The sequence below is a fragment of the Phalacrocorax aristotelis genome, chromosome 3 (assembly GCF_949628215.1).
Source record: "Phalacrocorax aristotelis chromosome 3, bGulAri2.1, whole genome shotgun sequence".
Lineage (NCBI taxonomy): Eukaryota > Metazoa > Chordata > Aves > Suliformes > Phalacrocoracidae > Phalacrocorax > Phalacrocorax aristotelis.
Genome location: NC_134278.1, coordinates 81425626 through 81484197, shown reverse-complemented (window position 1 = coordinate 81484197; position 58572 = coordinate 81425626). Strand labels below are relative to the sequence as shown.

At 39.6% G+C, this 58572-nt stretch overlaps 3 protein-coding genes across 4 annotated transcripts; all 3 read right to left on the bottom strand.

The window, feature by feature from the left end:
* Positions 1–2983: 2983 nt before the first annotated feature.
* On the bottom strand, positions 2984–14357 carry LOC142054942 (activator of 90 kDa heat shock protein ATPase homolog 2-like). The gene is made up of 9 exons (XM_075088192.1): positions 13888–14357; positions 13578–13768; positions 9074–9159; positions 8320–8434; positions 7652–7740; positions 7059–7181; positions 5711–5812; positions 4378–4429; positions 2984–4133 (listed from the first exon to the last, which is right to left on the bottom strand). Exons 1-9 carry the CDS (start codon positions 13965–13967, stop codon positions 3952–3954), a joined length of 1020 nt encoding a protein of 339 aa, XP_074944293.1. The 5' UTR covers positions 13968–14357; the 3' UTR covers positions 2984–3951.
* A 186-nt stretch (positions 14358–14543) lies between these two features.
* On the bottom strand, positions 14544–40452 carry LOC142054940 (cadherin-23-like). 2 transcript variants are annotated; one of them, XM_075088185.1, is made up of 25 exons: positions 39596–40452; positions 38427–38575; positions 37190–37497; positions 36297–36566; positions 34458–34595; positions 33623–33839; positions 32475–32633; positions 31857–32008; positions 30569–30737; positions 29466–29674; positions 27883–28062; positions 27053–27272; positions 25276–25412; positions 24425–24568; positions 22406–22650; positions 21860–21969; positions 21021–21155; positions 20330–20466; positions 19514–19711; positions 19088–19182; positions 17614–17769; positions 16603–16800; positions 15851–15994; positions 15224–15434; positions 14544–14987 (listed from the first exon to the last, which is right to left on the bottom strand). In XM_075088185.1, the coding sequence occupies exons 1-25, from the start codon at positions 39904–39906 to the stop codon at positions 14817–14819; spliced, it is 4563 nt and encodes a 1520-aa protein (XP_074944286.1). In that variant the 5' UTR covers positions 39907–40452; the 3' UTR covers positions 14544–14816. The 2 variants fall into 2 exon arrangements, with proteins under 2 accessions (XP_074944286.1, XP_074944287.1); XM_075088186.1 differs by having other exon boundaries at positions 15851–15976.
* Positions 40453–40510: 58 nt separating this feature from the next.
* Positions 40511–57356, bottom strand: LOC142055615 (cadherin EGF LAG seven-pass G-type receptor 2-like). The gene is made up of 16 exons (XM_075089737.1): positions 57287–57356; positions 55305–55376; positions 52383–52543; positions 50733–50828; positions 50302–50391; positions 49491–49601; positions 48659–48775; positions 47506–47596; positions 46811–46923; positions 46372–46545; positions 45799–45927; positions 45394–45549; positions 44220–44400; positions 43106–43239; positions 41182–42126; positions 40511–40809 (listed from the first exon to the last, which is right to left on the bottom strand). The coding sequence occupies exons 1-16, from the start codon at positions 57354–57356 to the stop codon at positions 40528–40530; spliced, it is 2922 nt and encodes a 973-aa protein (XP_074945838.1). The 3' UTR covers positions 40511–40527.
* Positions 57357–58572: the final 1216 nt, after the last annotated feature.

The window sequence follows — 58572 nt, the reverse complement described above, 5'->3', positions numbered from 1 at the left end:
AGGAAGATACTTGCCTAAAAAATCTTCAAGGGACGAAGCAGCCATTGTAACACTTGGGTGAGTAATCTCAGTTAATTACTCGTATTAAAAATGTGCATCTGCTTTTTGGGATGATGTCTGACTTCACCTTTCAGCTACAGCACGTTGTTGGCTTTAGCTGCTCATATAGAGCGAGATCACACCACAATCCCGTTACTGAAGAGCGGGATTCTCTCTCTTTTAATCTTTTTTTTCCCCTCGTTATTTTGAAGCCCCTTTTCAAAGTGCATACCCAGTACAAACAGTATTTAATAATGATTTTGTAATTACCATAATAACAAAAATTGTAGTACACCCTTCTGTCTCCCCAGATGGACATCAGCCCTTCTGTGTTCAGCTGGTCCCTGACCATTGACTACGTCCTTTATTTTTAGGATGTTTTCCCCTACAGCGTTGTAGATGGGATTTGCAAGCGCTATTAGTGGCAATTTGGTGGTTTATTGTCAATTATTTTCTCACAAATATATAACTGGCCATTTGGAATCCCACCAGAAGTCCATTTATTTGATAACCACTTTCCAGTAACAGAGAAGTTACAATTTCATGTTACGTTTCAGCAATGGATTACGTTGAGGTTTGGTGGCTCTCTGAGCAAAGTATCTTTACACATTAAGACACGCATTGTACGCGTAGGCTATGTTAGGCTAGCAGTTCCCTTTGCAACCTCTTTGAAAAGCTAGATCTAATCTGACAAGATACTAGAAAACCCACATTTATTAGCTTTAATTAAATGATTGTAGTTTGTATAACTGTAGTTGTAAACTGACCGAATTTAGTACTGGCTTTTCTATATTTTTGCTCAAAAGTTTTGTCAACATTACCAGAAGTATCGTTATTCATAGGGCTCTCCCCTTACATTACTTTCTGATTTCCCTCTTACATTGAGTATTCCTGCGATTTTTACTGGGAATTTTTACCTCCCATTTAACCCTTTCAAAATTAAGCTTTTAAAATACTTTCTCCCTCCACCACCCTCACCGTGCACAGTCCCCCAACAGCTAGCCTCCAGCCCCAGGACTCGAACTGTTACGACCAGCCTCTGTACGGATTTTTGGCCGTCATCTTACAAATCATGTCTGGCATGTTTAGTTTTTCCTTTTGGCTTGCTCCAGGACCAGGGTGTTTTACAAAATCTTACTACGTTATGAAAGCACTACAGCACAAGCAGAACTGTCTTTTCTGGTTTCTGCTTTGTCTCTTCTTTTTGTCTCTGATTTCTCTCACTCTCCCAGGAATGCCTTCTGTGCTCATTAGTCCCCATAAAATACATTCATTCCAATAAATTTGAGCATATTTCCCACAAACTCTCTACATCTGTCTCCACTCCTGCTGTTTTCTCTCGTTATATTGGGAAAATTTTAGGATAGGGAACTCTTCACAGGAACTTATTTATAAAACAAAACCTACATTTGTGATACTACCATTTCATTATGTTTCATACTGTGTGATTTATCTATGATAATGGTACTTTATCATTATGCTGTTACTAAGTGATCTGTAATTCCTAACTCTGGTCCATCCAGCTGAAGGATAACAAGTAGTTTAACGTTCTTGCATTTTATTAAACTCTTGGAGAGTCTATGAGGAATATAAGAAATTTTAGCACCCAGTAACACATTGTTTTGCCTCTCTGAGATGCTGGTTGCCCCCTTTATGCTACGGCTGGCCGACGGTGCAGAAATTCTGCTAGGTAAAATGAACATCTCTTTGATTTTTCTCAACTTTCAGGTCGGCAATACAGTACTAACAGCAGCTAAGTGCCAGAACCTACAGTGAAGATGGGAAGAGTGCCGGAGTGCTGGTGAAGCCAAATAACAGATGCCCTTTTTTTGACTGTAAGAGCAGTCCATCAGGGGCCAACTGCCCGTTTCTTACACTAGACTGGCCTACAAGCAGGGTGAAAAGGCAGGTACTTCACGTTTTAACTTAGGAAAGCTTGTACGTATGATCAAACTTAAAGCTGTGCGGGCACGAGGGAACAAGAAGCACGCTACAGAAAGACTGTCAGCTTCAGTTCACTGCCCTTTCCTTGAAGAGGAAATGAGGGCTGGCTGGAGCTGTTTCTCCTCACACCATCTTGGACCTCCCAGCAGCAGCCACAGTGTTTTCTGGGGGCTCTGGCTGTCCCACACCTGGAAGTGAGCGGTGCAACACAGGAAGCACAAGTAAGTCACTTTTTTTCTTTTTTAAGACTGATGATTGGCAGTTGGTCCAGTTGATTGCTCCTGCTAGTGGAGGGAGGCAAGAAAATTCAGAGCAGCAAAGCACAGGAGTCATGGGCACTTGTGACCCTAAGATGGAAGGGGTTTTTCAGCTGGGAGGGATAACTGGTGAGGCATACTTCTCTGAGACATACATGGGCTGTACATCTTTGAAGAAACTTGTCCTTAGATGTAATAGCCTACTCTCAGGTACCTACTTGTCACAGAATCTCTTAGATTGTCTACACACAGAACTACTTAGCCCCATCTCAGTCTTAAACCTGGATTTGCTATTTCTATTTAAAGGCTGCCCCTTTGTCAACCAATACTCAAAATAGTTTTTGTATTCAAAATGTTAAGCTCTTTATCTTTGAATATTTGTCAAAAAAGGTAACTAAATATTGAGCATTCTTATGGGGGCATTTTCCGCCCTCTGGCTGGCTACATGAAACACAAGCAGCGCAGCACTCACTAACCAGTCGGTACGTCTGTCCTGTCGCTGTGAGGTGTCTGCTCTTGGTACGGCAACAAACCTCACTTAAGTTCAAAGGGGATAACCAACTGCCAGCCCTGCAGGGAAAACCTTGCCTGTAGCAAAGAGCAGCACATCTTTATCTTCTGCATGATATAAGCTTATGTGTGGTAAGGTTGCAATATGTTGGTGTCCTGTAAAAAGAAAATACATAGGGCTTAACTTCCATACAAACTCATTTAGTTTGGCAGTATCAGTGGAGAAAATAAACTGCATGTAAAAATAACACACTTTATTGAGCCAACAATATTTTCCAAAGGCAGCTTGCCTTTTTTTTGGTCAATTTGTTTCAAATTGCACACTTGATACACTTTTTGTAAAGCATTTGAGAATTAAGCTACCCTTGCTAACCTCAATGTGCTTTAATGAAGAGTAACAATTCTTTACTGTCACTATTCCTACTGCTCTCCTGTCCAGTTTCTCTAGCAGTTGCTCTTTTTAATTTGAGCTACAGCATTGCAGAGGGCTGCGAGTCATTTAAGTGGAAGATTTACAGAATTGCAGAAGGAAAGCATTAGTACTGTTTGTTTCTTCCAAAATAAATTTTATGCTGCGGTCATTAAGGGAGTACAGTGTATGCAGACCTAACAGTGGTTAGGTAACCAACCCAAGTTACGTGACATTGTGAATTACCTTTCCCTAAAACAGTCTATAGCGTTAAAAACAAAGTCAGTCTGTGGTTCACGCAATCTTAAGAAGTATTTGAAGAGGCTGTAAACTATATCCCCACACACACTTCTTGAAAGATCTCACCTATCAGCAGTTTTATAATCCCTTTCAGTTCAGCTCTGATGGGCACCCCATCTCCTAGAGGAATTTATTTTTGCCACTTGATACACTGAATATTAAAGAACTGCAAGTGGTTCTTCCTGTCGATCCATGCAACTTAACGTACCTATGATGGTGGTACTTCACTGCAGCCGAAAAATTACTCTCTGAAGCTGCAGGCAAGCAGAATGGAGCTCAGTTTCCCCCAAGCAAGTCCCCAAGCTGCTCATATACATAGTCTGACTTAACTTGCCACCTCATTCACTAAAAATCCATAAATAATGCTTAAATTATACACAGTGTCATAGAAGTGGGTCTTTATTCTTCCCACAAATAAATAATTTTTTTAAAAAAACCCAAATGTTAACCAAGTATAAAAAGTAATGCCCAAACAAAACTACAGTGCTGTTATCATTCCATGTTGGCTGGGGATGGGGATCGCTGCAGGAGAATACGTATTTCTTCAAAGTGCTGCTTCTTCCAACATTGCCTTGTACTGGCTTCATGAGAGATGGGAACTCCTTTGCACTCTAACTGCAGTTCTGTCTGAGCAGCCATATCCTTGAAATTCAAGGCCACCGTTGCATAATGTTCTGAAGGAAGAAAATACTATATTTCAATAAAGCTTTTTTTTAAAGGATTACATTTGCTGTTGCTAATTTTTTATCTGCTTTTCCCATGTCTGAGCGAAGCCTGTTTTCACAGATGACAACTGCTACAGACATCAGGCTGTACTCCAAGGAGCACAGCCTAAGCGAGCTCCAATTAGCAGGGGTGTCACGTTTGTTCCTTCTCCCTGCAAAGCGCAGCCTCTCTGAGGTCCTCAGAAAGACTCACCGTCAGGCCAGTTTCTACACCTCCACTTCAGGACGATTTTTTGGCTTGGGACCTGTAAGAAGATCAGAAGGTTCTGCCTGTTAGTGTTTGAGATAATGCACATTATCACGGCTACTCGATGCTAATTCCCCCCCCCCCCCCCCCCCCCCGCCCCGAAAAACATGGAGACGAGCATTATCTTATGTGATAGCAGACATATGCATGTAAACAAAAAGATTGGGTTTTGTTGGTTTTGGTTTTTTTTAAATAAACTCTCTTCATCCAGCTCTCTGCTCGCTACATTCCTCTGTTTTGTGTTCTCTATGGAAGGAGGTCAGGCTGATTAGTTACTAGAACATAAAACACTGGTTTTCTTGCAGATCTTGAAATGGGCACAAGTAAGAAAGAGTCATGTTTTCACCTCTGCAATTTCTAAGCTTGACACAGAGCATGCCTGTGATGGTCTGTTTAAGCAATCCAGCCTGTGTTGATGTACAAGTTGGGCAGTATTGCACAAAACCGATTTTCAGCCTGGCACCAGCTCCTGTGAGAAGGGGAGGTACTGCTTCAGCACATGCATTAAGTCAGCTGAAGTTTGGTCTAAAGCAGACTTATTGCTTTCACTAAGCTGTTAAATTTATATTTTGACTGTTTCATCTAAATAGTTCCTCATCTACTTGCACTGACTTCCCTCAACTTCCAGGGTGGGAACGTTACCACTGGAGCCAGTCCCAGGTGCAACACTTCTGCAGCATGTACACTTCCAGCCAGAGCCCTTTCTGGCATGAACAAACATTTCATTAGCTTGAACTGAGAACCCAATTTTCCAAGGCTCTGCTTTTTTAGAAGTTGTCCAGTTGTCAGTGATACTTACTGCCCCTCAGCTGGATGGACGTTGGTGGGCCAAGTCTAAGCTGAGCAACTGTGAAAATGATTTCTCAGAGGTTTCAAAAATGAAGCTGATTATCAAATGTTCCCCTCTGTTTACAAAAACATTCAGTTGGGGAGAGTGTAACATTTGCCCTGAATAGAACAGAGAGTGTTTCTCCAGTTACAAGAAGTGATATGGCTTTGGGAAATAAACCTTAAACCTGCTTTCTCACTCCTCGTAAAAAAGGAGGGTGCTCAGAGTTTTCTCCCGCAATGCAGGTCATCAGGTGTAGCCTGCGCCTGCCCCTTTGATGGGGAAGAAAAAAATCACAAACCACAATAACAATTATTTTGGCTTTGTAGTAGAGAAACTGAATATGCATTAGAGATGCTGAAATGTTAGAAACGTGCTGCTTTTTAGCTCAGAGAAGCAGCTGACACCCAACATCCCTATTTTTGAAGTGCAAATTAGAAGCATTTTTACCAATTCTGCATATTCACCACTGACGCAACCATCAAACATCTGAAGTTTGCCTCCTTTCTCAGCTTCGATCACGGCAGGACATTTAGAAAACTTCTGTACCAACTAGAAAAGAAAGAATACAGCACAAGTCAGTGAACTACACATCTATACTGCCACCCAATGTGCCATATTTATTATAAGAGAAGGGAGGTTTGCTGACGAAAGGAGATGGAAGCAGGTAACTAAACTGTAGTCTAGGTAAGAGTGTCTAAGCAGTTTTGTTTTATGCCACACTCCACCACTATCTGTGGTATTAGCAGGGGCCAGTGAGGCGACAGAGTGAGCCTGTAAATGCTGAGAAGGCTGCGGTGGTAAATACGAAGACCAGTACAGACTCTAGCCACATGCAAGGGGCATGGGCAAAGCACATACGTGCATGCACATGTGTCTGGCATATTTGGCAATGAGGGCGACAAGAGCAGCAGCTCTAGGAAGGTGCCAAAGAACTGCCGAGAGCCATTAGTGCTTCCCACTGGTAGTGCTGGGGTTCTAATTTTACTCTGGTACCCGCCCAGGCTCTTCTGAAGGACACAAACCCCAAATTTTGTTCACATCCAACAATGTTAATGTTGTATTTCATACCCTGTAAGCAACAGTACCATCACATCCAACAGGTGATCTTGTTAACCTGTAAGCCCTAGCTACCAACAGTGCCATGACCATTTCAGACACCTGAGTGACAAGTACTTACATAAAAAAAAAAGGCTAAGCTTTTTCTGGCTAGCAAAGAAGAGCATGATTGAGCTGCACACAGACTACATAAACATGCAACTTCACGTTGTTTAGTTGGCTTTTCTTCCTAGTAAGGTAACAACCAGCAAAACAACAACAAAAACAAAGGTCTAAGCCACCCTAATAAGCTGTCATTAAAAAGGCAGAAGTGGAACGCTCCTGCTGCCACCCTCCAGTGCTGACTACTATCGCAGGACCCTGACAACTTGTCAATGAGGTCAGCTACCTCGCCCTCGTCCCTTGGTAGGAGACCAAGCTGGCACACAGCCTCAGCAACTGCTAACACCTTTTGCCTTTTCACCACTGGAATTCCTCAGTGGCTTAAGAGGTGAACCTGGTCAGCAATACTTGAAGAGCAAACACTGAAAATCAGAATTACAGCTACTCAGTGAAGTTGCAATAACAGGGTAGCTCATGAAGTCTTCTGTTTCTGGACAAGCACATCCCTCCAGTTAACATACATAAGGAGTATCGCCTGTACTTGACACTACACACATGACATGCTTGTTACTACACAACTACTCAGCTGTAACAGCGCCTGCATTAAGTTGTACTGCCTACTGAACGTATCACTTACATCCTTAGTTGTGAAGATGCTATAGAGTTCATCTGCTGGGGAGTTGAATATTTCTCTCATAAGTATCTTCACTGTTGGGATCTTTACACCAACTGTATCCAAAGACTGTGGTGAAACAGATTCCTGTAAAGCAAACAAGATTCATGTGAAAGATTGAACACTTAAAAGTTCTGGAATGGCAGGGTTGTTGTTACCTACGTGTTCTTCAACATACATTATATTGTGTAATGAATGTATAGTCACACTTCCACATCTATTTGACAGTATTCGCTAAGTAAGTGACAAAATTCTGAGCATGCTATTTGCTCCAAAGACACCTGAAGACTGGGGGAAGCAATCCATGCCGGTGGATTCCAGCTGCACCTTGCTGAAGCTACAGCCATTACAGAGCACAGCATTAAAGCGTACATACACACTGACGTCCTCTTCCCTGCCTGGCAGACCTGTACCCAGGAGCTGTGAGGGGTCATTTTGCTGTTACAGGCCCTGAGCCCAGCGCTGAGGAGGCCATTCTTCCCCAACGGCTTTCGCTTTCGTGAAGGGACTACATTTATGGTAACACTGAAATTGTACAACACTCAAAGCCAACATACTTGCATGGTGCTCCCACTTAATTTTTGCTCAGTGGCCAGCTCCTGCCCAACAGTAGCTTTTGTTGGCAGAATCATTCCCAAGGTAAACTCTGTAATAAAGAAGAGCGCTTGTTAGTATGAAATTGAGCTGCGCAACCACCCTGCTGTCTACACACATAATGAAGGCTGCTGGCCAAAACTGTGGCGTATGGGAGCATGGAATGGGACATACAACTCCAATCCAGAGTTTCCCCACCTTACCCTAATGTTTTTATTAGCAACATAGCCTAACAGCAATTTCCCTTAAATCACAGGCTTTTCACAGTTACCTGACCCAAAATTAATGTCATCTGCCCACTACAGAACGCACTGTCTCCCCAGAACTTCTGAACAGTACAGCGAATGACAAGCCAAGGGTAGGGCATTGCTCTGCTAGCCAGCCTGCAGGTCTGGCAGTGATCTCTGTGGCCAGTATGTCTAACACAATACAGCCTGGGTCGCTACAGAAACTTCTGCAGGCTGCCACGTTCGATAGCAATAAAGATTGTGACTGGTAGGGCTAACTTATTTCATCTCAGCTGGTGACTATTTAAAAAAAAATACAAACCCAAGGACTTGTCAATGTATTACCAATCCATTCAAGACAGACAACTGTGTAAGAAGATACCCAACATGCTGCTTTAACTTACCTGTTTTAAGTGCTTTCAGGTAATCTCTCAGGGCCTCTCTGACTTTTGTAGTTCCCTCAGTTCTCATAAGGTCCTTGAGAGCATCGCCTTCCCCTTTCTTTTTGCTAACATTTATCTAGAAGCAGAAAAATTGTAAGATCTAAGAGGCATCTAAACATGAGCCTTTTGGGTTCTGCCAACAAAGGAAAGTATTTTGGCTTTGTTTATTCAGAGGACAGCTGCAATTTCAAGTTCATTATCTTCTCAGTTTATCCTACCTTTGCTAAAAATAAGTCCTCTTGGGTTTTGACTTAAATAAAGGTAGCATCTCATCTCCACAGTAGCTTAGCCAAGTTCATCAAGTATAAACAAGAGTTGCCTGCTACAGAGCAGAGGCTGAGGAATCTGTGGAAGCCACAGTACCAACTGCTGTACAGCCGAGGAAGAGATTCCTTATGTTCTCAGGGCTGGCAGGGGGAGTGGGTGTGGGGTTTTTTTAAGACTACAAAAAGCAGAGTTCTTCTCAAATTTTTAGTTAGTATATCGTCACAAACAATAATTAGCAAAGAAAACTGCACATTCCTAGTAGGTAAGTTTGAGAACAGAGACAAGTCATTATTCCCAGTTTAAAAAATGAAAATATGAAATAAACTATCCATATGTAATTATCCCACTTAATCACAGGATAAATCAAAATACGATGCCTATAGGTTGATAAGTGCTTTTTATTTAAGAATTCTGAACCTATATAGCCGTATCAGTATTTCACACCTACCTCTGTATCATCTACCTCATTTTCTTCTGACAGGTTAGGAATTTCAACAGATCCCTTATGTTTCTCACCAGACTCTTTCACTGTACCTGTATTAACATAATGAATTCTTAAATGCGTTATTAAAAACTATTTCCCCCATAGCAAGAGTTTTATCTTGGAAATTAAGTTGTACAAAAGTGTTACTTGAAGAAAGTTGCCTAGAACCTAGTTTAAAGGAACTAAATAGCAACCAAAGGTCTCCAGCGTGTCACAGTACTTTCACAGTACGCTATTCTCAGAACAGCATTTTCCTGTATGGATGCGTTAAGATACATACGTGCACAGAGGTACATCTCACCAAGCACAGTTTGCACTGCATTGTGCCACTGCTCCCACCTTCAGTTGTCAGCTGACCTAATGCTCTCCACTCACAACTGCTTATGTCTGCCAACGTGGAAGGTGGGTCTAAAAGGGGGTAGTGGGATAAAACGACCTCCTCTTCCCTTAACTTTGTCTGCCTTTATTTGGAAGCTCCCCAGAATGCTAGCTATTCCTTCCTGAATACCTGAAAAGCTCCCAACATACAGGCATATCACCATATAATGTATGTATGTATAATGGACAGGTATACAGCTGACTTTTTTTAAAAATACAAAACTTCACTTGCAAATTTTTTAGAACCATTTTTCCTACTCTTAGTAGCCTTACCACAAACTGCCAGTAATCACTGCACATGCCAGAAAGACTCTGCAAGAACAGAAATTACACTCCCTTTCTGGGCCAAGGCCTGCCATCACTTACCTACACAGCTCTATAAACATGTTCTGGGATAGGAACCCTGTACTGTACTTCGTCACCTCAGACCTTACTGCCAAAAGATGGAATTTAAGGTCTGATGCCTTTTTTTCTTTCCCCTGAAGACTCTTTCCCCTTGCCTTGCAAAAGCATTGTTATTTAAATGTATTGGCTACTTAGATGATGTTAAAATCTCTTTAGCAAGCAAGAGCAAAAACAGCAGTTCTGCCCCAAACCCAGTTATCTTCATACTCTTTTATCAGCTTAGCTGTCAAAACACATGCCACACCACAGGCTTTATCAGTCTATCAGCAATACTCTCAAATACAAAGAGCCCAGTGTTAAACGTGATTGCAGAAGGGGAAATATCATGAAGGTAGACATAATATTTCTTTAGACTCTCCCACCTTCAATGGAGCCAGCTAGATCCAGCTACTGCTTAACATCACTCTCATCATTTTTAATTACTACCCTGAAACACCCACCATGCTATAGGGGGGGCACTACGCACAGACACAACCTAACGTGCTACCAGCCAGGATCACAGTTAAGCACACAAACAAACACTCCAATGTATCTTAGCAAGAAAAAATGATGGTTAGTGACGTCGAGTGGAGTACAGTGCAAAGATCCCATCCTAGTCAGGAGCTGATGCAATGAAGCACAGCACAACAGGCAAAGCCTGTTAGTCCGGAGGCAGACAACCACTTCCACACAGCAAAAGGCTCAACTGGAAGACCTCTCTCAGGCTTCCCAAAGTCTCCCAGGAGGACCTGTTACCTCCAGTACAAAGCCAGGTGAACTAGTTCATGATACCGCTAAAACACTTCTGGGGCCAACAAAAATCACATGCAACATCTCAATTTTCTCTTTACTGCTTTCTCGCAGCTCCAGGACTAGTACAGGCAAAACCACGCAACACTGTCTTCGCAGATGCTAAAGCAAATCTTATCTTCAGCTACTCTCCCCAAAAAGGAAATGCAAGCAAGCAGGAAGAAGTCTTTAGGAGCAAAATGCAAAACTGACTTCAGCTGATTTTATTACCAGTTTTCACAACTCTTTAAACAAAGATTCTCAAATAAAACAGGCTAGAATAACAAATTTCAATTCATAAAAACAGTAGACAGGCATTTTTTTCCCCTTTGAAAAAAAATGCTTGTCCAAGGGGAAAACACAGATGGTATCTGTGCTGGACAGCAAGCCCAATCAGCCAACAAACAGTGCTGGTCGTTCAACACCACACAGGCAGAATGCTGGTACAACTTTGCATTTTTAGTATCACTGTAATATAAGCAAAACAAACAATGAAATTATTTGCTTGATTCCCGGGGACTCCAATAACAGACCTCAGAATAAACAATTTTTTTGTTTCATGCCAATCCACTATTTCAAAAGATCATTAGTGGAAGCATGGATCTCAGAAAGACCTATGTATAAAACCACTGCTGAAATACCTAAGTTTTAAAAGGAGATATATGTTTATATAAAGCTTCTATCACAAGGCAAAATAATCCATTAAAATCCTCATTACATCTTCAAACAAATGAAAGAACAGCCCTTTTGCTCAATTTTAGTGCCATTAAGTACCCTTAGCTCCTCACTTCTCGTTGCTCTATAATGTAATTGCTAGGGGCAATGCTCTTCCAACATTGGACTCTCCAAACTGGCTGCAACTTTCAGGGTTTGTATAATCCTGTCCTTATGTATCCAAATTTTAATCACAGCTTGAACTCCTACTTATCCTAGGCAACTTGTTAGGAACTAATTACAGCAATTAATGTTTTTAGCAGTTCAGTCTGAACTCTAATTCAGAGCTCTTAGAAAACACACATCACGATGGCTACCAAATTAAGAAAAAAAAATATTAGCCCCTGCTCTTTTAGAAATTCACTGCGTAGTAGCAAACTCCTTTAAAACTAGGTTCCCAAAGACATTATCCACTCAGTGCAACACTGAACTGAGCAAAATACCTAATGCAAATTAGCGCTGTCTAAACACTGAGAAGCATGAAGACCTAGCAGAGAAAAAGAATTTAGAAGGAATTTGTGTAGAAATACAAACAAAATACTGCCTCTGCCTGCTTCTAAGCTTTATATGCTGAAATAAACAAAAACCCCAACAAAAGCAAACTAACAAGTGTTTAACTTAGATGTTTTGTGCTTATCTAAAAAAAGACCCAAAACATCAAAAAGCTGATTACAATTATTTAAACTGTACTGATATAAACTGCACGACAGAGTATGACATTTACCTTCCTCTCTGTTAACGTTTAGATCACAACTGTAAGTATGTTCTTAGGTTGTAACACGCTTGTAACATTTAAAACATAGCTAGCGATCAATGCAAACAAAAATAACTAACAGTCCTTCTTTCAGCAAGTCCTCTATTATTGTGGGAGCACACCTCCATTCCAAATCTGTTCAAATATAAGCACTGCTCTCAGCATCGAACTAAATGTTAACGTCCCACTCAGCTGAACCAGGAGAAACACAGCCCTGAAGAACCGCCTAGGAGAGGGCACCATGAAAAGAAGAAGTGCCGAAGGCAGACAGCCCACTGAAAGAGCCAACAGCGCTACCCAAAACACTGACCCAGAGGCTACCCTCCTGTTGTGGGGCACAGGAACCGCGAGGGGAAAACGAAGTATGGCCCTTGGTATTCCCCCCTCCTACAGCAACAACTGAGGCCTGAAAAATAAATACCGCATCTTGAGGAGGAACAACCTGTCGTTCAGCTTTACAATATCCGCGGAGGACTGCCCATGCAGCCGCTTTTTATCAGCTCTTCCTGCTTCCTACTCCAACGGAAGACAGGGTCTACACTTTGCCATCAAGTTTTGGACATCTAATAAATGGAAAGAACTCCCTGATGTTATCAAAAGACAGCTTATCAGGTCGGTCTGCAAATAGACCTGCCTTGGGACCAGCACAGTGGAGGAAGAACCTCCAGGAACTGGGGCTTCGAGCAGATGCAGCCCAGCAAAAACGTGCGGGCTCAGCCCGTTACCCTAAATAATCCAGAATTATTTCTAGTTTCCTCATTCCCACTGAACAGTTTTTTCCCTACGTAATTCGTTAGCCTCATTGTAAACCACACTGAATTTCTGGAAACCTCTCTGCCTTTACACTTCTCAGTCTTCCGTGTTTCCTGCTATCAACACACATGAAGCACACAACCGTAGTTTGTGCGCACTAGGTAACCAAAAACAATGCGAGCGCGCTGCTGTAAGCAATACGTATCTCACCACAGCAGAAATGTTTACTTCTTGCAAAGCGAAATGAACAATACTGTGCTGGTATGCCGTTAAAACAACGCTAAGAAACGCGTGTGGTACGAAAAAAATTGGGTGAAGTGGAAAAGCCACAAGCTAGGGTCTCACGATTATTTAAAAATAAGCATTTATTACAGCTCAGGCCCACACGTCTCCTGCAATCTCCCTACAATTGTGATTCGCTGTAGTTCACTAAAACATTGCTGGTTTTCCTACCCGAAAGACAGTTTCCTTCCCACAGCGATCACACCTGATCCCGCAGAGCAAACCAGCGGAGCAAGCGTTGCAAAGGCCACAATAAAATCGAAGACAACCCCTATCAATGCTGGGGCCACGGGCGGAAGCACACCGGGACCCTCCGTTCGCCCGGGAAAGGCTGGGCAAGCCCGGAGGGCGTCTCTGCCGCCGCAGGCTGGCTGTGCCTCCTCTGGCGGTCGCCTCCCCCCCGCCGCCCCGTACCTTTCCAGCTGAGGCGCAGGTTCCATTCGTAGAAGAAGATGAGTTTTCCTTTGCGGCTGCTGCAGGACGCTTCGCCTTCCACGTGTTTCAGGTCGCTGATCTCGCATCGCCCGGCCTCGCCCTCCACCGCCAGCCCCACCAGCACCTCCTTCAGTTTGCTTTTCGACCAGCTGGTCGCGTCCCGCTCCGTCCTGAGCCGGGGAAGCGGGGACATTTAGCGGCGCGCGGGCGGCCCCCCTCGCAGGGAGAGAGAGGCAGCCCCTTCCCACCCGCGCGCCGCCTGAAAGCAGCACCGCGCGCCGCCCCTCACCAGTGCCAGTTGTTGACGTTGGTGGCGTCCGCGCGCTCCTCCACGATCCAGCGCGGGTCCCCCTGCCCCCACTTGGCCATGGCGATGATGATGGCGATGGCGCTGCCCCAGGCCCAGGCCCGGCCCCGGCCCCGCCACCGCCGCCACCACGGCCGCCCGCCGCAGCCTATGCCGGCAGCGCGGCCGCTTCCGCCCGCCGCCGACCCAGCCAGAAGGTGCCAGAAACTTCCCCTCCCCCGTTGCTCGCTCCCCACCGGAGGAGGAGGAGGAGGAGGAGGAAGGCGAGGCTGCGCCGCCTTTCCTCCCCCCCCCGCCGTGAGGGGAGGGAGCAGCCGGCCGCGCCCAGAAGGCTGCAGCCCCTGCCACGCCTTGCGGGCCCTTCGCCTGCTCCTTCCCCCGGCGGCGGGTCGCTGCTGCGGGCGTAAAGACCGCCGCCGCGGCCGCTTTTCTACCTCCGAACGCTGAGGGAGGCCGGGGCGGGAGGAGGCCGCGCAGCGGCTCCGCCCCAGCCCGGGGGCAGGAAAGGAACCCCACAACAGGAGAAATAGCACCCCTTCCTTGTCAGAAACTAATCCACGAGGGCGTGTTTTGGGCGAAAAAAAAAAACAGAAAATTCACGTCCGATAAGTATTCTATTGAAAATAATGACAAGGCAGCACCTGTGGAATGGTTTTTATTGTCTTGCCCATTTCCACATGCACAGCAAGATTGCACTGCATTGAGGAAAGGAACGGTGTGCGACAACCACGCTGCAGCCCTTCTAGCCTATTGCTTATTTTCCTCCTTGTCCATCTCTTATGGCACAAACAACAGGAAGAGCAGGAATTAAAATCTGGATAGCATTCCCATATTCTCATCCCTCATTTCATTATGTACTGTTCCAATAAGCGTCATTGTGGTTTTCCTTAAGTTTTCTTTATCAAGCATTCTTACTGAAAAAACACATCGTTAGCTTCAGGCTCATCAGCTTCAGGCTCTGGATCCAAAATAATTGCCACTTCTGAAAATTTTACTTTAATTTCTTTTTCAGAGGCAGACGGTGTGGGATCAGGTGTTAAAGAAGGATCTGACTCTTGGTTTGTATCTGTCAGAAAGCAATCCTGCAAGAAAACATAATGCAGATGAGGCAGAAAGCTACAAATGGTAGAGTGTGACAAATTCTAAGCAGTAGAAGTCATATAACATAATTTTCTGTCTCTGTAGCTTGCAAATAAAGTGTTTTTAAGGCTGCAAGTTATAGGAGCAGCACAGGTTCACTTCATGATTCTTTCCGTTATTCAATGAATAATGAGAAAATGTATTTCCCTTCGCTCTCTGCAATTGAAAAGCTAATTACCAGTTTTGTTGGGAACTCTGCAGCAGGCTGGGCATCTACATTTCTAGGTTCAGCAGCTTTTTCAGATGCTGCATTTTCTTCATGTTCACTGTTGTAATCTAACAGTAGCGTCTCAAGGTAATGGCATTTTTCGTAGGCCTGAGTTACATCTTTGTCAGCATCACCTGCTTTGGTGTCTTCCATGTTGCTAAATGCTATCATTTCTGTTTTCCTGAAAGAGAGTTAAGGAAATCCATAACACCTTAAGCCTGAAAATAGTTAAGTGACAAAAATCTTAGCCTCTCTGAAACCAAGTGCAGCATGTGCAACTGATCTCAAAATTACTGGGATTTTGCCCAGTGGAATGTTAAGCAGCTTCTCATATCCTGAAGGGTTTTTTCTGCGTAAGGCTTAACAATTTGCTACAGAGTAAGTAGGAATTTACCCATCTAATTTTCAATACAAGATTAAAAGATATTAGCTTCCTTCAAGTGTAGAATTTTTAACTTCTAATTGAAAGGATTCTCAAAAATTGACCTATACACTAGTGAAAAGTACAAGGAGATTCCCATGTTACCGGAATAAACTAGAACTGCATCCTCTGATATGCTACGTTATATAAATTTGTGATATCAGCATTCTACTTACACATCGTTCGGGCGCTCTGGTTTCTCTAAGCTTTTCAGAGTTCCATTTTTGTCAGTTGCACATGGATTAGCAATACCCTCCATCATTTCAGCTCGCTTCTGAACCAAATACTGTTGCTTATACTTTCTGAAAATAAGTAGTACACTAAAATAAAATTGTTAGTTCTTTTTGAAGATGGGCTTTACAGTTGTTTTAAAAACAGAACTTTGTGTCAGAAGTTTACTACACAACATTTGTTTTCAGTATTATTCTGGGGATTATTTTGGACTATTTCCTATTTTTCTGCACAACTGTTAGATTACATATTTAATGGCAACAGGGTAAATACCCACTGCCCTCTTGGAAATGTATTTGTTTTCCTCAACTCTATGGTCCTGCTTCCACTGAAGTTAGCAGCGAAACGTCCCTTGATTTCAGCATTCGTGGGGTTAGAGGAGACTTACATGGATATATTACAGTTCCTTGTGCCCCCCTTCACAGTTAACATTTCTGCTATCCACCTTTCTGTTTTTAAAAGTATTTGTTTCTGCTGTTGCTGTGTGACAAACGCAAGAAGGAACCAACTGTCACCTACATGTACTGTGTCTAATACCTACAGTACCACGCCAGTCGTTTTGATTTAAAGCAAATCTTAGGCCATACCCCATGCAAGTATCAGTAATTTGTCAGATAAGTATTTTTCAAGTTGACATTTCAAGTCAACTTGTTAGTTCTAAGTCTAAATTAAGTCATTAAAGTAAAACTATTTGTACCTTTTCCTTTTTGTAGTAAGAAGTACATATACCAGGAAGATTATGAGGGTACAGGCTAGCAGAACACTGAGCACGATTGTTGCGATGAGTTCAGGAGTTGCCGACTCTTCAGGAGCCTCTTCTATGGCAGCAGTAACAGATGTTGAAAATATTTTCTCCAGTTCTATCTCAATGTTACCCTTCTGCTCCCTAAGTTTTCTGAAGATAGAAGAGTTAAAGACTGTTGATTTATCAGGCCTTCATTTTGGCTTGAGGAGTAATAAAGAAAACAACAGAATACCACTGTCCCACCAAGACCTTTTCTGAAGATTCCAACTTGCCATGCCTTTCATTCAAGACAAACTGTTTTCTAGCAACCTGCCCTGTTGCTTATGAACTGAAATGATGCAAAGTTTGGAAAATTGAACTTGATAGGTCAGCATCCTCTAAATCCACATCAAGGCAAACACATATAGTCTTACAGATACCAATAGCACTTCCCTCAGGGAAAAAGGTTCATCCATGGAGTCTGCTTCCTGTGACCAGACTCCATCAGTGACACTAGCCACAAACAATTACTAGTTTAAGAGAGCTGTTGATTCTAGAAATGGGGTGTTTAAATAGCAGCTGCCCTTACAAGAATGTGCATTCATACCACTGTCATGTTATGAAACAAATGTAAAATACACCTAGAATGTAAGTTTTTGATCAACATTCTGCAATTCTGAAGTGAAGTCGATATCTATTTCAATTATTCTCTTTCTGCTTCAGTTGTCTTTAAAACTGACTTTTAAATATATTTTGCACAATGAAACATCCTTATTCAGGTTTCTGACAAACTCAAAAAACTACCTTTCAATAAACAATGAAAGCTTTCTGAATTCTAAAAATTCCATCTAAGCCTTGACGTAAGTCTCAGATAAACTGATATTTGAGTTAAACCTTCCCAGTCCAAGACATAAATAATTTTAAGGGACACAAAACCTAGCTGCACAGCTCTGATGCCCAGAAGACAGACTGTGCCATACAGACCTTTTTACATCTTCCGCAGGTATTTCCTGGTTTGCCTCACCGAAAGCAACAATTTTTACATGGGTTACATCAATGCTGCTTCTTGCTTTTCTTTCAAACTCATTGGAATAAACATCAACAATGTATACGTTCCATGCAAGTTTATCTTCCAGGACCCTGCCATCATATTAAGAAAACGTTTTAAATTAACTGGGAAACAATAAATTCTTTCTACTCTGGAAGTGAAATGATGGACGAGTAGTATTTAATACAACACTTTGCAGATATTTCGTATTTTAATCTAAGCATGTAAAAATGCATGATTATCATCAGCAAAGGAATTAAGCTATTTGCCCAATATCGCTGAGTGATTGAGTAGCAAGTTAAAAAAAAAAATCCAGTCCTGTCTCCCAGTGGTAAGCAAAGATACTTTTCATTAGCAGGTGTTATATAACTTTTGTACAGAGCCTGGAAATTCTTAGATATGTGCCATTAGCATAACTGAACAATTAATTAGATAAAGGAAGGATTAACAAATCCTTTCATAACCAGGATGACAAACCCTTTCTTGACCTAGATTTCATAACCAGTATTGCATAGTCTGTCATACATTTAGTCCTGCTTTACAAAGCAACATATGGCTCATTTCATGCTTGACATTATTTTTCATAAATATAGGAAGCGATACCTATTGGGTATGATCAACAGTAGAGGTGAGATTTTTTCATGTTGGATCAGACCACCAGCCCAGTTAATCCATCATTCTGATGGCAGTCAGTACCAGCTGCTTCAAAGAAAGTGACAGAGCAACTCTAGGGTTTCCATTTGACATTTACCAACAAGGAACTGGTGCCGTCATAGTGTCAACATCACAAACTCATTTTTCCATCCTTCAAAGTGATCTCCCCTCAAAAGCACACGAGTCAATATTTCCAATGTAAATATATGTTTATATGTAATCAAACAAAAGATCTTGTGTCTTCATTAATGTGCCAAAAAGGCCAAACTATCTTTCCAATTGTAGTGTGGCCACCCGCATATTGCTAGCTAATCCCCTAGTGCCATGGGGCTGACAGGTCCTTGAGGAGCTCTGCTGCTGTGCTACAAGGGGCATTTTTCATCTCTAGCAAAGGTGGGTTTGGTCTGCGGCTTCTCCTGTCTGCCTCCACATTATTATCTTGAGCCTGCTATCCATGAAAAACTTTATCCTAGGACGTTAAAAATCACAGAAACATTGAGGTGGGAAGAGACCTCTCGAAACCGTCTAATCCAATGACCTCTTCAGCATTTGTCAGCTCAGGCCAAAGCCTTACCAGGTAAAAACTGGTGTATTCCTGTGAATTCCCTTAAATTAGTCTGAACTACATCCAAGTTGAAGGCCTAGTTTTCCACGGGCACTGCCTGTATCACCTCCCCTGTAGGCCATCATCTCAAAGGGACTCTAAATTTGTCATTAGATATTATATCAGAATAAGCTACACAGTTTCAAAAATACCTTTTTACTTCAGCAAGGTTTCTTTCAACAACATTGATCTTCTGATTTAGTACCACCACCACAATGTTGTTACTGGAACTAGAATCAACGGTTACCTAGTAAATAAATAAATCACATGTAATGTTTTCTAAAGCATTCTAAAAAAAAAAAAAAACAAACAAAGAAAACCAAAACACACACACACACACCCCAAACCTCTGATATAAATAATTGCCCTCTAAAAGTCTGTCTTCACGCCAACATATTTTTCTATGTCAATGGAAATGGCAGCTTCGTAATTCTGGCCTGAAAGTATGTAGTAAATCTGACAGCCTTACTGTATGGTATTAAGTAAATTTCTTTTTATCATTACCAAACCTAGCCCTTCTTGTATACAGAGTGTTGACACGGAAGCAAATCAGGACTATAAACAGCAATCTTCCTTACATTGACTGTTGTCCGGGCCATGAGGCTTCCTGTGCCTTGGTCTGCAGCTTGGACTTCCAGATAAAACGTTCCAGCCTTTCCTGCTACAGAAACTGTAAAAATCTGCCCTGTATTTTCATCGATGTCAAATTCATTCATTTCATTATTCACTAAGCTGTACAGCAGAAGTCCATTGTCTCCTGAATCCGGATCTGTGGCCTAGGTTTTAAAAAAGGTGATTTGTGAAATTCAGCTTGTAGCTTTTGGGCTGCACGTTGCTCTTCAGTCACAAAACTCTGCAGTTTCAATTTGTACAACAGCGCTGTTGTATTTTTCTCTTTGCGCTAAACAAAGTGGGGCACAAACTATCAGAATCGGACACAAGGGTATAAAACAGGAAATACATTTACCATAAAATCTGGAGGATTCTACAGCTGCAAGCATAAAAGGAGCAGGCTTGAACTAAGGGATAACACCAGACTTAGAACTGCTCCATTTTGTGATTCATTTCTCATTTGAGTCTGATAGTTAAACAAAGCAGTTAACAGTGCCAAAGAGAGAAGGGTAGACTGTGCAGTGTGTAATCACTAACAGCAGCAGGAGTCAGAACAGGCTGGGTAGCTCTTCTGATAGACCCGCTGGTAGGACACGTATGGCCCAGTTCCCTGAACACCCCATCCTTCACCAGCTTGATGTTAAACCTGGATGGTGGGCAGAATCCGTCTCAAGCTTTCGAGAGCAGATTTAACAGCTCCTTTAACCCGGTTTTACTGAGTAAGAAATCCAAATCTTTCAAAAGATTTCTGTCCTCATGAGGAACGCAGAAGGATACTCCACCTGAACTGTAATAACCGGGTACTTGTACAGCACAGAGTTGGGTATCCGAGCAGAGTAGGCATTATTCAAAAACGCTGGCTCTTCATTGACATCCTGCACCAAGACCATCAGCATTACCACATTTTGAGCAAACAGACCTATTGAACAAACACAAGTTAACTGCAACAACAAACACCAGCAAAGCACAACTTTCAAAGGCCAGGTGAAGCCATGGCTTCGCAGCAGTATCTCTACCGCATGTGAGGAAAAGAGGGAGAAGAAAAGGAACGCAGCAGGGATGTGCCCAGAGGAGCGCTCTCTTGCTCCTCCTGGGGCTTCAGTGACAGCAGGCAGTTCAAGGACTGCCTTGTTAAAGTTGTTAAAGGTGACAGCGCTGCTCCTCTCTCAGCCCTCTCCAGCCGGCTTTGCTGAACCAGGCAAGGGACAGGTGGCTTCTTCCAGCTCCTGCTGAGGAGTCCAATGCCCAGCTCTTACATCCTTTTCTGAGACCGCGGTAGGGCCCTGTGAGGGTTTGCACCCTTGGAGGAAGGCTGCTGCTTTTCTCGGCACAACCTTGACCTTCAGCTTTTCATCTTGCACATCAGACTTTTCAGTTAAAGAGAATCATGATTCCTATATTGGGTTGCAAACACAGAAGATGTGTTCATTGCCCCTGATTTAAGTTGGAATGTCCTTCAAATCAAAAAGTTACCTGAATGCTGGACTTGTGTGGCAGATAAGAGATTTTCACGTGCTTCAATTAAAATCACATATTGAGAAACTTCCTCATAGTTCAAATTAATTGCTGTTCTCAGCTGACCGCTTTTTGGATCCAATCTAAAATGACCTGAAAGAAAAAACATGCACCTTCATTGTTACAGCTACCATTTCACTTGTATGCCTCCTACCTCTTGTGTTGTAGTTGTTCTTAGGATGTTTCCCTGGGTGCTCTGCTCTTAAGATTGTGAAATGCAGCACTTCCACTGCCTGAGCAGCAAAGGCATCACACCTGGGGTCCTATCCCAGACCAAACAGGCCTTAAACATTTGAAGGAGCAACATACTCAGAAAACAGAGTTGCAGCCTCTTGTTGCATGACTCCCTTTTCACCGATTTCCATCAGTTTCTAATTATTTCTGTTTTTTATGCACAAATGGAGTCGCATCACAGCTGCAAAAGCTGAAGGAGGCCAGATGCCCTAAGATAGGTGCAAGTGGAAGGAAAAGATAGATTAAAAGTGATTGGCAGGGAGGAAGCTGCTTGCTAACAACTTCTGTTTTGGCTCCCTCAAAACTGCCAGTTATCCTAATTTAAGACTACAGGAATCCATTTTCTGCAAGTTACCACCACCTTTTCAGCCACAAAAGATTACTGAAGTCCATGCTGAAGAGGTCTGAAAGTATTTCTTTGTGTACTTTCATTTTTAAAAAGTGACACAAGTTTTAATCCTGGCTCTCTATATCCTCATTCACATACAGCAACATCTGCCACACAAAAGACAGGTTATTCTGTTATCTTAGCTATTTTAACTCATAAGGGAAATAGTACTCACCTTTTTCATTGCCAGATACAACTGTATACTCAATCGGTTTTCCTAAAGTTTCAACCACAGTAAAAGCATAAATGAGATAATCCACTCCTGTGTTTTCCAAAATGGAAATGCTAATATAGAAAACAAATGATAAATCATAACGTTAAATTTCGCAGAGGTTGTTGCACTGGCAGGCTTTGAAATTGGACTCTTTAAGGGTGAGTCCTCTGTGGAAAATCCTGTCCCCTCCCCCACTTTTCTAGCTAGACATTTGTCTATCCTTGAGTAAAGGCTGAAGAAGAATGTTTTATTACTGTGCAAGAGGAAAGGGAGTCAGGCTTATACAAGTTGCACAATAAGAAATGAAAGGTGATGCCTCGCATCACAGGACCACCGTCATTGCAGAATTTCCTGGACATTAAAAAAAAAAACCAAACCAAAAACCAACTGATGTCCTTTCTTCTGCATGGAAGAATATGAAAATTAGCTTCAACTTTCAAACTTTACTATGTTTTCCACTACCCGGAGAATATGTACCACTTATATAACTTAGTATGAAAGCCTCACCTGATTTTGCTCTCGTTAAACCGTGGAACAAATGGACGGTTGTCAAACACATTAAGAGTAATCACAGCAGTGTCATTTAAAGATGGAGAGCCTTTGTCCTTAGCCATCACTGTTAAATGGATCTCTCCAGATCTAGACAGGTTTCCAGTTGTAATTATTTTCCCCTTGCTTGTATCTTCTATTAGGAAGAAGGGGCTGAAATTTTTATCTGGGAGGATGTAGTACTCGACAAGGCCATTTTGCCCCTGCCACGAAGGAAACACAACTTCACGTAACCATTGCTTGCAGGACCACATTATTTCAGTGCCCCAGGTCCCACAGTACGGACTCACTGGAATCTCATTATTTCCATGCTTAAATGGACAGAGTGCCAGAGGTATTTTAAATAACGAGAAAAAAAAACAGGCTCAGAGCTACTCTGTGCTTAAGCTGTTAACACAAGAGAAGCAGCAGGGGAGAGGTCCAAAGGGCAGAGCCCCCCACCCCCCAAATTAATTTTGATGTTCCAAGATAAAAAAAAATCCCATAGCAATACTAAACAAAACTATGTGCCCTGGGAGTGCATTTTGAAGGGTAGGATAAACACTGAAATGAGATTTGACAATGTCTAAATGTCTCTGGTGAATTTATCTAGAGAATTAAAACTTTGGGTTAGCTGTAGTAGGATGGGTGCTGATAAAAACACAAAGTGGAAGAAAATTCACAAGCAGCTGGCCAGTTACACAGCAAAAGTGTGAAAAGGGTCTCTAAAGAAAATAAGTTAAGGACATGTTTGCAGGAAGACAGTCAGAGTAGTGAAAGTGTCATCTAAAGGTGCAATGTCAATGAGAATAAGCCAAAGTCCCTTGGATCCTTTTCAGTCTGAGGAGAAGCACAGCTTCCCCGCTGCTGCAGGGGTAAGCCCTATTCCTGCCCGCCATAGGAGAGCTGAACACATTTTACTCTATGCACATGACTTCACTTTCCCAAGGCAAGCCATTTTGACAAACCCTTAGGGTGTGCTCTACTGCACTTTGCTCTGTATTTCTGAAAAACATTCTTTGCTGTTCTTCCATGGCTCTGCAGCAGCAGGATCAAACCCTATTGTGCACATCCATTGTCACTAAGTAGGCTGTGGATTTATAAGTGTTTCAGGAAAAGGGAGGAATAGAGGCAACAGGTAATAATTTCAGTGCTGGACTCTGCCCTGGAATCCTGAAAGGGTGGCACCAGGAGGATGAGTGCCACTCTGCATGGCAGAGGACCAGACATACTCTCTGAAGGATGAGTTTTGTTATGGTCTCAATGCGGACCTCACAGAACCCAGCAACCTTCATAAGTAATTTCACTTTCTATATGAAGTCATTGCAAAGGATGATAAAAAAGGGCCTTTAGATTATTTGCAGCAATATACCACAGCTGCAGCTGTTTTACCCAAAATTATGCATGAAGACACCTGCTGCACCTATTTTGTTGTCACTTCTAGATGTTTTATCTTTTAAATGATATAAAATTTGTAGTGATCTTGTCATGGTGATCTGGTTGACTTCTGGATATCTCTGCCAGTGCCTGGATACTACTTGATGGGTGCAGTACAGATATATCAAATAAAATCACTTTTAAAAATGGGGACAGAATTAGCTGGGGTACGACACTGCAGAGGTGTTCGGTAAGCAGACACTTCCATGTTCAAGCCAGCTAGATGATGTTCAGCTTTTACAGATTCTTCTACTTCAGAAGTTCAAATAACTTCACAGACACTAAATTGCTTCAGTCCTTGTATACTTCTGAAAGATCAGTTCAACTCTGCATACTAAGGGGAACAATTAAGGCAGATATAGCTGAAGAAATATGCTCAAAGACAGGAAGTACATGAGTGTCCAGGCAGAAACATCAGAAGTCCTAATTTCTAATTCCCAGTTCTGCAAGTCAATCAGAATTCACTTTCTGCTACATTCGTTATTTCATGCCTGGAGAATGGAGAAAAATATATTTGGGCTGCAGATTAGAGCAGTGTCAAAATCAGAGAGTAGTAGTTACCTGATCTTTGTCAGTAGCGCTCACAGTTATGACATGAGCACCTACAGGATTAATCATGTTTATAGAAGCGGAATAGGAATTCTGAGCAAATACTGGAGCATTATCGTTCACATCAGTCACTACAACAGTGACATGAGTAGTTGCCTAGAAAACAAAATGGTTTTGTGCATTTTAGAATATTTAGAATGACTTATTTAGCGATATGGTTTTTGTTATTTGCGTATGCAACAGAAAGTGTAAATTAGACATTGAAAACACTGTAGTAAAATATTGTGTTTGGTTTCATTTTGTGAACTCAACATCAGAGATCGCTACAGGATTTTAATACGAGAGAGGCAGGAATTCAATGTTGCAGTAGGATTCTACTTGAAAAGTGTCTGAATGAGTAAGAATAGGACGTGTTTAGGAGGCCAACACGTCCTACTGCTGCTGCTGCTAGATGCAGTTAAGGGAACCACACACGTTCTAGTTCTGTTAAATGTGTAATATCTTTTCAAATAAAATAAATACAGCAGAACTAGAACAATTTTCTGAAAATTACTTTTTCTCCCATGAAAAATTATCGCAGCACTTACAGTACTCATAGCAGCAGGCAAGAATTCCAGTTCCCCAACACAGGTTAGTCTGCAAATGATTCAGGGTCAAATTCTACCATGCATGATTATGAAGTATTTCAACTAATTAAGGAGTATAGTACTACTCAGTGTGGACAAAGGTCACAAAAGTCTGACCGTAAACATGATTATGTGACTAATTTATTCTGCACAATAAATGCCTTTAATAGATCTCCCTCCCATTAGTTCAAAATCCACTCTGAAGAGTCATAGTTCATTACAATAATGGTCTTTTACCTGATGGAAAGGAGCAGATTTATTGTTGATTGCATTTACTGTAAGGCTGTATTTTTTCATAGTTTCGTAGTCTGGAGAGTTCTTTATCTTAATGTTGCCATGTATTTCATCTATTTCAAATATATTTCCTCCACCACCTGAGAAACATTTAAAGAAGCATTATCAATGAATACATCTTAGAAACATATAACTAACTACACTCTTAAATTATATGTTTACTTGTGTCTTGAGCTCATTAAAACAATTTTTTAAATATCAAAATGTAGAAGAAAAACAGAAAATATTTTGATTGGACGAGCCTTTGAAATGCAACCCAACAGAATGGGTTAACTAGTTTTGCAGATACATCTGTCACACTCAAAAACTAATAGTGCTTGAGGCATGCAAATGATGATAGACAGCACAATGGAGTTCTGAGGTGAATCTCTGGAAGCAAGTTCCTCCAAGCCTGTGCAACTCTTAGAGGAGATCAGAGGTGTTCCCAGGGACTTCTACAGTCCTCTGACCTTCTGTGCATTCAGTCTCATGTTTGCTGGTTGCAACAGTCATAAAGCACTGTAACAAGACAGTGCTCTTGCCAAGATGTCTAAGAGGAGACATCATTGAATTTACTCTGTCTCTAATGAAGGTGGACTGAATGGCACACAGATCTAAAGAGAAATCGGTTTGACTGCCGAAAGACCCGGCAGTGACTTCTACTGGTTTTGGCCACCCTTGTCTAAAGCTACCACAAATCTGTATGCATACTGGAAATAAAAGATTCTAAAAGCATATATACTGTATACACATCAATCTTTATGGACCATACAACAAAAACAACTATTTCAGGTCCTGCAGGCTTTGGTCCAGAGGGGTCAAAATCTTCGTCTTAGTCAGATTTAGGGGCAGTGGCAAAAGGGGCACTCTTCACAACTGTAATGCCATTGGCTACCAGAGTTAAATGTGACAGGAAGGGTGAATCAGAGCTCTCAGTCACTGCAGTTCACAAGCTGGCACATTAATGTAAAATTAAATGGAAGGCACTTTATATTAATAGCGTGGGCAGAGATCCGAGGTAGCAGAGTAGGTGACCTCCTGCCTGTTGTGGCACTTCTGCTGCAGAGGTAGAGGTGTCCAGCACAAGGGTAAAGATGACAGCTCTCCAGCAGCCCTCGATAGTGAATCAGGTCCCTGACTCACTTGTGATACCATGTACATCTGCTCCTACTAGCTGTAAAATGCTCATAGTCCAGAGGCTGAGGAGAGGCTTAATTTAGCAGCATTTTATACCTGACGCAGACACATGGGTTCTACAAGGCCGTGATGAATTAGGCCCTAGACCCTTATTCCTCATTCAAGAAAGCTATGGGCATTTTTTTTTTCATCAAAATTACTCCTGCTGGTTGCAGCTACAGCAGTTGAATAGCTAAAATTTTTTTTAAAGTTGATTTTTAACATAACTAAAAGTATGATTAAAAGCACAACAATTTGTAATTTCTGCAAAAGAAGTTCCTACTCAATCAGTTTGAAAGGCACAGCAGCATAAATCAGTAAAATACCAAGCCAGGTGAAAGCAAACCTTCCTGGCTTATGTGGAAAGGAGTTAGGAGATAACACACATAATGCTATTTATGCTTGTAACAGTATAGAATCATGGAACGATTTGGGTTGGAAGGGACCTTTAGAAGTCATCTAGTCCAACCCCCCTGCAGTGAGCAGGGACATCTTCAACTAGATCAGCTTGCTCAGAACAACAAAGTGACAGTTGTTCCAGCACAGTGAGAAAATTCCATGTTACCTGTAAGGCTGTAGATAACAAAGGCATTGTCTCCTGTGTCTCTGTCCATTGCTGTGATTTTTCCAACTATTAATCCCACAGGTGCATTTTCATTTACGCTGAATTCAGTCACTGGATCAAAGACAGGTGGCCAGTCATTAACATCAATGATCTTTATGACAACCGTGCAGTAACCTCTTTTCTTCTCAGGGATTCCATCATCTTCAGCATATATCACAACCTGTCAGTTGCACAGTTAATGGTAATTGAGAAATCATATAAATGGATACTTGCATAAGGATTTTAAAAATGTGGGTAAATTTTAAACTTTGGAATATTATCAGAAATGTAAATTCAAATTCTGAGGTTCACCTTAAATGATTATTGAAACTTAGAAAGTATTCGGTCAATAAAAAAGTCTTCCTATATAGAACCATCAAATTCACCAATATTTTTGCCAGAAGCAAAATAAGGTCATAAAAAAATAACCAGCAGTGGCAACGACAATAAAAAAGATTAACCGAGAATCATTATCTGCACGACCTCAGTCCAGTACAGTCTCAAGCAAGCAAACAAACAACACTGAATACATGAGCTGTCGTTTTGAAGTTATTCATGTGCTGACATGTTTGAGAGTTTGTAGGACAGGTGAACAACGAGCCTTGCTTGAGTTTCATTATAGCCTAAAGGCAGTGTCTCACTTTAATAATGCATCACATCTTGAGATGCTCATATTCTAAAGCTATGCATAAAATGTTCCAGCAAAATCAAGTGAAACAGTGTCACCTGTTATCCAAGGGAAAGAGAAAGAGTTCTGAATAATGAAATTACTTAAGAAATGTAAAGCAAACCTGATACTCTGTAGGTTCCTCTTCATAATCAAAGGAGGCAGTGGAATAAATAATTCCAGTTGCTTCATCTATCCTGAATTTTAGTCTGTCTCCACTGAGAATGCCATATCTTAGGAAACCATTTCTACCGGTATCCCTGTCCTGAGCTTCCAGCTGGATGATCTCAGTAGCAGCTGAATTCTGTGGATGAAGAACAGTTAAAGGCTGTTAGAGACATTGGTTAGCTGCAATTATTTGAATTACATGAAAGGGGGAAAGTAACAGATACCACATACATTTACAATAGTATAGACATTTTAAAATCAAAATTATACAACTCATTCAGCACACAGAAATAATCTCTTGTTTTCACTAATTTACAGAATGGAACTATTTCCCCTCCCCATGTCTGTACCTACAGCAGCAATCTGCAGGAAGAAAAATCACCATGATTTCAAACGGGCCAAATGTTAACCTCAAATGTCTGACTTGCTGTTGAGGAATTATTCATGTTTAGTAGCTTCTAATCCTATGAAACTCAATGGATGTTCTCAACTTCAAAATCACATTTCTTTCTGAGCTAATAATTACTCTTTTCCAAATAAATAATCTATTTCTTCCTTTTTAAAACTGTTATTTGCATTAAGATTGACAGTAAATATCAGTGTTTCGCTTGCAAGGCCATTTGAGACCTGATCTAAAGTCATTTGATCCAACAGGGCATCCAGCAATTCCTACTGTTTAAATATTTCACATGGAAATCAATTTTTAAGGTTGGGAACTGTTATTCTAACTCTTCTCCATTAAACTAACCGGGGACATTAAAAATAGGTATGGCAATTAAACCTATATTTAGCTGAATGTTCAAAATGGTCTAGATTGGAATGCACTTGTGGCTGTTAAAGAGAATGTATATGAATCAGCTGGTAAACTCAAAGGCAAGGTACCTGCTATATAAAATATAAACACAATCAATGTGCTGCTTTTTGAAGATGTAGCTAGCAGCTTAAAGTGTGAAAAGTGGTGTTTGATAATTGAAGGGTGAAATGTTGAGCTAGATGCTTTTGCATAATTAAATTCTGTGGCTTCTTTTGCAGGCTCTCATAACATAACAGCCACAGACTGAAATCTGGCTCAATTTCTGCCACTGATTACTTAGCGACAGGAATAATCACAACAGATCGTACCCGTACAAAAGGAGAAATATTGCTAAATTAGAGACTTTGCCTGCTACTACTCTGTATGAAGTTCCATTACAAAAGGCTGAGAGAGTCTATAAGGTGCCCAGCACATCCACTAGGTTGTGAATACACATGAATGTTCTCTGCATACAAATATGCAAGCTGGAGTGGCTGTTTCTCCTTTGTGGAGCCCCTTCTGATTAAAGGATTCACTTTTCCTTCAGTATGTCCACACTTCTAGACCATTCTCAATATGTATTGCGATTTTCAGCTTGAAATAAGCCTTAAAGCATCACATGGCAGAACAGAATGGTAAGCCTGTCCGCTTCCAGGATGTTTACTTGCATACTCGTCAGATGACTTTTTATTATTATTATTTTGAGGGTTTATTTTTGTGATTCTGTTTGAATGACATTTTCTTACCTCCTCCAATCTTACTTCTAGAAGAGAAGATGAGAAAACTGGAGAGAAATCATTTTCATCAATAACTTCCACATTCACAGAACATTCACTAAATATGCTAGGATTAGACGAATCTGTTGCTTGCACGTTGAAAACAACTGGAAAATCTTCCACTTTCAAATTCTTTGTTGTTCTTACAATACCAGTGGATGAACTGATAATGAAATACCCTGTTTAAAGAAAGCAGAAATTATTCTGTTTATGATTTCATTAGTTAAAACTGAAGATATGAACCCTTCAATGCAAACTATATATTATGTATATCTTAGAGTATTTTTCAAAGAACAAAACAAAATTCAACGTGGATTTACGAGAATGTCAGATGTATCCAGGGCTGTAATTAACAAACCCAAATAATTCAGAAGGTCAGATGGGAACCAAAGGAGACAAGTTCACCCCACTGCTTTCCAGTCAGAAGGTATTCACCTTCCTCTGAAACAGTCAGAGATTATTTGTCCCTGTTTATTTTATTTCCCATGAAGTCCTGTTCTTAATGAAGATGAGGAATTCTGCACATAACTTCAAGGACACCATAACTTCATACAAAACATTTTACAAAAAAGAAATATAAAGTGGCTACTTTTGATGATGCAATAAAATCAGCTCTGTGCTTAGTAAAAAAAAGACACGTGACAAAGCACTGATCCAGTTGATCCCATGTAAACTTACTCTATGCATCCAGGTTTGTTTAGAAAATGTTGCTGAGTTAGTTTTTCTACCAGCAGTCTTTATGCTGAATTAGGTATTCTTTCCCCAGTCACTGTAACTTTATGCCTGATCAGGTACCACCTGATCTTCCTGGAGCAGACATAAGAAAGCATACAGCGGGTGCAGCCAGCTCTGTATCGTGTGGCTCTAGCTAATCTGACAGAAATTCAATCACATGCTCACACCTGATCTGTATCAAATTTGTACATCTGGTGGATGCACATCCAGTATTAATGGCTGTAGAACTGAGGTAAAAGCAAAAGGAGAGAGAGAAGAAACAATTCAAAAGCTAAGTGCTCTGTAGCGCTTCTTGTTTAACATGCCCTCTTCCATATTATTTCACATAAAGAGCTTACCCTTTCCATCTCCAGGTACAATGCTGTATACCACAGGGACCTCGTACAACACACTGATCTGTACAACAAACGTATCAGGCAGTGTCTTCTCGCTCAGAGGGGCAGGCTTATAGACTGCTTCTGAGAACACCGGGAATGAAGTGTTGATGGGAGCTATCATTATTGACACCTGCAGAGAAAAGGAGATGACTACAGGGGTTATGTTTTCAGGTCTAGCAGGCTTTTCTATTCAGGTATGCAACAGCAGAAGTCCAGAACTTTGTTAGTAAGAAAAAGCCTGTGATTGCTGTATGCTGAGTTTGGCACATTAGTGTCCTGAAGGCAGCGAAGGTTAGTGAAAAATGCCAGCAACCTCATCGGTTTAGGTTCACCTGTATGCTTTCCTAAATATAGAGAGGGATTCCAGTTCATGGCATAAAGCACATTTCAGATTACTTGTCTAGCTAAACAGCTCTCAGAGTGAGGTTCTGATCTGCATTTGCAACAAATTCTTCCACTGGAAAAATGTATGACCAGAGCAGGAGCTTTTAATTACAGTATTTTAAAATTATGTTAACTGACTTTATATATGATCAATAGTGACAGGCAGTAAATAAATAATGCCTACTGCTTCACAAAAATAAAGATAATTTACTTCTAAATGATGCCAGACAGCTGCTGTCCAATGCTCTGAAGAATGATGGCTCATAAGCCTACATTTTAAGGTTCTGTTGAATATAATGTTCTACATGGCTTTATCCATATACGTTTCTAGTCCTTTTTTGAATTCTGCCAAGCTGTGATATTTAGCGGTAAAAGATCATCAGCCAGCTATAAGCACTGTGTAAAAAATCCTTCTTTTATCATATTTAAATTTCTCACATTTTTTTTTCTTGTATTATAGGAAAATAAACATGAACACCTTATTTGCTGTCTCCTGTTTTTTCTGTCACATACTTCCATTACATCTCCTTTGACTGTCCCACTCTTTGACCTTGCACAGAGGTCTCCAATCTCTGATCTTCCCCCTCCCTCACAGTCTAGAGCTTCTGTCTTTCTTTTCTGACATGGAATGATCAAAACAACGATGCGTGGTGCGTCAGCAATTGCTATAGCAGCATGACTTTGTAAATGTTACAATCTTGCATCCTGTTCCTGAAACAGAAGTGGGACTCTGACATTCTGATTTCTGTTTTGCATAGTTTTGCCTCGCTAATACCTACTTCCTGGTGTAGTTACACTCAGTTTAGAAGAAAACAATCTGGGGAATAAACTGCACAAGTAGACACTAAGGTAGTAATTTTAGTACCTTTACAGAAGTTGAAAGAGGTGGCAGACCTGAATCCGTAGCAGTGACCATCAAGGAATAATACAGGGGAACCATCTGTTTGGATAAGTCTCTTGTTAACGTGAGTTCTCCTGTGGTACTGGAAAGACTAAAGAGACCATCTGAGTTTCCATCTGAAGAGACAAAAACAAGTGTTGGACATGTTCAACAGAGCCAGGAGAGACAAGGAACTGAATTATATGCCCAGGAAAATCCTAATCCTTATATGTGATCTGGAGCAGGACACCTGGACTCTCTTGATTCTGCATCTGCATCACAGAATCAATTGGGCTGGAAGGGTCTTTGTGAGGCCTGTAGTCCAACCTCTCGCTCAAAGCAGAGTCATGAATGAATCGAGAGCAGGTTGCTTAGTGCTTTGATCTGTCACATGCTGAAAACCTCCAAGGACAGTCCCTCTGGGCAACCTGTTCCAGTATTTAGTCATCCTCACAGAGGACTTTTTTTACCCCTTAAATTCAGCAGGAACTTGCCATTTCAGTTTATGACCATTATCTCTCATTCTCCTGTCATGCAGCTTAGGTTAGCTGTATGCAAGTACCCCAGTAATAAAAGCCCATAAGATTTTTTTCTCTAGCATACCTGAAATAGCGTAGAAAATGCCTTCATCATAACCCTTGCTTTCATCTGTTGCATTGATATCTACTACCAGTGTGCCAGCTGTAGAATTGTCTAGAAGGATCTGGGTATACGAGGGCTTCTCAAATATGGGTCCTTCTTCATTAGCATCTTCCACGGTAACTAAGAAAAGAAAATCCATGTCTGAGGGTAAACACGAGTTTCATCTAAACGGTTACAAACTATTTCTTCAGCTAATATAAACCAGCACAGCTCCTCTGAATTGAGTTGGACCTCTTCCACTTTAAACCAGATGGCAACCTTATCTTCTGTACTTCAAAATGCTTGCCTTTGTGGATTAAATTATTTACTGGTCAAGCAATAATTTCCCACAATGGCTGCACTTCTGGCTAGCATGCTGTCACTACTATCTGTCACGAATAATACCATCTTATTGCTTCGCTGGGTTCCCTCTGTGTCAATATTCATCTGTGTCTCTAGTCTTTGGCTTAGATTGCAAGCATTGCGAGACACGATTGCTTAGTTTTATATTTGTACATGACCTGGCACAATAGGGTCATGGTCTACAGTTAGTGAAGCTGGTCATACAGTAACATAACATAAATCAGAACACGAAGTAATAAATAAACCGATCCTGATCAAAAGTAGGACTGGCCAAAAACTAGGATACCAACTTCACAGAAATCTTTTATGTTGTGTTGGGAAAAAAGATTTTTTTTTTTTTAAGGGAAAAAACCAACAGCAATCAAGTACTGTTATTTTAACAACACTAAAAATCATTGCCAACATTTTTTTACTACCCTAAAAGCAGGCTTTCTGTTAAGAAGTAGAAAAAGAACTGAATTATGTTTTTGGAAACCTTTCAATCACAATGATGTTAATAGGTAGTCAAAAAATGCCATCGAAAAATTTGTGAATATATTGAAGGAAGTAATGTCAGTTTGTGTGAGAAATCTTGATTTCTGACAGCCAAATATTTTTTGAGAAAAATTTCGTCTGGCTATAGTGAAAAGGTCACATCATAATTTCTGACAATTTACTTTGGCAGACTCTATTACTACTGAAGGCTATCTTTATGCCTCATAACTACACATGCTGAAATATTCCCTAAGGGAAAAGAAGGTAAATTTTCTGTTGTAAAATACAGCTACCTGTAATGTTTGCTGTGCCCTGGAGATATGGTTCTCCAGGATTGAAAGCTTTCAGAATAAATGTATACTGGGAACGATATTCATAGTCCAGAGGTTGAAGAGTTGTAATATTTCCAGAAAGTTCTCCAATGTGAAATGAAGAAGTATCTCCAATCATGGTGTAATGAATGATGGCGTTGTACCCTATATCTTCATCTGTGGCTGCTGCACTCAAAATCTAAATGAGGAAAAAAAAACAAACCCCAAACCACCAGGTTTAGAGCAGAACAAAGAGAGTAGCAAAACATACACACAAGACTGGTATTTAACTCTGTAGTGTTTACTGACTGAATTTCTCATATGGCCACTAATTGCATTGCTAGAATACTGACACAGCATATAGCAGGGCTAGTGACAGATGTTAAAGGTTCTTAGGTGGTGCCTCTTCCCTTGATTTCGGTAAACCATTAGTTCACATCTGCAAGGCAGATACGGAGCCATATGGATACACTGGGAGAAGACAGAAAACCTCAAGAAAAGGGGATGCTGGATATCTGTGCAGCACCCACAGAATCTTTAAAACATGTTGCCTCTAAAAACTAGATCCATGCAGTGTGGCATCACTACTGGGGACAGGAGGGAAAGGGGGAGTGGCACAGAGAGACCTTTGGGACGAGTCAGTGGGATAGGCACTCTGCTGTCATATAAAAAGAACATGCTGCATGATTTTACAGACTCCACAAAGTAAAAAAAAAAAAAGTTCACCAATGCACAGTCATCCTAGATAACTACCACTCCCAAGTTTACATAAAGAAAACAACTGCAGAACAGCCTATTTATTCTTAATACCACATACCACATGCGGAGGCTCATTCTCTTTCACAGTCACAGAGTATGATTTCTGGGGGAACACTGGTGGGTTGTCATTCACATCTTCTACAGCGATGCTTAGAACTAAGCTTGCAGATTGTGGCGGTTTGCCAGAATCAGTGGCCTGTGAAGAAACAACTTGTCATTAAATGCAGCACTATGATGTTACAAACTTATTTTACCAGTTCAGTTTTGTTCCAAAAATTGTGAGACTCCATCGCAGAAGACTTTCTGCTGGACCAGTTATCACTCAGCAACATTGCTCCAGCCTTGTACTTGGTTAGGAGTTGTCTGTCTTCTTGCGGATGGTATCCTCACCACATCACATGCTCTGCCTTATTTAATGAAAAATTAATCACAAGCTCAAGCCTGGATCCAGATCAAATGTGTCATCTGATCAGATGTGGCACTAATCAACACAGAACCATGGTATACAAATGCATACGCTTTTAAAGGCTGTGGCATTTAAATGCTGTGGCATTTAATGCTTTTAAATGCTGTGGCATTTAAAATAATATGGAAATCCCTTGCATTTTGAGGGTTTGAGGTATCTACAAAGCGAGCTTTGGAGAGTAGATAGTATGTGACAAACTCAGAGTCAGTTTTCAATTGCTCAAACATCTGCCATAGAAAAGTTCTAATCTATATATACACAAATTTTCAATTAGTGTTGAAAAGTGTCCACCTTTATTAATTCTAAAATTTTCAAAAGACACTATTTGATTTTTGGTATGTTTCCTTGCTGTCCTGAATACATTCCACAAGTTCCTTGGCCTGTTAAATTATTTGTTAGCAGTAAAGATCTCCATGAAATATATTTGTACATGATAGCCAGTGCCGGAACCCTTCTTTGTATGCAAAATAATTTAGCTGATTAAATAGCAGTAAAAATCAATAAATCAGCTAGAATTAATAGATAGCCACATGGAAGCTCAGTGAAACTTTATGCTTTCACTTTTTTTTTTTTTAACTTGGAAATCTATATTTCATGTATTTTTAAAAGGTCTAAGTACATGTATTTTGAAAAATGATAAAATAAGGGAAAGGGGAAAACAATATGGATTGGCAAAGCAGTAAGGGCAACAAAGCTGGTGAAGGGTCTGGAGAACAATCCTTATGAGGAGCTGCTGAGGGAACTGGGGTTGTTTAGCCTGGAGAAGAGGAGGCTGAGGGGAGACCTTATCGCTCTCTGCAACTACCTGAAAGGAGGTTCTAGCGAGGTGGGTGTTGGTCTCTTCCCCCAAGTCACTAGTGATAGAATGAGAGGAAACAGCCTCAATCTGCACCAGGGGAGGTTTAGATTGGATATTAGGAAGAATTTCTTCACCAAAAGGGCTGTCAAGCACTGGAACAGGCTGCCCGGAGAGGTGGTGGAGTCACCATCCATGGAGGTGTTCAAAAAACATGTAGACATGGCACTTCAGGGAATGGTTTAGGGGGCATGGTGGTCTTGGGCTGATGGTTGGACTTGATGATCCCAGAGGTCTTTTCCAATCTTAATGATTCTATGATTCTATGAAAAGCAATAGAGCAGTATGGCAGCTGCATGACCTAATACGGACTCAGGAATGCTTTGCAGATTTCCCGGTAAGCTATCGTATGACTATGACCTTTAAGATCTGACGTTCATGGGTCATTTATTCACTAATACCAATTGACACAGCAGAAAACAAAGGTCTGGGTGCAAAATATAACGAACAGTCTAAACTCATTAATTACTTCTAATGGAATTCATTAAGATTAAGTGTTTCTCTTGTGATGATTCAGTATTTTCTCTTTTTTATGCTGAGAATTTTGTGAACTTGCATCGTATTTGTCAACTTACTATTATTTTCAATTCATAAGTGTCCATCATCTCTCTGTCTAAGGATTTTTTTGTCATTAGCTTGCCAGTAGAACTATCTATATGGAACATTCCAGCAAAATCATCTTGCAGAGAGTATCTTATAAGTGCATTAACTCCTATATCCAGATCGGTAGCAGAAAATATGCCCAAGTCTAGACTAGCTGCATTCTCAGGAGCCGATAGTTTAGTTTGAATCAATGTGGAGAAGACTGGAGGATTGTCATTGATGTCATTTACTCCCACAGTTACCTGTATTTAATTAAAAAAAAAAAGAAAAAACAAGAAAGGAAGAAAAAAAAAAATGAGACTCATATTTGATCTGTAGAAACAGTATCCACAGGAGAATTTTAGAATTTTGATTCATCTTAATCTATGAAAGCCCATAGGAAAAAAATAAAAAACCCAACACAAAACCCAAAGGGATACATAACAACTTCAGCATTTTTCAGCATTTAAACATTTTCACAACTTCAGCATCTCAGCATTTTTTTCTTTTTATTCGTAACTGTTGCAAGGGAGATAACATATATGCTAACTGGGAGAGATGAGCAGGATTAATAATCTGGGGCTTTTTGGCTCATGTACTTCATGCTTTTGACAGAACTATGCACAGAATCAGTTTCAGTGTTAATCAGTTTGTCTGGTTATGGGTTGTACACAGAGGAACTCTCAGGAAGTGGTGCAATTTTTGAAGTTGACACTATTTATTTCAAGATGGTAATATCTCCTCAGCAAAAAAAAAGGCTCTCAAAATCCTCATGCTTGCATAACAGATGACAGTTACTTAGATATTGCTTGATTTTTTTCATACATTTAAAAAAATATTTTATATTCCTTTTTAAAAAAGTATTTTCAAATGCAGTATACTGTACCAAAGCAACAGCTGTATTGGGTGGCACCACAGAATCAACAGCTTCTACAATGATGCTGTACAGGTCCTTTTCTTCTCGATCTAGCCTGGCAAGAGCCACAATGTCTCCTTGGTCACTAACAGAGAACTTGTCACTATGAGATTTCAGAGAGTACACTACTTGTACGGCTGTGCTTCCAGTCAGAGCCTTCACAGAGCCAACAGTCATTCCAGCTGGTTCATCTTCTTGAATGCTGAACTCATAGCTGGGTCTATCAAAAGTCAGTCCAAAGCTAGTGTCGTTTACCAGCAAGTAGAGAGTAACAGAGGCTAATGAGAGAAAACAAATTAAAATACTGAAGTTGCTACTAAAATAATTGTGATCTGTGCTCTGTTCCCCTCAATTTTTGAGGAATTAATAGAAAATGACAGAAACCAGCACGTAGGAAGAGGAATGAGAAGGAAATAAAAATCAATAGTAATAAGAATTAATATGTAACACATAAAACATGATGCCTTTTATACCTAACTAATGTTCCAGAATAACCCTGCTTCACTGATCACAGCACTGTTGCTTCAATGTGATAGGGGAGCAAGGGTCATCAGTTTGAAGTTAATAGGACATAGAAGTGTTTTCCACTCCTGAAAAATTGTACGCTAAATTCTTTTGTACAAAAATAGAAGGGATATACGTAAACCCATATGAGTGCAAATTCTGTAGTGGCCATTCATCCTATTTTAAGAAAATCTGTTATTTCTCCTGTTGGTGATAAATCAAAGCTGGTCCCTAAAAATACATTTAAAAGTTACAGAAAATAGCATGTGACTGAATATTTTTTGAAAGAGTAGAAGCTTGTTTGAGGGTTATCTGACAGTTTCTAATTTGATTAAATGCTTCTAAGTTCTAAGAAAATGAAAAAACTGAAAGAAAACATACACTACCAATATTATTTAATACATCTTCTTAGAGTGGCTACTGCTATGAAGTCCTGGGTTTTGTACCATAAGCACCACTGCAAGAACTACAAAACTGTATTTCTAACCAGAATTATTAAACCAAGCTTTCTATTAATATGATCAGCTGGGAGGAAATCAAAGGGTAAAAGCAAATATTCACCATTGCTGAAACATGACATGGATTATAGCCCTAATTCATTTTGACTTGACAGCAATGGGATTAATTTTAAATTTCAATAGTTGCAAAGGTTACATGTCGGGGGTGGTGAGGCAGAGGGGAGAGGTGAAAAAACATCATTTACCATTTGATGTAAGCTGAGGAACTCCGTGATCAACAGCAATAACTATCAGTGTAACAACTGTGTCAGCTGTGATATGGTCCAAATTACTGCTGAGGGTGATTTCTGCTGTGCGGCTATCTATATGGAAATCATCGGAATGGTTCATGAGACTGTATTAAAGAGAAATCAGTGTAACATTCATATTAGTGACATTGGAAGTGCTATCTACTTAGTGTTACTTCTGTAACAAGCACTCAACAGACAGTATTTGCTTGCTTATAAAGAACAGCTAAACAACAGGTTTTAATTGCTGTGTCATTAGCCTAAATATATATTGGCCTTTTTATTTCTGAGTATGTCTTCCATCATGAAAAAAGACAGCATTCATGCCTTAAGTTCCCGTTATATCCCAAGCCTTTGATTTTCCCATGAATAGAAGGTAAATACTGCACACTCAGCTGCATAGTCAGCAACATAAGAAATCCAGGTGACCTTTGTCTGAAGCTTGCAGACCTGCTAATCCCTAGTGTTCTGCAAACTCTCACAGATAACCGGATTGCTTGCAAGAAAAAGTAACGTCTTTATGGCACAATGCCATCTCATAATTAAAAATATTCCCTTTCAAGACACCTGTCTTAAACATAAACACCCACAGTTTACCGACTCTTTCACCTGTCCTTCTCAATCTATACTTTTCATGTCAAGGTATCCTGGTATTTTCCATGATATAGGGCTCATCCAAAAATCTTTCTCGATTAATTTTTTTTATGCATAGTGCATTAGGAAAGTTAGTATTTCTTGATCTCCTCCTCCCAGCAAATGGAAGACACGTGGGAAGAGAGTCATTCTTGGAGATTCATTTACTTCCTACTCAGGAACTCCAACATGTTATACAAAATTTCAGAAATTCAAACACATCTTGACTTACAGTTCTTGTTGCTAAGTTTATCATTTGTTTGCACTCTTTTTCTTATGGAGTAAGCATGACTTGACAAGCTCTAAAACACAGAGTAATGGTTGTCCTTTTTCCTAAGTTTAGAAATCATTAATAATTATAGCACTTGTAAAATAGATATGAACAAGTCTTATCTTATTAAATATAAGATGACCAATAAAAATACTTCTTGAGAAATAAAAATACCCTTCTGTTTCTTTAACAAAGGATACTTAATAACCTCACAGAAACTTACCTGTATGAAATAACAGAATTGTTCCCAACATCGTGATCAGTAGCAGACACTGACAGTACAGACACTCCTTCTTTTGCTGTAGCTACATGCACGCTGGCTGAGTATTGTGCTTTTGTAAACTGAGGAGGGTTATCATTCACATCTAATACTTGAATGCTGACATATGTGAAATTCTGGCATGTGACAGGAGAAAACCATGATTCAGAAAATGCACAGACACTTATATTTATTAATAAAAGGAATTTGCAAATAAAGAGTAATGCGTTCCTCTCTATTACCTGCCTTTGAGGTACTCCGTTATCAGATGCCATCAACAGCAGCTCATACTTCTCTTTAGTTTCTCGGTCTACATAGCCATTAACCAAAATGGTTCCATCCTAGAGAAGTAATACAGTTCACGCACAGATAATTTTGATAACTCTTGTACACTGAGTTCTCAAAAGAGATGAGGGATTGACATCCTCTGTTCTTTTTTGGAAAAATATAGTTCAGATTCCAAGCAACATCCGACCAGTATATCTTAGTTTTCAGACACTGACATATATTTCCAAACTACAGAGCACATGCTGGCTTTGATTTCACATGTAGTAGAAGAGTTACTGCCTACACTTTTTACCTGATGTGTCTTATTATGCAGAGTAACTTCAGGAAAAGCAGTATCTAAATACTTTTTTTAGCAAATCCAAACCCTTACCTGTTGGATACTAAATGGATTATGCCCATCCTCAGCTGATAAGTAATAAGTAATTCGTGCATTCTGTCCCTCATCCAAATCAGTAGCAGTCACGTGTCCAACTCTAGCAGGAGCACTCAACATGTAATCTGCTTCCAGAATTGAAAAACTGTATGGCTGCATCTGAAACTCAGGGTTATTATCATTGACATCCAGAACAGTGATGTGGAACAAGGCACTTGAATTAAGCCCATTCGTTTCAGCATCGACTGCCCATACCTGCCAAAGAAACAAACAAAAACGGAATTTCAGTTGACTGTATTGCCATGTGAACCATCTGATGAAGATACAAAAAAGGGTTTGAGGGAATGAAGTAGAACTGAGCCAAAGCTGCAGAGTCTGTCCCCAAATTTACTGGTAAAACGAATTGAGATGTAGTCTCCCTGTCCAGTTCCATGTCATTCCTTAATGAAAGTATTCCAGGGATATCCACCGTAAACAAAGTACTGGTATGAATAAAGCGTCCCTGAGAAAAGCCAGCCTAAAAACAAAACATAGTTCATTTAAGATTAAAATAATGAATATTTAAGTTTTAAAAATAATTTTATTAATATTAATACCTGACATTTCTATAGGGCTTCTCATTACAGAAGTACAAGTGCTTTGCAAGGTTTAATAACCTCCTCTGATATAGCCAGTAAACTATTTTGAGAAGGTCTTAACTTCCTTGGTTAAGGAAGTTTTATTGCTAGCACCATAGAAAGCAAGATGAAGTTTTTGTGACCCAAACCGTACTTATTCCCAACGATTTCAGAAATCTCCCTTTGCCCATCTACTACTCTGCTTTTTCACAGATTAATAGAGAAAACCATGTCATTTTGATTTATCAGGATGAGATTAATTTGGCACCTACCTCATCTTTGTCTGTAACACTGAATATGTAGATAGGACTACCCTTTTGTAGGTTTTCAAACACAGATATTTCATAAACTGCCTGACTAAATTCTGGTGGGTTATCGTTGACATCTAGTACATGCACAACAACAAGTGTTCTAGTGCTGAGACTTGGCTGCCCTCCATCTGATGCCTCCACTTCTACTTCAAATTGCTGTAGGGTTTCATAATCCAGCTGCTGGTTCAGGCTGAGCTGGCCTGTGGTCAAATTGACAAGAAACACCAGCGAGGAAGTTGGAGGTCGCTGGCTAACAATTCTGTACTTCACGAGAGCATTGGGCCCAGCATCCAAATCGGTAGCAGATACTGTCAGCAGTGCCCTTCCAAGCACTTCATCTTCAGGGATGCTCACTTCATATCTACTTGATGAGAAGACTGGAGGGTTGTCATTCACATCATCAATTATGACTGTCAAATTGATAGCTGTAGACAGCACGGGTTGGCCTTGGTCACTGGCAATCACTGTTAAGTTATAGAAGCCTTGTGTTTCTCTATCCAATTTCTTTTCCAACAAAATTAATCCTGATGTGTCAATGTCGATTTTCCCTTCTCCACCTTTCAGAGTATAAACCACTAATCCATTAAAGCCCTCATCCACATCCGTAGCTGCAACACTGGCAATATTACTTCCAGGGGGCAAGTCCTCCAGAATGGTAATGGTAGTGCTGGTTATACCAAACACAGGACTGTTATCATTGACATCTGTAACTTTGATAAACACTGCAGTATAGTCAGTAGCATTTCCATCCGACAAGGAAATGTTTACTATATAATTATTCTGGGATTCGTAGTCCAGTTTGGTTTTTGTCGAGATTATTCCATTGACATCGATGTCAAATGTAGCCGATTCCGTCAGCACTTGAAATGTAACCGGTATATGAGGATTTAAAGACTCATACTCTACCTGTGTAAGATACAGCAGATTATGCATAAGTGAATTCAAATCAATAAACCACTGTCTAAAAAAGAATAATGGTTTTAAATACCTTTGAACTCAATTTTACTAATTTTATTCATTAAAAGAGTAAGAATCGAGCCACAATGTATGTAAAAATACAGCTGAAGAGGACTGCCTTTTATGGGAACATCACTGATACAGAAATGTAAATACATATAAAAAAAATAATAGACAGCACTTTAACCTTTGGTTCTGCCTTTCTTTGTACAAAAAAAGTGAAAAATACATTAACCCAGAAAGTCAATAAACCGAAACACTGAAAAGCATTATCTTCTCACTGCTTTGGTATTAGACCTCCCATCTGTCTTCAGAACTGCATCTAAGAAGGAGCTATCACAGCGCATTCTGGTGGCCTGTTTGAGCATTTTTTGATCAAAATGAGGAGCAGGTTCTAGAGCCTTATTTGAAAATGCCTTTATGACAATTCTCTGATGGGAAGTCTCCATTTCCTAGCTGTATCATGTTGCAGGGTTTTAGATTTATCACCAACAGATGAGTGAACATTGCCTATCCTAGCCTTTGGGCCACTATAGGCTTTGGAGAACATCCATGACAAAGGGCTAAGCATGAAAGTTTACTTTCCCAAGCAGTTCTGGGGTTTATTTTGTGTGAGGTTTTTTGTTTTGTGTTTTTTTTTTTTTTTTTGTTGTGTTTGGCTTCTTTTAGTTTTTGTTTGTTTAATGTTAAATGGTGGCAGATGCCATCTGAAGATTTGCAATAGAAGGAATAGGCTTCATGGGTGATAGGCTTCATCTGAGGGGTGAGACCAGTATGCAATGTAAGTGAAGCTTGATATGCAGAAAAGAAAACACAACATCTAGTTATCCATAACTCAGGGGGTTCTAGACATTTAGAGCGCATATATTACAGGATTTTCTTAAAACTATCATGTCCTATACAAGTGATAGAATAAAGTTGTTCTTACTCTTGCTACTTCAACAGGACTGACTAGCTCTTCTTCCACAGACACATTATATGTTTTCTGAATAAACTGTGGTCTGGAATCTCCAACTGCAAAGATTTGTACTGGCACTGATGAACTTCTTGGAATCGCCCCACCTGCAAGCAGAAGAAAACAATCTCCCAGCAGATGCACAAAATACCTTCTGCTTAAAAAAAAGGAAATATAAATTTTCACTGGCACTTTTTTTTTTCTTTTAATACTTACTGCTAATATTATGGTACTGCTAAGAGGTCCTAACCAAGATCAGAGTTTCATGTATTGGGTGTTACACTTATGTATGAACCTGAATGCATACAAGAATATTAGCCCAGACAAAGGATGGACTGATGAATCTTTGTTGTAACTGTATTCCCCCAGTATCTACTTTATCCACGCAGCCATAAATTTGAAGACACAGAACTCATATTGAAAAAATCAGGAGAAAACCGGGAGGCTGAAAAACGCTTTGTATGCTCATGCTACCAGGAGCGGGATACCATTCCTTGGTTACATTTATCTCTGTCCTTATTCAGATCATAAATGTTCGCTGAGTTCTCTGTTATTCTTTTGAAAACAAAGAAACCCTCAATAAATATGGCAAAGGAAGTGATGCTTGTGCTGGTCATCCTAAAAATGGCTTTGGCATCTCCATTTTAGTTTTTCATTATCCATATGGATGTGCAAACAACGATCATGTTACTCATCACATTTTACTTTCATTTTACTCTCTGCTCACTGATGACTGAATTATAAATTCCTAGCTTGTGCCTGAATTTCTGCATCCTATGCTGTGCAACACCAGTCAATAGTTAAAGGAAGGTGCAAGATGTATGTTATTTTGCACGTTCTTCCCGTAGCTGTAAAGAAAACTTAGATTTGATATAAGAGCATCAACAGAGATGCAGTAATTACTTTGGATGAATAAGACAGCCTTCTTTTTATCTTCAACAAACAAGAGCAGATAAAAAAATATAGTATTTTTAAAACAAAGCCTGGGAATCTATTTTGACAGCATTCTTTCAAGTAAAAAACAAAACAAAACCAAAACTCATCACCAGGAATAGCTGTGGTGACCTGTACTAGAATCTTGTCTTACCATCAGTAGCTGTTATCCACAAGACAAAGTTCTTAAGCTGGTTGGTTCCTAATGGGATTACTGTTTTTAAACTGATTTGTCCTGTGGATCTATTCAATTCAAAGTATCCATCTTCATTGCCACCAGCAAAGGTAAAGCTTATCTCTCCATTTATACCATCATCTGGATCATCAGCAACAACCTGGAGAAAAAAAAAATTTACTCTAGTTTCATGTGCTGTTACCAAGTAACAAATAATTGCTTATTCTTGTGCAGTTTGCAGAGAAAATCATTGAGGTAGCAGATAATTAGGAATTAGTCTGGGTTTTTTCCTTCTCATTTACCGCAAATAATAGGTCTGGATGATTTTATATATATAAAAATCACCTAAATATAGCTACAGTAAAATTCGGTTATACCTTTAACTGTCTGACTATCTACTTCGTATATGATCCCTGGGTTAAACCTCAGTAAGAATGGTTGCTTTTTGATGGAAACACAACATCATTCTGGCAGCGAGAGTGAAGTCCTGCTCCTGTGAAACTCATGTGGATGGCACCAAATTTGTACCTCAGAAAGCTTGTTTCATAGTAATTCCAGAGTCACCGGAGGTAGATTGTTTAAGAGATTACATCAGGAGCCATTAAATCAGAATATCTGGGTATAAGTTTGGATAGTGACTCCTTATATATCTCAGCTCCTGAAGCATTTTTCATCTTTGTTTCCTGTTTTATTTGGCTAACAGGTTTACTATCTTTCAAAAAGTATATTGCATCTAAAAATTATCAACAATGCTTCAGCATTCAGCAGCCTTTCAAAAATGCTTATGAATATTTTAATTTCTGGACTCTATCAGCATTCAGTTTTCATTAAACACGTTACAACAACTAAATCAAATAACCTTATTTTCTGTCTTATGTTTGTGGAATTCAGGATGGTGCACGGCATCTAAGATCGAGAATAAAAATCCTTTATCATTTGTTCCCTGACCTGGGATATGATTAGAGCATCCAGGACACTGTGATTATGGAATATCAACAGGTGTGAGCTTTGAAGTGAAAGGTGGATTGTTTCTGAACTCAGAGGAGCTAAAAAAAGATCTCCTATTCAAAAGGACCACTACATAAGTTCAAGGAAGGGCTCATGCATACATTCAACTTATTAAAGTGCCATTTTTACTTAGTACTTCTAGTACCTGAAGAATGGACATTCCTGCAGTCATGTTGTTGAAAATATCTTGTTTATATGGCGTGCCTCTAAAGGTTGGGCTGTTGTCATTTTCATCTAGCAACAGTATGTTGATTGCAGAGTGTACCTCATTGTAAAGTGACAAGTGATCTCTAGCAGCGACCTTTAAAAATGATGCAGTAAAATTATTGCTTTGTTCAAATGCATGTTCTTTAAGTAGTAAGAAAGATGAACGACAACTAAAAGCTGAGTAAACTGCATCACTAGTGGTATCTCCCTCCAGACAGTCTGGATTTGATTCTTCAAATAAGCTGCTGATCCATATCAGAGAGACAGCTTCTTGCCAGGACAGAACAGATATCACCTGTTTGCCTCGGGTTGCTTTGGAAAGGAATGGGCTTATTTTTAATACCTGTAGGTGAATAGATGGTATTCTTTCCCTATCCAACAGCGTGGAGTTCCTCACAGACAGGATCCCAGCTTGACTTAGCTGGAAGGGACTGTCAGCTGGATTGAGAATGAATGTCCCCTGGAAGCCTCCCTGCAAACAGTAATCATATGTGTTACTAAATAGGACAATCACTGAGCTAGTCCCTTAGGATGTTTTCTTCTATTTTCCAGGTGGAAAGCATTTAATTTTTTCATTTAACTGAGGTTACATGGAGGAAATATATCATGAAGGTGGAGGCTGAGGGTGACTTGCAGCTTTGTGTCCATTTTGCACTTCTTGCACTTCTGTACTTCCATATTTGGGACCTTATGCAAACCAGAGATGTTTCAGAGAGAGCCAAAATTTATTCTTTGGATGCAGTACTCTAACCCTTAAAGAAGTTAAATTAAGTTTGTTTTGCTTCAGCATATTTAGGAAATCAGAAAAAAAAAAATCTATAGCACTATTCACTATACCTGTATAACACAAATGCATTTTATATTATATTTCAGAAGTACAGTATTTGTAGCAACCATAACAACATTGTCATTTTACCTCATCTTTGTCAATAGCTGTTACGTGAAGAACTTCCATCCCATTTGGTAAATTTTCTAGAATTGAGACATTGTAACTTGATTGCGACAATACTGGCTTATTGTCATTCACATCTTCAATAGTAACCAGCACTACTGCATCAGCTGTTTTGAAAATATTGTCTTGCTGAGTTGCCTAGAAAACAGAATTTGTAACTGTAAATTCCGTACCCTGAAAACAGGGAGCCAGTCCAGCTTACACAAGGACATGACATGACTACATATATTCAATGAATGAAGTTTTCCTTTATTTTGCATTTTAAACGTCAGGATGAAGCCTCGATACCAACTGCCATTTAACATTACTATGAGAAATACTATCAACAGCAACATGGATTCACATATTGTTTTATGAAATTGAGACTCAGTATTAACACACTGAACACTATAACAATCACTACCTGAATGCCCACAACAAGATAAGGACATTCTTCTCTGTCAATTGCCGTCTTTACTTCCAATACTCCAGTGTCTGCATTGATTGAAAAGGTGTTGTTATAGGCCGGGGGGTTCACTGAAAAGCAACAAATTGCAATGGGTTAATGAGAATAACCAGAACAGTAAGTTTGATCTGTCCTTTTTATGACGGTTATCTCCTCAGCCATGGCAAAAATGAACTGATGTTCCAGATAAAAGGCTTTTTCCACCCTCAAACGCACTGTCCTCAAAACAATTCTTAGGAAATTCACTCACACTTCAAGGGGCTCAAATTAAGCATCTCATGAGCTTCTAGCAATTCTGTCAGGAGGAGGAAAAGCTCCCAATGGAATTGATCTCTCTAGATGGTCCTAAATGGAAATCCTTTGATCAAATGGAAGCCTCTAAATTGACTTACAAATTGAATCAGGAATTGTTTTTTGGAGGGAGGTTAAGAACATCTAAACATTTTTAAAATAGTTGGACCCTGCTATTAATTGAGTTGTTAATTGAATAAGTGACTGAAATTAAGCCAATTTAGATTGCGGAGCAGCACTGTAGTGAAGATGTACGCAGTTAAGACATCTGATTGCACACTGTACTTCCTTATCATTCTCTTCAGTAATACAGATGTCATAAATTACTGTGTGAATGTCTGGAAGAAAATAAAGGCACTTACCTAGTTTGATGCTGTAAACTACTTTTTCATTTATACCTGTGTCTCCATCTTTAGCCAGTATCTTCTCTGGGAGAATAGCCAGAGGACCCAACTAGAAAACATATATTAACTTGATTAACTTGAAAAAAATACACATAAAATTGTTTATTAATTTTGATTAAAGAAACAAGACTCATGTATTTAATCACTGGGATCCAGAAGAAATTCTCTCTCTGCCATACATGCTTTACAGAGGAAAATTATGACCAAAATACTTGATGGATACACTGTGCTTGAGAAACACCAGACTTTGAAGCAGTAGTCACTGATGGAATTCATATTAATAATATTGAATATTTCAGTTCCATTCCTCTCCTGGAAAACAATACGCAAGTCTACACTGCAGCTTTATTAAAAACAGTAATTTATTTAAAAGATCAAAAACATTTTAGACAATCTAAAATGATTCCTTTCAGACAAGTAAAGATGAACTTCTAACAAAAGGGATACCAAAGATATAACACCAAAAGCATATGTGTTTGAAATATGAAGATAATGATAAAGAAATAGAGACAATAAAGAAGATAATTAACTATTTTAATTTTAGTGGATTACTCTAGAAATACTATACTGTGATTTTTTTTTTTTTTTGGTCAATACATACAGAAGCCTGAGTTAAACAAATACATTCCACTCAGAAATTTCCACAGTATATAGAAAAAATATATTTCAATATAATATAAACCACAGTTTACCATTCAGATTCTTATTTTGTTTACCTGATTGTAATGAAGTATGAAGGAATTACACTATTTAAAACTGAAACCGGGCAGCTAACTCCATGACTGATGGGGAGTCAACTCCCCTTCCCAGTTTACAGTAAAAGCCCTGTTACAACACCTGTTTAGTTCTTCCTTTTTTCCCCCTTTTCTTTTTTTTTTTCCTCCAAACACAAAAGAGTCTGTTTCTGTAGCAGAAATTTTTATGATTCATATAATATCTGTTTATCTGGTACTTGGAGATCTATGGTTGATAAGCTTACAATTCACCAGTTAGCACAAAAGAAAACAGCCCTCCATCTTAAGTTGCTCAGTGATGAGGAATCATTGAAAGAAAAGCACTGTGGACAGGCATAACTTATTTACATTTGCAGCATTCAGTGAAAAGCTTTTACCTGGTTTTCACTGATTTTTCCATTGTACACTGATTGGCTGAAATAGGGGTTCAATGTATCGTAATCTTTTACATTAATTAGTAACGATGCAGTAGCACTGTTGTTTCCAAATTTTTCCTGCATCCCAAGAGAAGGAAGAAAATAAGAAACATTGTAATGAAAGAGCCATTTCTCAGTGGAAAATACAGCAGAATATTATTTAATGTGCTTTGTAGTGTCTAAGCATTTCTAACCTGAGAACACTCACTCTCTCAGATTTTTCCATATCTAGAAACCCAGTTCTAGGAATAATACAGGTAAAATAGGTAATTATTCTTAGTTATTAATTTTATACCAGGCTGGTGTTACACAATAGCACGTAGAATGTAGTAACAGTACATTTGCTGCAGCTGTACTATTTACTAGATAACGCAATGAATGTGGCAAAATGACTTCTTTTTAGTTTTAAAAGGGATTGAATGCAAATATATATTCAAATCTCAGAAAAGAGACACTAAAATACTGCAGGTGATAAGATGCAGCAAAAATAGGATAGATCTGCCGTAATGAGTAGGTGATTATATGTTAGAATAGTGGAGAATAAATATGTACAACATATATACTTAAACAAATGCACACAGAAGGAAACTTGGGTTGGTATTTCAGGTGAGACTTAACAGCTCGAATATTAAGAATGTGTTACTTTGTCTGCAGTGTAAGCCAAGATGCAGACACAACTTTTACCTTGGGAACTCCCTAAGTTGTAAATACGTAGAAACTGGGATGTTTTAACAAAGGAAGTACCACTGTAGAACTATTGTGGTTCTCATTCTTCTTTTAATTTATATCATACCTTTGCTTGGACTGTTAAATTGAAAAGGTTGATTTTGTTGTAATCCAATGTTTTATTCACCATGATGTTTCCATCTCCTTCCCTTATATAAAAGTAATCAGAGTTTGGACCCTATTAAATGAATATATCACATATTTTACATTATTAACAATGAAATACATTTTCTTTTCTCTTATCACTTTTATTATTGGACTATTCTCCAAAAAGGACCAGGAACCGCTCAACCACCACCACTGGAAAGGAACGTTCTGATCCTCTTCAACACATACTATTGCCTCTCCCATCAGTGCCATTAGACTTTCTATCTGACTTATTCCATAGTCAATAACTAAAGCGGGTCAGATGAACAGCATCAGCTTCCCTTCACCAGCTACAAAAGGAGCAGAGACAGCAAGCTCAGATGTAAAGAGCTCCACTGCAGATATCTCAAGTTGAAATACTCTTCCTTCAGGTGTCTTACATATACACCTCAGCAGGACTGGAGATCAACAGCAAATCAAATATGAACTTTAAAAAGAGGGGAAACTGTTTCACTCCTGCCTCTCAAAAGGACGACTGAGTTCCTTCGCTGTAGCTGAAGAGTGCCACATTTCACAAAGGTTAAGAAACAAGATTCAGGGCTCACTGCATTCTGGGCTGATCCTGTGGTATAAATTCTAATTTTAAATGGTCTGTCTGATGCTAGCATTTTGCAGATTTGTAATAGTAACTGCACAGTGCAAGATAGCATAGTCGGATCAGGACCCAGGCTGTATTTCGTATGAAAGGTAGACCAGTGTTCACAGTCTCTGACAAACAAAGGGGCACTCACCCGAAGACTGTAAGTAATGAGGCTCAAAATAGGTGAAAAATCTTTATCCACAGCTTCTACTTTTATAACCGTGAAATTTATTGCAGATACCTAGAGGAAATAAGGATCATCAAATACTCAGTCACAAGCCCCTTTTGTTATCCCTCCTAACTTCTGGCGGGAAAGCTGTGCCACCTTCCTTGCATATGCAAATTACTTGTGAGTTTTACGTTTTAGGTTGGTCAGCTGAATATTTTTTCTTTGCCCCATGCCTCCAGCTGTACATGCAGCCCAGCCATTTCCACAACCACGCAAAGGTGTAGAAAAATCGCATAAAAGTGCATGTGATGGTCTAATACGAGTGTGGTCTCATTAGAACCTCAGATGTTTTGGCCCCAGAAAGTAATTTAAAAATATCACAAGAAAAAATATTAACATTTGCCATAACCCACCTCTGATACTGAAGTGCTATAGTGATCTTGCCCAAACTGTGGTGAATTGTCATTTACATCTTCTAAAAGTAAGTCCCGTGTATTCTCTATCTCAATCTTCATAATGGAAGCAAAAGACACGTTAGAAATAACAGCAGTGAGGTAGCAGCATACTGCTAAGATTTAATTTTGCCATATGAAATGAGATCTCCAGAGACACCCCTTCAGTTCTAAAAACTGAAATTAAAGCATTAGGCTACCATTTCTAATAATGGAGTAGAAAGTTTGTGAAAATATTTTAAAATTAACTTTTTAAAATTTACCTTAGGTTTTCTCTGAACATAAACGCTCACTCCAATTGGCACATTTAAACAAATATATCTTCTACAAGGTACTCAACCACCACATCATATCTTTAAATGAAATAGTATTTCAGAAAATAATAATTTGCATTAAACTTAGACAAAAAAAATACAGTTGATAAAATATGTCTTTTACTTACCGCTCCAGACCTTTGGCAAACAACAGCATAAAAGAGATGGTTATTCTAAAAATTAAGAAACAAGCAAATAAATAATATTATCTATTATGAACTCTTAATATGTTTGTCAGAGAATTTTTTTGTCAAAATTATACAAAACAACTTCTGGTACTTGAATCCTCAGGTGTGCCATGCTGAGTCAACAGTCAGTTGTTCATCTGATTCAGTTACAGAAGCATACTTCAGCATGTTACACCAAAGCACACTGCTTATAATATATAGCAAAGTCATTACAGATTATTAATTGTAAAGTTTATTTGGCTGCCATTCATCTACTGTCGATATCTACCCACCAAGATCCTACCATCCATGTAGTTCTCCCCAATAGAAAATTGACAGAGAATGGAACAATACATGTAAGAAACATAAGTTTTTTAAGCCATTTGGAAAATATCCAAATGAGAAATGCGAATGTAAAAGTTGTAAATACATTTTAATCAATTAGAAGTCTTGGCTGTAACAGTGGTTTTTAAAATATGCATGGATCAATTCTGTCAAGTACAGTGCTGCTCTGAAATAGTACCTGTATAGTAAATAGCCTCCACTTACTCCGTAGAAACGACACCATTTTCATATTCAGCGACTACATCAGCCAGGAAAAACACTACTATTCATAGGTTCCTGGTAGTCCTACAGAGCAAGGATGCCTAGGAGGCAGGACCTATTGTGCATCAACCAACTGAGGCCAGTGGATCTATTCATGTGTCAAGTTAAGCACTTGTATAAATATTCATACAATTAAGGATTGCCTTGTATTAAATTACATCTGATCAATCTCACTTTGATAAAATAATTCATGTTACTGTGAGGTGAGCTTTAAGAAAAGTGGCACCTATCATAACTGCATATTTACAACTGTAATTACAAGTCACAATACATGAGTAGGAAAGAACCTGTCTGACTGTCACATCCCAGAGAAGTTTAAAATTACAGGAAACTGAAGACATTTAGCAGATATTACTGAGAGGTAGATACTGAAGTCTATGCTGCTCTTTCACTTCTTTGGAATACCAACCGGTACCGTGAGGGAATGAACAATTAAAATTTATGTCTTAGTGCTCCTTTTTTTTTTTTCCCCACCTGTCAATAAAACCTTTATATCTAGGTTTTACATGCAGTGAAAGGAATACCTCAATAAAATCAACATCCAGTGGCTTACGAGTCCTCACTGTTGCATTAGGAGATCCAGAACTATGTACTAGCTCCACATATGGTAAGTGTTCGGGGAACAGGTATTCTTTTAATTTTAAGTTCACATTGGGTGGGATATTTGTAATCCATTCTATATCACCTGTAAAAGAAGGCAAAATAAATTAAATTACTTTATGGAAAAGAAATCTATAGGGTGATTTCACATGTATTGACAACTAGATTACTGGTTATCTTTTGGTTACCTTTTATATTATTTTAGCATTTTGAGCAAAGCAGTGAGATCTGTTAAACACCCCTCAAGAACAGTGCACGAGTGTATTGATATGTTAAAAACCACACAAACCCACATTTTCCAATATATTCACACTCTGTAATAATATGTCCAGAATTAAAGAGCTTGGCATAATTTACACCTAAATTACCACCATTTTCTAGAAATAACTTTATGCTGCAAAACTTTTTCACGTTTAGTGTGAAAATGTAATAAAAGTCAGGGAATGTAATCAAAATCAGCGTGAGGCTGATTTTGGGCACATGGGAGGAGATTCAGTATTTTCCAAACACAAGGGCATTTCATATCTCTTAGTTAAATCTATCAAGCTGGTAGAATCCAATGTGAATCTGGATTCAGGCTTATGGCTGCTTAAATTTTGATTTTGGCACAGAACAGTAAGTGTGTGGCCCCTCCTTTAATCTGTCCCTGTATGTACAGAATACTGAAACACAAAACAATGCAACCTTTGAATCAATTTGAACGTGATTTTCTACAACCATACATTTAAGAACTATTGTCTTGAAAATATCAAAACTTGTTATTTGTAAATATCACAATTCATACTAGACTATCATTTCAACCAGATCTGTGTTTGTGAGGTATCCTTTTAAACCATCCAGTGTGTGCTATTGGGAATTTTATTGAATAGATCAAATTTACCTTACTCATATTATCAAGATATTTGTGTTTAGGAAATAATACTTATTTTGGTGTGGAACACATTATCTGGATTGCAAACCCATAATCCCCTCTCCCCTCCAAAATCTTTCCTGAACATCCCAAATACTCTCCATGATCTTCATGAAACTTGCTAGCTGTGTTTCTTTCTTACTCCATTGTTTTTGTTCTCCATTATTACTAATTTAGGCTAGTTAGGCTGTAACAGGCCCATCTCTAATCTCCACATGTAGGCTCTTGGTCTTGGTCTCTAAGGGCATAAAGGAAAGGAACCTTGTCTTCTTCCAACAGCAGGGAGTGTCTGGAATGCTGTCTGCGACCAGCCCAAAGATACTGGACTGTAATTGGGTGTAAGGAGAAAGTCCAGTCAGATGGCAGTAAGCACGGAACAACTGAGCTGAGTCCCAGGGGCACGGTGTTGTGTGGTATCACACTATTTAGTGTGCAGTATTGAAACTGTGGGAATAAAACTTTCTAGGAGAACAAAATCTATCTCCATCCATCTAACCCTCCATCCAGAGCTGGATATATTCAGATAAGAAATATCAAGCAGCTGCCTAGGTAACAGTATTCTGTCCAGCAGAGAGAGCCTAACAAAGAGGAACTGCTTAGAAAAATTGAAGCTGGTTGTCCCTCTTGCTTATTCATTACAGATATGTCAGCAGGTACACTCATACATATGATGCACACAAAGGGCTGGACTTCCTGTAGTTGCTTAAAAATTAAATGAAGGGGAATCAGAGTGAAAGGTGATTCTTTTCCTTTCTGTCTCCATGCAAGAGTCAGACACAGCAGCTACACCCTTACAGCTTTGAAAGAATTGTTTCAACAATGGCTGGAAAAAAATGCTGCTCTGTTTCATACCTGTTTTCTGTATCTTGCTGAAAGCCAGAAGCAATGAAGATTGCCTGTGGACAGTCAGCATGGGCCTGTTGCATGCTTCCATGAGATCCTAAGGGTTATGACATATCCTGAAGGGAATGTTTTCACCATAACCTAACGCTTTGCCCTGTGAGATTGCTGTATATCCTTTAGGCAAGTCAAATCCTGACTGCGGGGCTGCCTTTAACAGACAGCGTAGCCACAGACAACAGCCCTACCCTTTGGCTAACAGCAGTAACCTCTCTGGTTAGTGGTGGGAGGAAGGGAGGATGGACTTATCTTCTGTATTGTATTTGCAATGTAAATACCAAAAAAAAAAAAGTACTGTCTATACTGTCTGCACTGTGCTCTCTTACAGTCACTGTACTTCCCCCAGCGTGGGATTTTGTCTCCAGGGCACAGTCATACTTTGCCAGCTAAGCTAAGGAAGCATAGAAAATGTGGGGATAAATTAATGTTAACCCCATTGGGTTGCACAAATTAATTAATCATCAGAATAACTCAGAGTGTGTTATACTTAACAAAGAAAACTAGAATAGAAAATGCCAATACATCGAGCAGCTAGCATTGATCCTGTAATTCCATGTAATGCAAGCCTGCTTGTTCCTCTGCACCACATCTGCTATCCCTACTGCCCCAACAAAACAGAAAACTGGCTTTCAGAGAGGCTCTGGTCTGAAGCAGAGCTGAGCTCCGGAAGCAGAACAGGGCTGTAGCGGCAGTGTTTCCTTCTGATGTAAGAGGGAAGGAAGAAACTAGCTGTCGTGGGCTGACTGAACAAGGTGAATTGTAAACATCCATTTTTCTGTACTTGTTTCCTTTCCCTTTGCCTGCTCTGTCTATTCAGACAGTGAGGTCCTTGGATCAGGGAATTTTGGTTTTTATATTTATTTATCCTACTAAGCAGCATGCCATATAGGCAGGTGCTGCATCCAGCCACAAAGACTATTGTAAATCAATTAATAATACAGATTAATTATAAAATATGCTGACTACATGAAGCATTGAAGTACTATGCACATTAGGGAGCAAATTAAATAATTCTAAGACAGAATCATGATTTTACCTGTGTAATTATCCAAAAAGCCTGGCAGCACAAGTAGGCTGGGAGTTACGTCACAATTTATACTTGTGGTTTCTAAAAAGAAAAGGAAAAGTCATGTACAAACAACCCAGAGGGACTATTTCCAAAAATAGCACAAAGTAAAAAAGCAGATGCACACACTAGTTCAAATTAAGCTGAAAGACATCTATCATGGTGGCACCCTGACATCATTTTCAGGATTTAAACCATTACAACATTACATGGAGTAGGTAAACATTGCTGCCTTGGACCCAACCTACCCTTGTGCTAAAAAACTCTACAATGAAGGACTTCACAATTTAAAAAGCAGCTATCAAAAAATGATGTGAAAATATCCAGCTACAGAATCGTCCTTCCTTTGTACCCTGACCAGACTAAAACTTGGGCTTTGTTGCCTGACAATAATCAAACACTGTTTGTTAATTTCCTGCTGAAACATTTGTGGAAATCATAACTGAAACTACTTTTGTACCCTGACCTTGCAGATGTTTTCTACTCCCCCAAAAAACCCACAAAGATATTCACCACTGAAATGTTAGCAAGAATCCAAGATCTTAGGTAAAGGCACACTGACAGGTTTACCTGAAATTTATTCTCCTTAAACTTTTATAGAAGTTGGCACTTTCAAAGTCTAGTTTTTTCCTGAAGTGGCTTTCATAAGTGGTTTATTGTACCTCAGTGACCTCTCTCTAGACTTTCTCTGTGTGATAAAAAGTGACAGACTTTTTTTTGAGATCTGCAAACTATACACACAGAAATCCACCAGATTTTTTGCTCCTTCCCTGACCAGAACTACTCAGCAAAGCTGCCATAGTGCAATCTATGCTCTTACCAATACCCATGCAGCTTTTGTGGTCTTATGTGGGTTTGCCCCAATGCTAAGTGTGTCCTCAACTCTACTCCTTGCCATCCTTACTGTATATTCAAAGGGATGATTGGTAAAAGAAGCAGTGGGCTATTTTTGCCTGCTATGCAGATGCCTGTATATTTGCACCACTCTACAGGATCTTGCTTATAAGTGAGCAGTGGTCAGATTTCTACACAAGTAACTGAACAAACCCTGAGAGAATACTTCTACATCAGCAGCTGCTGGTTATGGGTTTAATTCACTGCCTCCATCTCTGAGTATTCAAAAGCCTACTTTGGAAAGTAGGGCTCTGGAGTACTGAAAAAGATCAAAAAACTGAAAGCTTGGAAGTGGTTGGAATCTTACATCACAGCTGAATAAAGGAAATTCAATAACTCAATGAAAACTCTTGTTGCTTTTTTCCCCAAAGAAAAAAAATCCCTCAGCCATTCCTGGTGATCTTCTGGAGCTATCAGAAACAACAGAAAGACGCTTGAGCATTTTCACTGTTGTGAAGATTCTCTAAGAAGGCTGAAGGACCAAAATTATATTAAGACCTCAAAGTTTAGGCACACAGACAGTTTCTACGCCCAGATTCAGCTAATGGATGGTACAGTTTTAACTTTCTAGACCTCTCTTCAGTACACCAGAGAGAACTTTTAATGGTGCTCTTACCACTACAACAAATACTGAATGTAAAAATGGTAACTTTTTCAATCTAATTTAGCAGAATAACAGCAGCAAGGAATTCAACTGATCCCAACTCCACAACTATACATCCTCAGACTCAGCTTCAGCCTAGGTATTTTATTTCATGTCCGCTGCAGATATAAAATAACCAAACCCAAAAAAGCTCAAAAAGGGCTTACAAAACCCCACTATATATACAAGAGCAGTGGTTCTCCACTTGTGATCACTGAGCCCCTGGAAGTCCACAGACCACTTCCAAGGGCACCAAGATTGTGTGTTTAGATGTGGTTATTTTATCAGTAAACAGATCAATGTAATTTAAACTCCTAGGATTGTGATTTATATGAACAGAATAAATTTAATTTTGTTCAATTTCAGTAAAAGCAGGAATGGCCTCACAAGCATTTATATAAATAACGCTACTTACTTTGTGCATCGAGAGAGATGAACATAACCCAGTCGATCAAAGCAAAAACCAGGAATCTAGAAAGCGCCATGAGCGCTGCAGAAAGAATATCCTACTGAAGGCAGAAACAAACGGTATTTTCTTATATACAATATTTGTAAAGAATCATTTGGTCTGCCATATCATAACTTAGTTATTGTCTTGACAAATGCTTCAGTGGGAACAAGGCAAAAGACTGGAATAAGCCTTTGAGAGCAATCCACAAACTATATGACATGCTTATCATTTTCAGCTGGTGAGATCAAAGTCCCTTTTGGGCAATAAAAATAAACCAACAAGGAAACATCAGGTTTTGTTTAACAGCACAAATAACAAAGTCTATTTTTAATTTAATATTCAACATAACGATGAGAATAAGTAAATCAGCAACATGTCCTGACCAATATGAGAGAAACCTACATATTCCTGCTCTGGTGCAGCCTCACCTCGAGTGCTGTGTGGAGTTTTCGATGCCACAGTATATTAAGGATACAAAGCTACTGGAGAGTATCCATAGGAGGACCGCGAAGTTGGTGAAGGATTTAAAGGGGAAACCATAAGAGGAGCCGCTAAAGTCACTTGGTTTGTTCAGCCTGGAGAAGAGGAGACTGAGGGGAGACCTTATCATGGTCTGCAGCTTCCTCACAAGGGGAGGAGGAGGGGCAGGCGATGATGACCTCTCTCTGGTGACCAACAATAGGACCCAAGGGAATGGTGGGAAGATGTGCCAGGGGAGGTTTAGGTTGGATATTAGGAAGAGGTTCTTCACCCGGAGGGTGCTGGAGCACTGGAACAGGCTCCCCAGGGAGGCAGTCATGGCACCAAGCCTGATGCTATTCAAGAAGCACTTGGACTACACCCTCAGAGACATGGTGTGAATTTGGGGTTTTCTTGTGCAGGGACAGGAGTTGGACTTGATGATCCCTGTGGGTCCCTTCCAACTCAAGGCATTTAATGATTCTCTGGGAAAGAAAACTAAATGGGGTGTCAAAAGCCAAAGGGACCAGCATTGCCTCTTTTGATCTCATAACGATGGCAGAGTATCGTCTCATAACTCCATTCCATGAGGAATAAGTACAGAATTCCTGTTGTGAAAACAGTAGTTACTACTTGATGTGGTGAAAGCAGCGACCTCTGAAGCACGCCTAGTATTTTACAGAAAGTATATATTGAAAATAGATTTAGCAAGCAGTTAAAACATCTTACTTCAATGACGTTTTCTGCAAAAAGAAAAAAAGACACTAAAAGCTTGCAGAGAGCTTTCAAAG

Bases quoted from the DNA above. Each gene is read 5' to 3' on its own strand.
- LOC142055615 (XM_075089737.1), bottom strand. From the start codon at position 57,356: ATGGCGCTTTCTAGATTCCTGGTTTTTGCTTTGATCGACTGGGTTATG. The intron at 47,597-48,658 runs GTAAAAGCTTTT...TATGTTTTCTAG, and splicing joins GAAAAATCAGTGAAAACCAG to TTGGGTCCTCTGGCTATTCT. The intron at 46,924-47,505 runs GTAAGTGCCTTT...GTTGCTTTTCAG, and splicing joins AGTTTACAGCATCAAACTAG to TGAACCCCCCGGCCTATAAC.
- LOC142054942 (XM_075088192.1), bottom strand. From the start codon at position 13,967: ATGGCCAAGTGGGGGCAGGGGGACCCGCGCTGGATCGTGGAGGAGCGC. The intron at 7,741-8,319 runs GTAAGTTAAAGC...TCTTTATTACAG, and splicing joins CCTGAAAGCACTTAAAACAG to AGTTTACCTTGGGAATGATT. The intron at 5,813-7,058 runs GTAAGTGATACG...TTTCTTTTCTAG, and splicing joins GCATCTTCACAACTAAGGAT to TTGGTACAGAAGTTTTCTAA.
- LOC142054940 (XM_075088185.1), bottom strand. From the start codon at position 39,906: ATGGCATCTGATAACGGAGTACCTCAAAGGCAGGTAATAGAGAGGAAC. The intron at 38,576-39,595 runs GTAAGTTTCTGT...TCTTTAATACAG, and splicing joins AATTCTGTTATTTCATACAG to TCTCATGAACCATTCCGATG. The intron at 28,063-29,465 runs GTAAGAAAATGT...CTTCATCCACAG, and splicing joins TAGAAGTAAGATTGGAGGAG to AATTCAGCTGCTACTGAGAT.